Below are 72,089 nucleotides of genomic sequence, written 5' to 3'. Positions count from 1 at the left end.
CAGGGGACACGGGTTCGTGCCCCTGTCTGGGAAGATCCCGCATGCTGCGGAGTGGCTGGGCCAGTGAGCCATGGCCGCTGAGCCTGCGCGACCGGAGCCTGTGCTCCGCAACGGGAGAGGCCACAACAGTGAGAGGCCCGCATAATGCAAAAAAACATAAACAAACAAACAAAATATATATATATATATATATCAAGAAGCTACATTCTATTACCAAATAAACCTGACCTCTAATGTCATTCCATACTTTTGTTTGTATGGACAGAAAAGAAAAATTGATTTGTATAAGAAATTTTTGCACCTCAAAATTAATATATTTATTTTATTTCAACTTTAATGCAGAGCTGAACATTTCTAGTAAATAAAGGAGCACCATTTGGGGGGGACCTTGTCTTTGTGCTACAAAGTCCATGTTTAATTCTTTAAAATTATTTAATATGATTTTCTCTTCATATGAAACATGAAACTTGACAGGTTTCAGAACTAATTATCCCATTATTGTAGGATTACGGGAATTACTCTTTGATTTTCAAAAGAGAAAGTTAGATTTTTATTTTTTAATTAAAATTAATGATAATATAGAGAAATTTTAAGAAAAGAACTTAGAAAATTATGATATGTTAGAGTAGGAGAAATCTATAGTTCATGTAGAGTTACCCCCTTTCGTTTTATAAATGAGCACCTACAATTTGTAGAACGTAAGTGGTTTCTTAGGAAATGGCAGAGTATGACAAGACCCTAGAGCATCTAACCCGCATTCCTTGTTATTTTAGATGTGGTGTATTCATTTCCTTCACGAACAGACCACGAGATTGTATTTCTAAAAGCAGTAATAGACACTGGGGAAGTCCAAGAAGTTTAAACACTGGGACGACAGAATAGCAGATTCAGAAGGCACTGAGAACCCTTTTAGCTCTTCTCTGTTTTGACAAGACACTACAATGATGGTATCAAAGTGTTTAAGTATATATGCCCACAACAATCAAGAGATTTCAACATAGTTTTGAAAGACAGAAGACAGGTGGAAGAGTGTGAAACTGAAGCAGTAGAACAGAGGAAAAGCATCACCTAAAATATGCACAGGGACCACCTGCAACTGAGGAGGATTCTGACCCCACCTGAAAAAGTAGCCCCATGCTCAGGTGCGCATGTAAGAGAGAGGGTGGAGTTAGTTAAAAGTGTGACTGAGATAGGGGAGCTCATTGAAGGGTTGTGTTTGGAGGAGTGGACTCCCAGCCCCACCCTCACGCTCCTGAAATGAGATGATTTCATTTTGAAAACAGTGAAACTGGCGAGAACTGGGGCAGCTAGTGTGAGTTTTTACACCCTAGAAAATTGTGTTTGGGGGGCATCCTGTTACAGTTACTCCCCGCTTCTTCCTGCATAAGAAGCCAATCAATCGTTGACTTCAGGGAGCTTTCTGCACTCATTCTTAAATAGAAAATAACTGTCATTTGCCTGATAGTTGAGTAAAGCTTACAACATGAGAGAGGGGGAAAAAGAGTGAAAACATATCCTAGTAGGACCAGGGACAATTTAGGGAACAAAATAATTTAAGAAAAAACCCTAATTAGTATCCTGAGAGAGGTTTAAAAAGAGCTAGCAACTATAAAATAAGACTAGGGTGTTCATGAAAAGGAGAATGGTCAGAAAGCAAGAGAGTTTTCCTGGAAATGAAAATATGGTTGCTGAAATAAATTCAGTAGGAATTTAAAAAATTTCTCAGTATATAAAAAAGAAAGACACAATGGAAAATGTGATAGAAATATGTTAGAGAGGCTGCATCTGGGAGATCCCACATGTTACGATTAGAAACTCCAGACCCAGAAAAAAAATGGAGGGAAGCTGTCAAAGGGCAACAAAATTCCCCACAGCTGAAAGTAGACATCAGGCCTCAGATTGAAAATAGTTATGCAAGACGAGCAAGAATAGACTCATACCTAGGCACCCTTCATTGTGAAACTTTAAAATACTGAAGAAATAAATTAAAATAGAATAAAATACTGAGAGGATACATCCATTCCAGAGAGAAAAATACCGGTCACCTAAAAAAAAAGGTAAAATCTGACTTTATCATCCTTGTCATGAGCACCATGGATCCTGGAAGGCATTAGAAAGATACCTCCAAAGTTTTTCAGGCACATAATTTTCACCCTAGGGGTTTGTATCGAGCCAAACTATGAGTCATAAGTGGAGGCTGAAGAAGATATTTTGTACACAAAGAAATTTGAAAAATTGACCTCCTGTACTACACACCTTAAGCTATTTATAGAAATAATCCAGCAAAATGAGGCAATAAACCAAGAAGGAAGGTAATAGGGGATTCAGTGCAGATTGCAGCTAGTCTAGAGTGGCGAGGCTTCTATTGACTGTGTGGTTGAGAGCTTAGAAACACCTTGAGGCATATTGTACTTACTAGGTATTAGGCACTGTTGGAAGGGAGGAGGGAGAGGAAGAGGAGAAGGAACTTGAACTCCAGAGGAGAAAGGGCTATACGGACATAAACCTGAAGCAAACTAAACTATGGTTGATTTTTAACCTACTATTGGTGAGGAAGGGAAGAATCCACTTAAACTTGACACTATAGATGTCCCCCTTTTCAGTGACACACAGGGGTAATGACCACCTATCTAATTTGTTGTCCAAACCAGAACTTGTCCAAACTCCTTACACTTCAATAGTGTAAGGAGGCGCTCTGATGCTGTAAAATCAGAACAACAGGTATAAACTGGAACACCCCAAGGTGGCTTGGGTTATCTGGTCACCCTGCACAAGGGCAGTGACACTGGCACAGTATGGAACGAGGTGTAGTCTATACACAGAGACACAGTACATCTGCAGTGGGCAATATTAATTTCATTGTAATAATGGCAATACTGTCTTGGTTTGCAGCTTTTATTGTCAACTTGCATGTAATCACAAATAACTAAAGTAAACTATCCTTAGTATGCATTGGTATTAACTTGGTATGTACTGAAATGTATTGTGTACTAGTATGTACTTAGTATATATTAGGCTCTAAGTGTTTTTGCATATATTAACTCATTTAATCCTCTGAATAGCCTTATGAGGTTGGTGCTAATATCATTCCCACTTTTGAGAACAGGAAGCTAAGGCAGGGAAGGAACTTGCCCAGGCTGTACCTAATTTAAGGTTGGATCGAGGCTTTGAGTTTAGGCTCTCTGCCTGTTCTCTTAAACCTTACTCCGTACTGACTCTCAAATAACAGAAGACTTAACTGCACATAGAACAGAATATAAATTTCAACTTTGACAATGTAAAAGCTAGGTTTGGAAGGTAGACAGGAGGTAGAAAAAAGGGAAGATGGTATGAATGTCCTCATTTTACAAAGCGTGACGTCGAGAGAGTTTCTAGTTGATCAACAATGTAGGTTTTTAAGTATATCACTACAAGTCAAAGAGATCATGAGCAGTGGAATAACTCATGAGGACATAACTTTACTGAGCAGTGTGGACATAGGAGAGTGTAGAGGAACTAAACCCTTACTTATTAGTAAGTTAGAAAGTGAACAGATAATGCGTCCAATTTAGTGAGAAAATAGTCATGCAAGAGTATTACTTGGAAATGGAGAAGAATTCAAAATCACAATAGTTGGACCTCCCTGGTGGCACAGTGGTTAAGAATCTGCCTCTCAAGGCAGGGGACACGGGTTTGAGCCCTGGTCCGGGAAGATCCCACATGCCACGGAGCAGCAAAGCCCGTTTGCCACAACTACAGAGCCTGCGAACCACAACTACTGAGCCCACGTGCCACAACTGCTGAAGCCTGCACGCCTAGATCCTGTGCTTCATAACAAGTGAAGCCACCGCAATGAAGAGTAGCCACCGCTCGCCGCAACTAGAGAAAACCTGCACCCAGCAACGAAGACCCAATACAGCCAAAAGTAAATAATAATAATAAAATAATAAAAGATAACAATATTTGACGTAAACCTCATAAAAAAGGAAATCCATACAGCCAGTAAACACAGAAAAGTGTACGACTTCATTAAGTAATAAGTGAAAAGTGAGTCAAAACCAAGGAAACTACATGTCAATCAGATTGACAAATACATAAATAAAAAGTCTGGTAGTATCAGGTATTGTAGACCTGAAGTACTATGGGAATCTTCTACCCTGTTTATACTGGAGTATAAATCGATACAACTACTTTGGAAAGCATTTAGCCCTCTCCATCAACTGAAGGTATATAAATAGCCTGTGAGCCAGCAGCCCTCACCCCCGCCCTGTGTAAATGCACCAGAATAACGGGTGCAGCAGGATTCCTGTCCATGATTTGCATTAGCACAAACTGAAAACAAACCAGATGTCCATTAAGAGTCAAAAATTAAATAAATGATGTGTATTTGTACAGTGGGAAAACTATCCAGCAATAAAATTGAATGAACTAGAGCTACAGGCAGCAATGTGGATGAATTTTTTAAACCAACGTTGAGAGAAAGAAATAAGATAGAAAAGACTTCATATACTATGATCCTCTACATAAAGTTAGATGTTGACACGACTAAACTCTTTTGTTAGGGATGCATGCAGGTTAAAGGAAATGATTGTCAAGAAGTGAGGTTGGTGTTTAACCGGGAAGAGGGAAGGAGCTTGTGATAAGAAAAGGATATGGGGGGGTTTTTGCGATGCTGACAAGTATTAATACTTTCAGATTCAGGTAGTGGTTATGTAAGTATTCTCTTTTTATTTGTCACATTGACAGTTTTGTTCTGTGCACTTCTCAGTACACATATCATATTTTACAATTAAAAACCTGCATAAAGAATCAGTCGCTTCTTGAGTGCTGGATGTGGGAGTGGGATGAGACCATTTCATTTTAAGCCCTTCACTACTGTTTGCATTCGCATGTTCATTCATTCAGCATTAATTGCACATGTTCTATGTACCAAGCACTCTTCTAATTTTATATGTGTTCTAACTCATGTAATCCTCACAAGAGCTCTGTGATATGGGATCTCATCTCCATTTTATAGATGAGGAAGTTGAGGCCTAGTGTTATAGAACTTGTCCAAGGTTATATACCTAGTGGGTAGTGCCAGGCCCATTTGCCTCAGAGAATCTGAATTTTTACAATATAATCTAAAAGAGAAATTTAATGACTAATTATAAGCAAAAAAATTGCACATTAAAGAAGATGACAAGTTTTCATCTATCCAGTTAGAGAAAAACACAGAGTCTGTCTTTCACACACGTACATCTTGTATTGGCAGGGATTTTCCTTATTAAGCAATTATTTATTGACTGTCTACGTTTTGCTAGGCACAGTTGCTGGGGATAAACACTTAATAAAATACACCCCCTATCTTCAAATAACTTGCACTCTCAGTGAGGAAGTAAGCCAACAGTTACAGTAGAGGTTATATACCAAGTGATACGTCGCTGATGGCAGTGTAAAATCTCAGAAATCTTTTGGAAAGAAGTTTGGAGATAGGTACCTCAGAGCCTTAAAAATGTTCATTTGCTTTGATCTCAAATTCATTTTTATGGATTTATTGTAAGAACCTTATTCTCAATATGGGAAAAAAGCCTTCATGCATAAAAACAGTTATTTTGTCTGATAATATTGAAAAGTTGGAAAGAATTTAAATGTGTGAAATGGTTAACCAGTAAACCCACTCAGTGGAATATTTTGTAGCCCACACACAAAAAATCAAGGTTATGAATCCCCTGATTATATGAGAAATGATTGATTTCAATGTTAAATGGAGAAAAGTTGAACAAACAATTTGATATCCAATATGATGGGAACTTTGTCCCAGAAAAATCACCCTAGCCAGTGTACAGAAGGGAGGAAGGAGAGCAGATGACAGGAAGGAAAATTATTCCAAAGCCTTATCATTAGTCTTGTTTAAGTAATAGAATATCAAGCAATTTTACTTTCTAACTTTTTTGGTTCCATATTTCCATGTAAGGGACATGAATTCTGAATACTTTGTAGGAGGAGGGTACACTTTTTCACAAAAATTTAACACTCTGTTCTAATTCCCTCCATTAGAGGGAGAAACTGTTGCATGTAATTGCACTTTGATGTGCTATTTAGAACCAGTCAGGAATTTTAGTCTACTTTCCTCTGACTGGTGAGGGTGTTTTGTTTGTTTGCTTATTTGTTTAGAATTTCTTTGAAATCAGTTTTAGAAGATTGATGAAACGATTATAGTAAAAGTAGAGGAATTTTTCAATTTTTTCCCTTTTTCCCCATTGAAAACTTGACTGGCTTTAGTAATGAAACATTAAAGAACTTGAAGTTCTTAGACTCTCAATTTTTTAAACATGTTCTGAATATAAAAATATATGTTCATTGAGCAAATGTTTGAAAACAATGAACAACTTCTTGAAGGAAATAAAAGCCACCTCTGCATGTACACACACCTAATCTGCTCTTTTGTCTTAAAAAAGTATCAGAAATATTTTGCCATGTCACTAAATACTCTTCTACATCAGAGAATTTGATTAAGCTTACGCATCATCTCCCAGGAAAAATGCACAGATATATTTTGAATGTAGCACTCCTGAAGCCCATTCATTAACTGTGGTTGAGTCCTCTTGTCATTCTTTTCTTAGTGGCTTCACAGCGCATTCCTTCAGATGGTGAGCTGTTTTTATTTAAACCGGTCCCAATTTGGAGGCTCTTAGCTTTCTTCTAGGGTTTGGTTATAAACAATCTTATGACATCAGGTTGGTAGATAAATATTTGCCCACATCTTTGATTTCCTTAGGGTAAACTCCTGATATAGGATCGTTGTTAGGTACCAAGAGCTACTCGCCAGAAAGTGATACCAGTTCCTCTCTCAATGATGACATATAATAGAGTTCCTCATTCTTTTTTTTTTTTTTTTTGTTCGGAACGCGGGCCTCTCACTGTTGTGGAGCACAGGCTCCGGACGCGCAGGCTTAGCAGCCATGGCTCATGGGCCCAGCCGCTCTGCGGCATGTGGGATCTTCCCGGACCGGGGCATGAACCCGTGTCCCCTGCATCGGCAGGCGGACTCTCAACCACTGCACCACCAGGGAAACCCTAGAGTTCCTGATTCTTTAAGTGATTGTTCAAAGCAGTTAAAAGGTATAAATATACCGTACTGCTTTCATAAGTATAGGAATTCTGATTGTTTATCGTTGCATAAGAAACCACCCCGAAACAGTGGCCTAAAACAATGACAATCATTTATTTTGTTCACGAACCTGGAGGTTGAGTAGGATATTGATTCTTTTACTACACTCTTACTGACTGAAAACAATACCTATTTGACTAGCTCACAGTTCTGTAGGTCAGAAGTCCAGGCACAGCGTGACTAGGTTTCCTGCTCAGATACACACGGGAACGTGTGAGTTCCCTCCTGTTAAAGCACGTGAAATTTAAGTGTAAGACATTGAGCCCCAAAAGTTGGATGTTCACCATAGTTTGTGTGGATCACAGAGCTGAAATCAAGATGTCAGTCTGGCTGTGTTAGCATCCAGAGGCTCTGGGGAAGAATGCCTACAGGCTTCTTCGGCTTGTTGGCGTAATTCAGATTCTGCAGTTGCAGGACCGAGGTCCCCATTTCCTTGCTGGCTGTCAGTCGGGGGGCAGTCTCAGCTCCTAGAGGCCTCTTGCTTGCCTTCCCTGGCACAGCATTGGACTTCTTCAGAGCCAGCAATGGAGAGTCTCCCTTTTGTCCCTTTTGTACTTCAATTCAGGAAGCGTTCAGGTCCTTTTCATGGGGTGCCTGAGTAGGTCCCATCCACCTAGAATAATCTCCCTGTCTTACAAAAATCAACTGATTGTGCACCTTAATTCCGTCTGCAAAATCCCTTCACTGCAGCACCGAGATTTAGAGTTTGATTGGATAAGTGGAAGGTTTGTGTACTTCAGTAAGTAGGAGTCTTAGGGGCTCTGTTAGAAGTCTGCCTATTGCAAGCAGTGTCCCCATTTCAAGGACCGAAGTGTCTTAGTTCCTAAAACTCCTAAGACAGTTTATCAGTGTTCATTTTATTTCAGTGACCTTGGTGAAGGGAAGACTACCACCTCCGTGAGCAGGAATGGCAGCCAGCTTCCTGAGTCCACAGTGTGGCTCTGCTACTTAGTGGTGTGACCTTGGCTGTGCTGCTCTACTTACTCTACTTCTCTGCCTCTGTTTCCCTCATCTGTAAAATAACATGGAGTTAGTGATCGTTCTTTCCTCGTAGGGTTTTTATTTTAATAAATTTATTTTATTTATCTATTTTTGGCGGAGCTGGGTGTGGGATACTGCTCACGGGCTTTCTCTACTTGCGTCGAGCGGGCACTACTCTTCGTAGTGGTGTGCGGGCTTCTCATTGCGGTGGTTTCTCTTTTTGCAGAGCACGGGCTCTAGGCGCACAGGCTTCAGTAGTTGTGGCACGCGGGCTCAGTAGTTGTGACTCGGGGGCTCTAGAGCGTAGGCTCAGTAGTCGTGGCACACGGGCTTAGTTGTTCTGAGGCACATGGGATCTCTCTGGACCAGGGCTCGAACCCGTGTCCCCTGCACTGGCAGGCAGATTCTTAACCACTGTGCCATCAGGGAAGCCCCCTCCTAGGGTTTTGATGATTAGATTATTTAATGCCCAGGGAACTCCAGGAACAGTGCTTGACTGTAAATTGCTTTAAAAGTGATTACTCTTGGGGCTTCCCTGGTGGCGCAGTGGTTGAGAGTCCACCTGCCTGCCGATGCAGGGGACACGGGTTCGTGCCCCCGTCCGGGGAAGATCCCACATGCCGTGGAGTGGCTGGGCCCGTGAGCCATGGCTGCTGAGCCTGTGCGTCCGGAGCCGTGCTCCACAATGGGAAAGGCCACAACAGTGAGAGGCCCGCGTACCGAAAAAAAAAAAAAAAAGTGATTACTTTTTAAAATAATGCTTTTGAATCGGCAATTATGCAGTTCAGGTATGTTAAACATGTTCATTAATAGGACTTCCTACTATAAAGAGACCCACAAATAAAAATAGAACTTTTCTTTCTTGGTCTTAACTATTTATTTCTGACTTGCTATGTTATACGCATATGCCTTTTATGGTGGGCTACCACAAATTTATGTTGGAAAAAGTGGAATTTAAATAAATCTTTACTATGCTAATTTGATAGATTTTGATCATTCATTTCACTAGCATGGTATGATATTACCAGCAGCAGACTAAAATCTGAGTTCACTTCTGGCTCTGCCCCTAAGTCCTGATGAGTCCTATAGCTGGAAAGGCTTTTGGATATTATACTACGAATTAGTTATAACATTTACTCTGTTTGTTCAGGAAAAACTGGAGGAGTGCCTAAAGCAGTTAAAGGAGGAAAGAGTAATAAGACTGAAGGCTGATAAATGAGTCAATGAAGTAAACAATTTCTTACACTTTTGAGAGTGTTTTTGGTGTTATTTCGATTTGATTTTAAGCCATATACACATAGTTTGTAAACTTTAAAACTGTAATATGTTGCAAATTGGTTGTATCATGTGGACTTTTGCATTTGCTGGTATTTAGTGATCATATGATCTATATTCCAGAAAGCATGTTTTTCAAAATGTGAAAATCTCATTTTGTGTGTGTGTGTGTCTGTGTGTGCGCTTTCTTATGACATTAGCTTATTTTCTGCTCATAATTCTTTGATTCAAGAAAGCACTTTTTGTGCATATACTGTATATACAGTAGCATAAAAGTCATGATGAGACTCTCCTGGCAATGAATTAGGAAAGTGAATCATTTAAATAAATTTAAGATATTAGAAAACTTCTAAGAATGCGATGAAAGATAAAAATATATACTCTAAGAATTACCTTAGGTAATGTGCATGAAAGCAGGGCGTAATCTAAAAAGTTCTATCTAAATATACTTTATCAGAGATTGAGCGTAGGGAGGAATTTTTCAAAGTGCATCCACTGGATTGGCGGACACTCATTCAATAAATGGTGAGCACCTGCTTATATAAGGCAAAAGGGGCATCATGAACATAACAGCCTTTCTGAGAGATACTGGAGTTGAGCTTATAGGGGGTTTTAAGTGCATAGGTGATGAGCGGAAGGGAAAGAATGCACACGAGTGAATATTTTGAAGGAGCCAAAGAAAATATTGGTGATCGTACATTTAATAAATTGGGTTGGGTATGATTTAGGAATTTTTTTTTTTTTTTTTGGTACGCGGGCCTCTCACTGTTGTGGCCTCTCACGTTGCAGAGCCCAGGCTCTGGACGCGCAGGCCCTGCGGCCATGGCTCACGGGCCCAGCCACTCCGCGACATGTGGGATCCTCCCGGACCGGGTCACGAACCCGTGTCCCCTCCATCGGCAGGTGGACTCTCAACCACTGCGCCACCAGGGAAGCCCGATTTAGGACTTTTAAACGTAAGCATTAGATATTTTGCTCACTAAAGTTAATTGTTAACATTCAGCAGAGTTGTAATATGTTTTGTTCAAATCAGATTCTATAATTCACTTTCTAATTTAAGGGAAACTTAAAGCGGGTAATTTTCTAATGTGGAATGAGGCTCCATTATGAATTGAACCAGTTAGAAATGTGATCTTTTGTGAAAGATCATTAATAAAACGATAACTTTGGTTTATTTATATACCACCTAAGCGTTATACAGGAAACTTTGTTGGGTGCCTGGGGGTTTTGGTTATTATGTGATATGGTCTCTGTCTTTACTGGTGGAGAGTTAGGTTAATTACAGATTAATTACATTTTGAGTGTTTTAGTTTTGTTCCTTGAAACTAGACAAGACTACTTTTGATGACAATGAGAAAAAATCATGTCAGACATTTTCAGTTTTCTTGTATAGCTGGAACATGAAAATGCCCAGTTAAGAAACACAACTTTCTCTTTGTCTGAAGCCCTTCATGCCCACTCATTGACAAGCATGATCCTGGATGATGAAGGTGTTTTGGGCAGCACTGAGCATTCTTTTCAGAAGTTCCATGCTTCCCTGGTTCTCCTTAAAGATGCTGGGTTAGTTCATTTCTCTTCATGGCATTCTTCTCTTTGCGACTCTAATGGTAGTTTGCTGAGGAACTGGAGCAATGTTCATCACTTACGTGGCCATGTTTAGCCAAATTTAGTGTAATTATAGGTAATATAGTTGACGTTTTAAAATGAGGAATTAAATTTTTAAAGAAATGCAAATAGGGGAGCCTGCTTTGGTAGAGTGGGGAGCCCATTATAAAAGAGTAACCTGTAGACAGAGTAATTAGTACATACAGTTTTTTGTAAAGACTAAATTGAAGGCAGTTTTCATTGAAAATATTCGGGAATGGATAAGAATTTTCCTCTCTTTCATTTATTTTGCTTGTTTGATAAGTTTGAATTAAAGTTATTTTTGTCTTAGACATAAAAATTATTATTAATCTGCAGGGAAGATATAGGTCAATGGTTCTCAACTGCGAGCAATTTTGCTGAAAGAGGGAAGTGGAGATGGATAGTTGATGGAGTGGTGTTTTGTCAGTGAATGAGTTGGTGTTGGGAAGGAACAAACACATTCTTGGAAACTGGAGGAAAGGTGGTAAAGAAGTGTGGGAATGGAGGTGTGAGAGGCAGTGGACAGGGTGCATGGTACATATTGAAGCTGCTAGTGAGACAGTGGGATGTCTCCTAGAGGATGAATCTGGAAAGGGCTGAGAATTTGGGGGAGAGAGAGGCTTGTAGGCTGGAGTAGGATGTTGGCTTTTAAGATTTTAGAAGTATTTCATGACTGTAGCTCTGGGGAAATCTAAACTGCTCTTCTGTGATTCTAATAACCTTTGTCTTTTCTCCTTTCCTCCTCTGGGCCAGGCTTGGGCAGTTGGCCACAATGGCTGGTATAGATCAGTCAGATTTTCATTTACTAGGTCGCCCCCAGATGAATTATACTGTTAGTAGTCCACCTAAAGAAGAAAAGAAGGCACTTGAAGAGGAAAAATCAGAATCAAAGCAGAGCGCCCCAGGACCTACGCAAAATGTCCAAGTAAGTGGAGAGGACAGCACTTAATGATTCTAAGAGTGATTAGCAAAAAGGAAATGACCAAGTCAGAGAGAAAATAATGATGGTCAGTCTCTAATAGTTCACATGCTTGGGAGCTAGAAGACTCTGGAGTCCTCTCCAAATCTGAGATTAGTAAATGTGGGCCCATTTCATGATACTGTATTGTTGTACATAAGAAAACTGGAAGATCTTTAGAAAATGTATGAGTTAAAGCAAACTCTCCTTAATGAAGAAAGAAAAGATTACAGAAAATATTCCAAATTTTAAATTGTATAAATGTCTGTTCTATTCATATTTTATCTAGGTTTCAATTTGTATGCAGTCAGCTTACAATGAAGGAACACTAATGAAGACACACGTACTGATATAATTTTTAAAATAAGTAATCTTGACATAGCTGATATGTAAGATATTATAGTGATTCAACTGGTCATGGGAATGGGAGGGGAAACCTGTCAGCTTTTCCTCCAGCCTCACTTGGAGCCCCCTTCGCCCAGCTCAGCCAGTCTCAGACTGGTCTTGGGAACTGACAGCTTGAGAACACAGTCTGGTCACAAACTATATACTGTTTACTTGTGCCTGGAGGATAGCAAAGAAATTAATTTTCTTACAGAGTAGGGTTTCATTTTAGAGAGAGAAAGGAAAGGGGTAATAACTACCCCAATCACCAAAGTCTGAAAATGTAGTGGGCATAGCCTTGGATATAGCTAGGTTAAGCTGAGAATCACTTGGCAAGATATAATTAGAAAAGAACTGGCTCTGAAATCTTCTGAATAATCAACTGACTGTGTTAATAATAAGATCACAGAGTAACACTGAAGTTTTGAACTCTACTTTTTAATGGTTGGCTTTGTTCATCACTGAATTTTTGTTTTGTCTTTTGTCTTCCCCCCCAGTTTCACAAAATTACAGGTGATGCTGGGATTCCTTTGCCTGTCGACTCCTTTCATGTCCCAGTCTCTACTCAGGAGGCCTTAGAAACTTCCAAAGACAACCTGGGGGTTGCAGTCACAGAGCAGCGGCAGGAGTCTTTGGAAGATTTCATTGCTAGAACATGTTCTCCTTCAGCAGACGTCATTTCTGGAACTGGAAGTCAAAGAAAAGAAGAGGAATTACCTAGAAATAGCAGGTCTTCTTCAGAGAAAATGACCAAAGCATAATATACCAAAAACTACTCTGCTAAGAAACAACCTGGGAAGGACCTGCATTCCTGCTCTGACTCACCTGTAAAGCAGAAAAGCAAAGGAATTGGGCAAAATAATTCTTTGCTTACTGAACCAATTAGAAGTGAGTCTTCGAAAAAACACATTTCTGTTAAGAAAGAGAGTACAATATTGACTGTTTCATCAAAGACAACTAAAAGTAAACTCAGTCTACTAGAACATTCTGAAAGTGAGACTCTTGGATCTGATTGTGAATTTCCAGAAAGCGTCCATATTCCATCACACCTAACATAGGTCTAAATCTTTTAAAATCTTTTAAAATTATGTTTTTGCCTTCAAATTTTAATAAATTATTTATGTTTTTATTATAGCATATGGTGTTTTGAAATACTTGACTGGAAGCCATTAGAGAAAGATTTATCTATACTTTTTTTTATTATAATGAAAGTTTTGGTGTATTTTTCCTTGTGACAGTTTGCACTATTCATTCAGCTAGTGTTTACTGAGGGCTTCATATGTACAGTACTTTTCTGGGTGCTATTGCTTTCATCAGTGAACAAAATAAAGTCTTTACTCTCCTGGAACTAACACTCTGTGGTGGGAGAAAACGTAAACAACACAACAGGGTAAGGGGTAAAAAGAGATGGGAATAATAGATGGAATCGTTTTACCATTTGGTTAACTGTCAAACTATTATAAATCGTATGGCCAGAAGCCATTGACATATTTTAATTCACAATAACCAGAGAGCATCAAACATTTACCAAGGCACTTAACCGTGTTTATGGATTACAGCAACACTATGAGGTAGGGAACTATTACCATCCCTATTTTATAGATGAGGAGTCTGAGGAGACATTATGTGAGTTGCCCAGAATTACACAGCTATAACTAAGTGGGAAGCTGGGATGTGACCAGAACAGAACCCATGCTCTTTTTTTTTTTTAATTTATGGACTTTATTATGTTTCATTTGTTTCTGATTTATGTGATTTTTTAAGACTTTTTTTGATGTCGACTATTTTTAAAGTCTTTATGGAATTTGTTACAGTATTGCTTCTCTTTTATGTTTTGGTTTTTTTGGCCACAAGGCATGTGGGATCTTAGCTCCCCGACCAGGGATCGAACCCTCACCCCCTCCATTGGAAGGCAAAGTCTTAACCACTGGACCACCAGGGAAGTCCCCCTTATGTGATGATTTTTATGGCAGTGTTTTTAAATTTTATTTTTTTATTGACGTATAGGAGAATTACAGTGTTGTGTTAACTACTGCTGCACAGGAAAGTGACTCAGTTATACATTTATATACATTCTTTTTCATATTCTTTTCCATTATGGTTTATCACAGGATATTGAATATAGTTCCCTGTGGTATACAGTAGGACCTTTTTAAAATACATCCACTTTTAAAAAAATAAATGTATTTATTTATTTTATTTTTGGCTGCATTGGGTCTTTCTTGCTACACGCAGGCTTTCTGTAGTTGTGGTGAGCGGGGGCTACTCTTCTTTGCGGTGTGCAGGCTTCTCACTGTGGTGGCTTCTCTTGTTGCAGAGCACGGGCTCTAGGTGCATGGACTTCAGTAGCTGTGGCACACAGGCTTCAGTAGTTGTGACTCGCAGGCTCTAGAGCGCAGGCCCAGTAGTTGTGGCGCACGGGCTTAGCTGCTCCGCGGCATGTGGGATCTTCCTGGACCAGGGCTCAAACCTGTGTCCCCTGCATTGACAGGCATATTCGTAACCACTGCACCACCAGCGAAGTCCCACGTGGGACCTTTTTGTTTATCCATCCTGTATATACACCACTTTGCATCTGCTAATCCTAAACTCCCAATCCAACCCTCTCCCACCCCCTCCCCCTTGGCAACCACCAGTCTATTCTCTATGTCCTTGGTTATGTTCCAGTTTCACAGACAGGCAGAACCCAGGCTCTTAAGTACTTTGTTATTCTGTTTCCTTGTTGTTAAGAGAAGAAGGGTTTAACGAAGGCACCGAGAGAGAAGCCAGTGAGCACTGGAAGTGCAAAACAGTGGGGCTGTCAGAAGGCACACCTGTCTCCTTCCCCCATCTGAGCAGAAGTTTTAAACGGCAGAGTATGTAAGAGTATGTGATGACACATCTCTGGATTAAATGATGTCTCCCTGGTAAAACATGCACAGATAAGTCTTTAGTTCAGTCAGACTGAAAGATGAGATCAGAGAAAAGCTGGAGTGTCAGATTTCTGGTAGAAGGTCCTGCCTGATTGTTACTAAGAGGGCTACTACAGTACTAGTTCGTTCATTAGTCATGGATTGAGTATTAGAGGAGGGAAACAATGAGCAAGATGTAGTGTTGGCCGTTTAGCAGTGGAGTGAGGGGGGAAGACGCACAGCAGATGTCTCATCCTGCACGTGACGTGCTATGACGGGCATATTCAGGTCATTGAGTCAGTGTTTGTGGAAGAAGAGGGGGAGCTGTGAGGCAAAGAAAAGTCATCGAAAGAGACAGTCCCTAAGCTAAGTCTTAAAGGACTCGTGAGAAACTGATGAGTCAGCCGGTGAAAGGCAAGGATACTCAAGGCAGAGTGGACAGCGTAAGTCCAGAGCCGTGAGTGTGCGAGGGGTGTGTTACGGAGCCACAGGCACAGGCTCTGGAGGATCAGTGCAGTGTCCCCAGGCAGCAGCAAGTACCCCTAAAGGAGGCAGCGAGGAGGAGGAGAGTGGGTCTTAACCGCCCATGTGCGGGGAGCTGGTTTCCTCAGAATATAGCTAAGAATGGAAGGGACAAGTTCAGGTGGCATTTTAGACCACTGACGTCAGTAAGGATGAGGAATCTGAAGAAGCCTGGAGATAATTATGCCCCACTCTTCTGAGGAGCAATGTTTTTTATTTTCGAGAGGGACCTTTCACGCTGCCATCTCCTCTCCTGTCCCTACTGAAAGGTTTATAGGCCGGCAGAAGGTAGAACCTGGCTTAAGTAAAGTTAATCAGGTTTCTTTACTGTACAGATTCTCTGGGCTGCTGTAGGCTAATGTTCATTCTGGATCGTCACAGCAGGCGTATGGTACACAGCCATCCGCAAATCTATTTGTCTGTAGAGTCCTCTTTTAATAGAAGTGTCTAACAACTGGTTCCACCAAACAGCAATTTGGTAACTTCTAGACCAGGTAATAGAAAGGGGTCTGAAATAAGGTATAGATGGAGGGAAGAAATAAGTTCTAATTTTATTTAGGAAATTACAAGCAAGACTTGATCTTGGGAAGTAAGGAAGAAGTAGGAGGCGGAGGCTGAACCCCCATCTGTGTGACTAAGTTTGGGTGGTGGTATCATTGAGTTTGGACATAGGGGATAAATAACTGAATTGGGGAAAAGACTTTAGTTCTGGACATGTAGAATTTGAAAGCACCTGTAGAATTCAGGAGACAAACAGGTAGGTAACTGGACATGCACGTGAAGACATGGAAAGATAAAAATTTGAATGTCACCAGCACTTTGCAGTCATTAACATCATGAAAATGGATGAGATTTCAGAGAATTGTGAGTACTGACAACGTTTAATAAGCAGAGAAAGAATTCTCTGGGAAGGAGAGAGGTGATAGATTTTCAAGAAGGGGGACGTAGATGACAGTGTCATCCTTCAGAGAATGTAAGTGTCCATTGGATTTGGGCAGTTAGGTCCTCAGTGACCTTAGAGCAGTTCAGTGAAGTGGTGGACAAGAAAGCCAGACTGCAATAAATTGAGGGCATAGGGCTGCCTGTCGGGGCCAGGTGGGGCTACTGAAGACAGTGGGAATAGGCTGCTCTGAAGGAGTTTGGATGAAAAGAGAACATAATTAGCAAAAAAGAATTGTTTAGAATGAGCAGGACTTATATTTTATATGTTGAAATGGAGGAACTGATAAAGGATATCCTGAAGATGTAGACAATAATTTAGATAATTGGGGAAACACGAACATATGAATAAGAAAAAAACCTTGCACAGTATATAAAAATCACTTGTATCCTTCAAGTTGGATGGATACTGGTAAGTTTGGGAGGAAATAAAGGTAAGAAGAGATAGAGGTAAATGAGTTTATACTGATAGCCCCAGTTTTCTTTGACCCAGATTTTTCAGAGACATATATACACATACATAATTACAGTATTAAAATTCTTTCATAGTTACATGTTTTATTAATCACGTCTGAGAAAAATCATTGATTTTCATTTTCTACAGCATTATCTTGTAAGGACAAGATACAGTGACAACTTCCAAGCCTTTTGCCTATCAGAGCTGAAACTGAAAGTATCTCCATAATTGAATGGTCACTTCTTATTTGTCATAAGTTTATCCTTAGGAGGATACTTTCATAGTGTTTGATCACAGATGAGTTTGGGCATTGCTATCACTCAATAATGTTAACCATCTGTCAGGTTCTCTCCTACACTATATATTAATTTTTTCTCCGTTAAGCAAATATTTATTGGTGGCCTGTGGGAATAAGTTACACCTAGGTCTTCTTTCCTTGGTATATTCACAAAAGGCTCTGAAACTAAGTTTCCAAGTCAGGCCATAGTAAGGCCTGGCATAATACGTTTTCATCGTTAACAGTTTTTTTTGTGTTTGTGGTTTTCTTTCCTTTTCTTTTTTTTCTTTTTTTTTTTGTTGAAGCAAGGATAAGACAACTCAGTAGTTGTCCATTGATTAAGAAGTCAAAGAAGACATTGATGAAGCATGGTATTTTGAATATCCTTTCCACAGAATAGGTAATGGACCGTCCTGAAACTCTGGTGAGATGCTTATCATTTTCAGATTTTGGAGTGGCAGAGAAAACCCTATTACACCTTGAATTATCACTAGAAACATGAATTCAGCCAAATAAAAACAGTGCCTCTGCCTACTGAGGTTGTCCATTTCCATCTTAACAGAAGTGAACACTTCTACTTTAGATTAAAGTCAAGAAAATCCCCTCTGTCCAGGATGCAATAATGGGGTGCCAGAAAGGGGAAAACTGAAGCTATTCCCTCTTTACACCTGAACAGTGAATTCATTCTGGTATCAAATATTTGTTATGATTCTGCTATGACCAGGTGCTTTATTGTGTTTAGAGATCAAGTTACTGTTCATTCCTGGTAAGTAAGAAAAATCCATGTTTTAGGACTCTGAATAGTAACTTTATATATTTTATATAAATATATTAAAATAAATAAATATATATATATATATACATATTTCACCTATTCAACAAAATGTAATTTTCATCAGCTCTTATGAATGATGAACTGTATTTCCTCTTTGGAAAGGGCTTATAGTGAATTAAAGTCTCCATATACTTTTTATGTAAGACCATGGAAACCAAATTCTCAACTGGGAGCAAACTTAGCTTTTGCTATGAAGGTTTATGCTTGCCTGGCCTTAGAGTGGTAGGCCAGGAACCCAAGGTGGAGTTTTTTTCCTCTAAGTTACTTTCATTGATGCCACCCTGAAAAAATTTGGAGGGAGTATTTTTTGAAATAGCTTTATCTCAGTAACCCTTTAAAAATGCTTCAGGGTATGGGGAACATAACTGTCAAAATGTTCAAGCAATTCTTGTTGATTTAAGTATGATTGATCAGGAGCAATACAGGAAAGAGCTGGGTACAAAAGACAAAAGGCGCGAGGCTATTTCATGTATTGTTTTTGGCTCATTGTACAGAACAGAGAAAGTCTCATACACTCACGCAGCCAAGGTCCCCTACTGTTCTCTCCTTTTAGTAGAAATAAAAGAGAGCTAGTTTGTCAGTAGCGTCATTCTACCCTTAAGTGGGTACACAGTGATATTCTAATGGTCTCTGGAGCAGAGAATAATTCCGTGGCAGCTCTGACCTCCAGTCACCAGGTTCTCTGTAACTTAGTCTTTCATGGCCAATGACTATAATCATTATTTTGATTTATATTTAGCATCTCAAAATTGAAAGGATTCCATGGACAACAAAACAGGAAGTGATTTCATGAAGTGTTTTAGTATGGATAAAATAATAAACTATAAAAATACAAATCATCAGTAAAGCTTTTTCTTTCTGGAGAAGTATATTCAGAAATTAATGTAAGCATCTAAGGTGCGCATGTGTGTTTTTTCACCCTTGATCGTGTGTGTGTGTGTGTGTGTGTGTGCATTCCACTGCTATAGGAGACATGCAAAATAATATCAGATTTGCTACTCTATGAAGTACTGGTTTCTCCCAAGAACTGTGTGCTCGCAGGGTTCGTTCGGGAAGGTGAGTGCCCTACCACCACATCGCAGTCATATCTCATCACCTTCGGTGGGAATAGTTTACACTTTAACTTCACATGCAGGCTCATTAAATTAGTATTACTCATCAGAACTTGCTTAGTAATAAAACAAGCTGAATTAGCCACTGCACAATCATATTTGGAAATTCAATGACAATTTTATATTTTTAATAAAGGCTCAGAAATATTATTGCAGAGCAGGTGGCACAGAAAACTGTGGTCTAATTTGACATTCATTGATCATTGAAGTGTGGAACGTGACAGGTGAAAATTGATATTGATTTCTTTCCTCTAATATTTGGAAGAGTTCTAAAAGGTAAATCCAATGAGATAACAAGACATATCAAGTCTCACTGATTTCTCTGATCACCTCCTCCCCACATATCACTCCTTTGCCTGCCATGTTTTGAATAATTCAATGCTCATAGTCTTTCCAGTCCAGTGCATTATAAGACACACTCAAGCTGGGTTTCAATCATATTAGACTGAAAGCTGAACTTTTTATGAAGGATTATTTAAAACCAAATGCGTCTTGAGCCCAACAGCCTTTGAAACCAAACAATCCTGGGAGTTCAGTAAGGAAATGTCAACACTGTGGAGAACTTTTGGATTCAGAAAATTCAGTAATCCTATTTGATGTATGTTAACCGTATCAATATTAACAACCTTCTGCTGGATTTCAGCACTGATTTGAGAGCTGAGTTACTACTGGTCTTGTATTTTACCTAGTTGTGAAAGCACTGAGAGAGTTGTTCTTGGGTTGAACTTGACCTGCCTCTGGGAATGCTCTCTGTTCTATCCATCTTGAAAAGCTTTATTCAAGTGCATTTCTCTGTCTTCCTTCTCTTCATTTGCACCCCTTGGGAAAACAAAAGATGCTCAAATATAGATGTTAACACTGCAGCTGCTCTGCTTGGCAACGGTGTCTTTCAGCTTCCCAGTAAAAAATTATATTGCTGACCACCCATTTGACTGAAAAGTGACTCATTTTACTGACAGATATCTGGATTGAGATGCCAAAAGAAATAGGTCATTTCAAATTTCCTTTTTAAGTCATAGCTTTGTGTTGCAACACTACTTGTTCAAAACTTAGATCATGAAGGTTCCTTCCTATGACCTGCAAATAATTAAAATGTTCTTCAATAGGCTATATAAAAAGCAAGCAGAATATTCCTACTTATCAGTCTTTCTCTTGAGTCATATAGTTCTTGTAATTTCAAGGAAGAGAAACTCAAATGGAAAGTGTTACAATAGCCAAGCATACCAGCACTATTATATAACCATTCAGCAATTTTCTCTGCCAAGTCACTCTGAACCTTAGACTACTGAGGATGTCTTCTTAATTAATTTTTAAGGTTTTCCTCTTTTGAGTTAAAAAATGGTCACAATTTTATAAGTAAAATTAAAGAAAAATACAAAATAGAGCATCTGAGATGTTTCCATTAGGCATTATATATATATACATAAATTTAATAGATATACATATATAAATGCACTGGGATAAATCTCCATCTTCTGTGTCAGTAGGACATAGGTACATTTTCTTAGGAATAGGGAACTCCTTTCACAGTGGAAGTGAGGAAATTGGCTGGACCATCCTTATTGAATATAATTCCGTGAAGCCGCCATTCCTTCTGGCAGTCTACTACTCCAACAGTGTGTAGTTCATCAAATTCAGGTCTTCTGAAGCCAGGCTAGAAATACAAAGTGAGGTGGACGACTAAGGGAACTGACCAAAAAGGAGGAAAGGAAGAGGAGCAAAACAATTTCCCAATTTCATTCTTTCCCATATTCTCTGTGCTTAACAGGGGAAAAAATATTCGGGTCTGAGTTCCTCTCATTCTTAGCCATTGTTAGTTCAAAGTCTGAGAAAAAAAAAAAAAAAGGTAAAAACGAAAATATGGAGTCCAGAATTCCGTTAGCTCTCTTGCATGCAATATCACAACTTAAAAGGCCTTCCAAAATGGAGGGATAAACTTTTAAAAATTTGCCCAATCTTTTCAATCTAAACAAGTAAACACTAAAAATATATTTTAGAAATCCAGCAAACACACTAACCACAGTCAAAGCAAAGGAAGGCTTATGGCTTACCAAATGACAGTGGCTGTCTACAAGAGAGAGAAAGAGAATAGTCCAAAATTCTATCTGACCTGGCAGAGCTAGGAGGGTGCCCTGGTTAGGGTCTTTCATGTACAGTTATTCAAGCTCAGACTTGATCATCTGTCAGGGATGCTACAGTAGGGAGAGTTTTGCCGTAACTGTGAGACTCAGCAAGATCACTTCCAACTCTAAAACCTACAATTTTAATTTAATCACCAACACCAGCCATCATTAAGAGCGACCTCAAATAACTCCAAATCTGTTCATCTACTCACATATTCTTTACACAGTCAACAGACCTCGAGTGATTACTACATGCCAGACACAGTTCTAAGACCCAGAATAAGGGATAAGAAAGGTAGCAACCTCTGTCACTGTGAGGCTTGAGTTCTTTGGGAAGAAGTTCATCTAAATACAAAGAGACACCAAAGATGGTTTGATTATTATTCTGTAAAAGAAGTAAGGTAATCTGTTAAATTGGGACTGAGTTAGGCTAGTAGGACAATCAAGGAAAAAATATCTTTAAGAGATGAGTGCCAAAGAATAGAAAGGAATCAGTTATGGAAAATTTTTCTGGAAATAATATTTCCAAAACATGGGAACAGCGAATACAAAGTCCCTGAGGCAAGATGAAGCTTAACTACAATCAAGGAACAAAAAGAAGCTAAAAGGTTAGGTCAGGAGATAACGACACAAATTTACACCAGCTGGTCCCTAACTTCAAGCCTACGTGGGTATATTCTTCAGGTGAGTTACATATATATCATCCAAAAGACAAAAAAAATTTGACTCCAAAATTACCCTGGAAATTCTGAGTGAGATTCTTTACAAAGGCACAACCATATTAAAGATCACAGCCATCATTCTCCAAACTCCACTCTGGGCATCACTTGCAGGCATTTAACGGAGGTGTTTCATATCCTCTCTAAAATATTGGGCAGGAAGAACAAACATCCTAGCATGTCTGCACCATGCACCTAGTGTCTCACAATTGAAAAGCAGCTGGAGCTCACCCTGCTGATGGCTTTGCTGGTTTTTTTAACCATTTATTAAGAGTCCCATCTCTTTTAAGAACTGGGATATATTTTTTGAGGAAATAAACTACAGGGAAATTCAACTGACAGAGATCATTCTGTAGTTGACTTTGCTGTTCTTTGTTACATTTATTTGTTGAGACAAACGTCTGTTCTTAGCCTTTTTTTAATGGCTCTGTTAAATAGAACGGACACAGTACACTGCACATACTTAAAAACACAATTTAAATTCTGAAATATGCATATACCCATGGAACTGCCAACACAATCAAGAAAAGGAACATATCCATCACTTGCAAGTGTTTATGCCCCATTCATAAGGCCCCTTTCCCCCCACTCACATTCCACCCCTCCATATCCCCAAGTGAGCACTGATATGCTTTCTTTCGTTATAGCTGTGTTTGAATTTTTCTAGAAATTTATATAAAGGGATTCACACACTGAGGACTCTTTTATCTGGCTTCTTTCACTCAATGTAAATATTTTGAGAGTAATTCATATTTTGGTGGGTGTCAATAGTTCATCACTATGTTTTCCTGAATAGTGTTTCACTGTATGGGTATACCACAGTATATTTATTCATTCTCTTGTTGATGGGTGCTCGAGGTTGTTTCAATTCTGTCTATTAAAAATAAAGACGCTATGATGATCCATGTGCAAGTCTTTGTATGAACATATGCTTTCATTTTTCTTGCATAAATATCTAGGTGCAGAAAGGCTGGATCATACGGTAGGTGTACGTTCAACTTATAAAGAAACAGCCAAACTGTTGACTGAAGTGACTGTACTATTTTCCTTCCCACTAGCAGTGTAAAAGACTTGCAGTTCCTAAACTGCCTCACCAATACTTGGTGTGGTTGGACTTTTCTAATTTTAGCCATTCAATAGGTGTGTAGTGGTATCTCCTGGGGCTTTCATTTCCATATAGCTAATAATTGATTACATCGAGCAACTTCACGTGCTTATTTGCATCCGTACACCTCCTTGGCAGGATCTCTTTTTAAATATTCTTACACATATTGTTAATTTAAATTTTTTGTCTAATTACTGAGTTTTGAGAGTTCTATACATGTTAGAGACACAAGTCTTTTCAGGTATATAATTTGTAAATATTTTCTTCCAACCTGTGGCTTTTCTTTTATTAATAATGGCTTCCAAAGATGAAACCCAATTTATTACTTTTTTTTTATGGATCTTGTTTTTGGTGTCATCTCTAGGAAATCTTTGCTTAACCCAAGGTCAAAAAGATTTTGTCCAAGTTTTAGAGATTTATGTTTTGATCTACATTTAGTTAATTCTTTATATGGTGTGAGGTAGGGATCAAAGGTCATACTTTTGCATATGGCTACCTAGGCACTACATCCATGTACTACATGCTTCCAGCACCATTTGTCAAGAAGACTATCCTTTCTCCTCAAAATTGGCTTTGCACCTCTGTTGAAAAATCAATTGTCCTTATATGTGTGGATATGTTTCTGGGATCTACATTCTATTTGATTGACCTATTATATCTGACTCTTGGTTATAATATATTCTTTCACTGATTTCTTTTCACTTGCTCATGTACATAGTCTCCCAGTAATATAGCCTTACCATTTGACTGGACATACCTAGGTATACCTGAAATGCATTTGATAAATCGATGGAACTTGCACTCAAACTAGGGTTACTTTCCAAAAACTCTTAAAATGTTGAGGTGTAAAAACGATGTACTCTACAGCCTTCCTGCCTCAACCAAGTGTATGTTAACACATCCCCACACAAGCTATTTTGCATGTGTATGGGGCTGTAGAGTCTGGGGAGTATGAGAGTGGTATGTGCTGTCTATCCCAAAAGATCATCACAGGAGGCAAAGGAAACATTAAGGAAAAAGATAAGAATAGTCAAATGCCAAATGTTAACATATTTCTCATGCGTTTTTAATATTTACATTGAGATAAATAAGCAAATTATTATAAAATAAAATACAAAACTTTAGAGAATATTTCAAAATGCTCTTTTTTGCCAGATGCAACAAGATACTAGGAATAGAGGGATTTTCTGGAACCAGCTTATCTTTCCTTTTTTTATCACCATCGAGTGATGGGGTTGTATTTTATTCAGTGTATTGTACATGTGGGTGTGAATAAGATGAAAGTTGTCTCAAAAAGAGAAATGAGCAAAGAATATATGCCGTCAACTTGTCTAAAACATTTTTTCATGTTCTGACTCATTTTTCTTTGCATTGGCATTTCAAGGCATTTTGTTTTTTAATTTGACTATTAAAAAACCTTGATAACTTCAGTGAAATCCCATGAAGATAATATAAACAACAGTAATGGAAAATGAAAAGATGATAATAGCAACCAGCACTGTGATATTTCTTGTCAGTGTTCTTTACTATTTAGAATAGTAACAAATCCCATATTAATTTGACTTTTTGAACTTTGGCCTTTACTTTGGTGGAAGAAATTCCTTACACTTTGCTTATTATCTGTTTGCAATTAAAAACAATTAATGACCATACTTTGATATGATCATCTTAGAGTTGTATAGAGGGAGGATAGTTATGCAACTATTTATATATCTATGGGTTCAAGGAAGTTTAAAGGCTTGATATTTGAATCCTGTGGAAAGTAGCCTCCTTTCCCAGAGGGAAATGAACATATACATGTACTTAATGTAGTTTAAACTAAAGCAACACCTGTTCGTAGAGGCACCTTCTATTCCAGGCATGTTTAGGTATAGGGAAGGGGAACAAGAGCTATAAAACATAATTCTTGTGTATAAGAAGTTTACAGGGGCTTCCCTGGTGGCGCAGTGGTTGAGAGTCCGCCTGCTGATGCAGGGGACACGGGTCTGTGCCCCGGGCCGGGAGGATCCCACATGCTGCGGAGCGGCTGGGCCCGCGAGCCATGGCCGCTGAGCCTGCACGTCTGGAGCCTGTGCTGCGCGTCTGGAGCCTGTGCTCCACAACAGCAGAGGCCACAACAGTGAGAGGCCCGCGTACCGCAAAAAAAAAAAAAAGAAAAAAAAAGTTTACAGTTTAGGGGGGTTGAGGGCACTCAATGACTCAACGCGGATGAGCCTGATGCAGGTTACTAAAAGGTCACCCTTGAATAAACTCTGCTTTAGGAAAGACCAGCCTACTCTTATTCTCTTAAACTCTTTAATGTGGTGCCCAATATACCTGAATATCAATGTCAAAGGCCACTTTGACATTTTAGAAATGTTTCCAGGGGTGCTAACAGCCAACAAATTAATATGATTCCTATACACTTGACACAACACACCAGAGGTCTTGAATTCGGTGAGCATATTGGCCTCCTTTAAGAAAGATCACCCGTTAAACTTCGAATGCTAAGTGCTAAGAGAATGAAGTAAGTAATAAGTGATATTCAGGTTCAGAGGCGGAAGAGAAAAGGCGTCTCACCTTGAGTAGAACATTTTGTTGGATTCTCCAAAGTGGCAAACAATAGGGAGAACACTAAATAACTAAGACTGAATAAGTTGAGAAATAAGATGAAAGCCTAAGATAGAGGTCAAAATGTCCCCTAGATTTAGGGATACATTTAGGCTGAAAGGGAAACTATTGAAAAAGATGTAGAAAATGCTAAATATTTCACAAAAAATTTATTAGAACAAAAAATGTATTAGAATAAACCAACTTAGCAAAGTTTGTTTGCAGAATACGAAATCAACATACACACATCACTTGCATTTCTGTACATTAACAATGAACAATCTGAAAAGGAAATTAGGAGAACAATTCCATTTACAATACCATCTAAAAGGATAAAATACTTAGGAATAAGCTTAACCAAAGACATGAAACACTTGTACACTGAAAACTACAGCAGTATTGAAAGAAATTAAGGAAGACATAAATAAATGGAAAGACATCCCACGTTCATGAACTATTGTTAAAATGTCCATGTTACACAAAGCTATCTACAGATTTAATGCAATGCCTATCAAAATCCCCAATTTTTGCAGAAATAGAAGAAACGACTCCAAAATTGATATGTAACCACAAAGGACCCTCAATAACGAAAGCAAACTTGAAGACCCCACACCTTCTTTTGAAATGAAGTTTTCTTGTTATTGTGGGTTAAAAATCCAAAGTCCTAAGTGTCCATAAATTATCCTCCTAAATTTATATTTTGGTTCATTCTCAGTGACAGGGCTTTCAGTGCCTGAGTGGCATTGAGGGCCCCTTCAATATCTGTAGCTTGGACTCCTGTCACTGACATGGTGTGGGTATCTCACAGCCTTGGCTGTTTTACCAGTTTATCAAGTCCCAGATGAACCATGCTCAGAAGGGCCCCACGCTTGCTTGGTTTCATGCTCTGATATTGCTGTCTTAATATTCTTAATGATTTTATCTTTGAACTTACGTTCTGTAAGTAAAGTTTATGGGACAATAAAATATACGCATGAGCAGAGGAGACACGTGCAATATGTGTGTCTGCCACCATTCCTGCTGCCCCATTCACATCTAGTTTTCACCCTGCTTATGGTGTGCTTTCCATGACATGCTTATTTGGTACCCATTTGGAGTCCTACTGTGTTCCAACCAGAATTCTGTGCTACTGGTCACATCCAAGACTAAGTGAATGTGTTAACAGCTCCGGAGGCCATGCTTTCCATTTGAATCTGAACTTACTTCTAACACAGAAAGAAAGCGTTGTTTTTTAAGAAACAAGAATGTCTAAGGAATCTTATCATATCCTTTCTTACTCGTGTTACTTCCCAATATTAGCCAAACATTCTGCTGAAAAAGATGACATGTATGAAAAAGAGAAGAGAGAACAACCCACAGAACCCATTTAGGGCTCATCCTAATCGAGTATGATGTCATCTTATCTCGATTCTATCTGAAAAAAGAATTTACTTGGGCACATTCACAGGTTCCAGGTGAACATGAATTTGGGGAGGATGCTATGCACCCCAGTGCAAATACTTTCAACAAGACTTTTTCTTTGCAGTTTGAACAAGAGGCACTATATTTTCATTTTGCACTGGAGCCCACACATTATGTCACTTGTTACTGTTAGAGCCCATGTTGGAAAATGGGGCTTCATGACATAGCCAAGTGAGTCTGTCAACTGAATTCTAGAATTATCCAGACTTACCCACTTTGTTGCAGCAAGTTGGTTCCAGGCAAACCCAGGTGAGAGGGGCATGTCCACAGTGGAGCAGAGAATTTTTGTCTCTCTATCACCAGACTCACTCCCAAGATGAAGGAAAGAAGAGCTGAGCAAAGCATGGCCAGTTATTCTTCCCAACTTTGCCCGTCAGGTAGGTCACCTCACCTAGCCAGTGTCAGTGAACATAAGAGCAGGGAGGTTAAAAGTTATACTAATCAAATTCCCTTCACATGCTGGTACCCGTAGGAACAAGAAGGGAAACTGTCACTAATGCTCCCCTGTTTTTTTCAATCTCTTAACCCACTCAACTATGCTTTTAAGCCTATAATTAATGGAATATGGCTCTCCCTTCAGGAAAAAGAATAGACCTTTATCAGGACAGTCCTGCTCACACTTTTATGGGGCTACTCATTTGAGTGGCCTCCAGGAACTGCTGGTGGATGCCTTAGAGTTTCAACCCAGAAGTCTCTGATATGGGTGAGAAATTGCATTAATTCAAATGAACTCCAAGGCTACTCATATCCAATGATCAGAAACAACTTTTTGTTCTACCAGCCACCCACAACACAGCTAACCATAGACCTTTGATGAGGTCAAATGACAAACTAAGATTAAATACATAAAAGCATCCAGTAATACAATTCAGAAATCATAGAAATGTTGCAAATTTGTAAGTACACCTTTGCCAGTATCAAATTCTTCACAGAGAAATTAAAAGGGCACACATTACATGCTCTTATGAATTAAGGTTCCAAAGTATTAAATCCCAATTTTGAAATCAAGTTTCCTTGTTACTGTGGGTTAAAAATCCAAAGTCCTAAACGTCCATAAACAATCCTCCCAAATGTACATTTGGTTCATTCTCAGTGACAGGGCTTTCATTGCCTGAATGGGACTGAGGGCTCCTTCAGTATCCGTAGCTTGGACTTCTGTCACTGACACGGGTGTGGGTCTCTCAGGGCCTTGGCTGTTTTATCAGTTTATCAACCCTCTCATGAACCATGCTTTTAAAGAGTCTAAAGAGTTGCTAAGATACAATTTGATTTTACAGCACTAGCCCCCAAATTTAAAAACAATCTCAAAAGCAAGCCAATCCCCCACTCCTAGAAGAGTGAAACTAGGCACATTTTTGTTCCCGGAATCCAGTAAAGACTTTGAGCAAAGAACATAGCAGAAACTCAATGGCATTTGAGAGAAAGATAAAGTCTCTTTGGTTTTAGCCTCACTAGAATGTCCATTAGTCTATGCCATTTAACTGAAATTTCTGACCTGCGAACTTCGAACCAGGAGGAAACTTTTAGCTTGACCTTGATTTGTCACTATGAATTTGCCATGTGCAGTGCACAGCCCTGAGCATCTGTCACACATGGACTCTTGAGTTATCCTTCCTCTTTGATGACCTTGTTGTTTACACTGCAGTACTGAACTGTTTATGGGTTCTGTCGAGTAACATTACACCTCCAGGTCTGAGGCGTAGATTTGACAGTCCTATGCCGCCATGGTCATTTTCACTGCCTCCTGCTATGGAACTACATAGACCAAAGGCGGCTGCCTTTAGGAGAACATTTCTTTCTCCAATATAATTGACAAATCCAGTGTCAGCTTGGGTCCACATGTAAAGGGAGTCACTTGAGCCTACGGTAGACCATATGTGTCAATGCCGACAAGTTCTATAAAACATGTTTTCCTTACAATTGAGTCTTTGTCTCAGTCAAGCCTGCTTGGGAAAAACTGTACCTGAAGAGTAAGGCAAGGTGGACGGCTGCCTGAGACTTTCCTGCCCTGTAAACTCCAGCACACTCTCAAGTCAAGTGCCAGGTAAAGGTCTCTGTATACTAAAGACCCTCCAGGTGCCTTATTCATTCCGCTCCAGGTATTGCTCAGTCACCTGCAACTCCCTAATGCCCCTTTTCTTTATGCCAGACCTTTACTTAAGTGGCTCGAAAGAAACAGCCACTCTCCCACACCATAAGCTGCAGCCATCAGCCAAAATCAAAGTATCTTATGGCTGGTGTAGTGGGTTGGATGGTGGCCCCCAAAAGGATATATCCATGTCCTCATCCTTGACGGTTACCTCATTTGAAAAAAAAGGTTTTGCAAATATCATTAAGGATCTTGAGATGGGATTTCCACCCTATGTTAGCTGGATGGGTCCTAAATACAATGACAATTGTCCTTAATATACAAGAAGGGCACAGGGATATTTGAGACACACAAAAGAGAAGATACAGACACAGAAAGGGGGTGATGTGAAGACACAGACCAAAATTGAGTGACGTGGCCTCAAACCAAGGAAGCTGGCAACCACCAGAAGCTGAAAGAGGCAAGGGATAGAATCTTCCCTAGAGCATCAGTAGGGAGAGCAGCCTTGCTGACACCTTGACAGCACACTTCTGGCCTCTACAACTGTGAGATCGTAAATTTCTATTGTGTTCAGCCTCCAAGTTTATTAGTCTCCCAGCAAGCACGGCACATTTATACAGCATGCATTAAACGTTTTCTAAGCTTCAGCAGTTTACTGCACAAACCTAAATATTTTCAAACAGTCAAAGGCCTCAGCATCCCACCATACATTAAAGACCAAGGCAGTAGACTACCTTCCTTGGCAGTAACAAAAGATTTTCCACATGGACATTTTCCTCTCCAAAATGTCAGCTCCTTTCTTTTGATTTCTCAGTGTTCCCAGGTAATGCACCAAGTGTTAGGGACTTCTAATTACCTTCCAGCAAGTACAATGCCTTAATTCCATTTGGTTTGGAATAAATTAGGAAATAAGATAAAAGAGAAAAGATGGAGGGCCGAATATTCCTGTTACTGTTGATAACCCTGGCTTGAGAATCCAGTTGGAATGAAATGATCACATAACTGAACCGCAGAATTGGGCAGATTTACTAACTAGTAATACACAGAATGAGAGAAACAGAAGACACTCACTCACACTCTCAAGGGAGAGAACAGAATTAGTCAAGGCAAGCATGCACGCTTAATTCTTTTCAAGCTTTCAATATAAGTCACTTGTTCACCCTGGGGCAGAGTCAGTAAAGAAGCAGCGCTGATAGGACCCTACGAGCTCTCTTGACAGGCCTGAAACATCAGGAGCAGGAAAGGAACATTCCCTCACTCCCCACCACCACCACCCCCAGCAGTAAAAAATGATCATCCACATTGACAGTGTAAAAGAAATCAGAAACTACGCTAACTCTGATTCACTCTTAGTATACCAACAGCTAATCGGGAGCCTTGTGAAAAAACATCTTGATTAGTTGCTAATAAAACTCTTTAGGGGCCTGGGGGAAGATGGCGGAAGAGTAAGACGCGGAGATCACCTTCCTCCCCACAGATACACCAGAAATTCATCTACACGTGGAACAACTCCTACAGAACACCTACTGAACGCTGGCAGAAGACCTCAGACCTCCCAAAAGGCAAGAAACTCCCCACGTACCTGGGTAGGGCAAAAGGAAAAAGAATAAACAGAGACAAAAGGATAGGGACGGGACCTGCGCCAGTGGGAGGGAGCTGGGAGGCAGGAAAGGTTTCCACACACTAGGAAGCCCCTTTGAGGGCGGAGACTGCAGGTGGCGGAGGGGGAAAGCTTGGGAGTAGCGGAGGAGAGCACAGCAACAGGGGAGCGGGGGGCAAAGCAGAGAGATTCCCGCACAGAGGATTGGTGCCGACCGGCACTCACCAGCTGGAGGGGCTTGTCTGCTAGGCCGCCGGGGAGGGCGGGGCTGGGAGCTGAGGCTCGGGTTTCGGGTTTTGGTTGGGAGCGCGCAGGGAGAGGACTGGGGTTGGCGGCCTGAACACAGCCTGAATGGGTTAGTGCACCACAGCTGGCCGGGAGGGAGTCCTGGAAAAAGTCTGGACCTGCCAAAGAGGCAAGAGACTTTTTCTTCCCTCTTTGTTTCCTGGTGCGCGAGGAGAGGGGATTAAGAGCACTGCTTAAAGGAGCTCCAGAGACGGGCGCGGGCGTGGGACGCTAGGGCTGCTGCTGCCACCGCCAAGAGGCCTGTGTGCGAGCGCAGGCCACTGTCCATGCCCCCTTTCCGGGGAGCCTGTGCAACCTGCCACTGCCGGGGTCCCGGGATCCAGGGACAGCTTCCCCGGGAGAGTGCACGGCACACCTCGGGCTGGTGCAACGTCATGCCAGCTTCTGCTGCCGCAGGCTCACCCCACACTCCGTACCCCTCCCTCCCCCAGGCCTGAGTGAGTCAGAGTCCCCAAAGCAGCTGTTCCTTTAACCCCGTCCTGTCTGAGCGAAGAACAGATGCCCTCCAGTGACCTACACGCAGAGGCGGGGCCAAATCCAAAGCTGAGACCCGGGAGCTGTGAGAACAAAGAAGAGAAAGGAAAATCCCTCCCAGCAACCTCAGAAGCAGTGGATTAAAGCTCCACAATCAACTTGTACCCTGCATCTGTGGACTACATGGATAGACAAGGAATCATCCCAACTTGAGGAGGTGGACTTTGAGAGCAAGATTTATGATTTTTTCCCCTTTTCCTCTTTTTGAACAACACAATAAGTGAAATTAAAAATACTCTAGATTGGATCAATGGCAGAATAACTGAGGCAGAAGAACGGATAAGTGACCTGGAAGATAAAATAGTGGAAATAACTACTGCAGAGCAGAAGAAAGAAAAAAGAATGAAAAGAACTGAGGACAGTCTCAGAGACCCCTGGGACAACATTAAACGCACCAACATTCGAATTATAGGGGTTTCAGAAGAAGAAGAGAAAAAGAAAGGGACTGAGAAAATATTTGAAGAGATTATAGTTGAAAACTTCCCTAATATGGGAAAGGAAATAGTTAATCAAGTCCAGGAAGCACAGAGCGTCCCATACAGGAAAAATCCAAGGAGAAACACGTCAAGACACATATTAATCAAACTGTCAAAAATTAAATACAAAGAAAACATATTAAAAGCAGCAAGGGAAAAACAACAAATGACACACAAGGGAATCCCCATAAGGTTAACAGCTGATCTTTCAGCAGAAACTCTGCAAGCAAGAAGGGACTGGCAGGACATTTTTAAAGTGATGAAGGAGAAAAACCTGCAACCAAGATTACTCTACCCAGCAAGGATCTCATTCAGATTTGATGGAGAAATTAAAACCTTTACAGACAAGCAAAAGCTGAGAGGGTTCAGCACCACCAAACCAGCTTTACAACAAATGCTAAAGGAATTTCTCTAGGCAAGAAACACAAGAGAAGGAAAAGACCTACAATAACGAACCCAAAACAATTAAGAAAATGAGAATAGGAACACACATATTGATAATTACCTTAAATGTAAATGGACTAAATGCTCCCACCAAAAGACACAGATTGGCTGAATGGATACAAAAACAAGACCCATATATATGCTGTTGACAAGAGACCCACTTCAGACCTAGAGACACATACAGAGTGAAAGTAAGGGGATGGAAAAAGATATTCCATGCAAATGGAAACCAAAAGAAAGCTGGAGTAGCAGTTCTCATATCAGTCAAAATAGACTTTAAAATAAAGACTATTAGAAGAGACAAAGAAGGACACTACCTAATGATCAAGGGATCGATCCAAGAAGAAGATATAACAATTGTAAATATTTAGGCACCCAACATAGGAGCACCTCAATACATAAGGCAAATACTAACAGCCATAAAAGGGGAAATCGACAGTAGCACATTCATAGTAGGGAACTTTAACACCCCACTTTCACCAATGGACAGATCATCCAAAATGAAAATAAATAAGGAAATACAAGCTTTAAATGATACATTAAACAAGATGGACCTAACTGATATTTATAGGACATTCCATTCAAAAACAAAAGAATACACATTTTTCTCAAGTGCTCATGGAACATTCTCCAGGATAGATCATATCTTGGGTCACAAATCAAGCCTTGGTAAATTTAAGAAAATTGAAATTGTATCAAGTATCTTTTCCGACCACAATGCTATGAGACTAGATATCAGTTACAGGAAAAGAGCTGTAAAAAATACAAACACATGGAGGCCAAACAATACACTACTTAATAACGAAGTGATCACTGAAGAAATCAAAGAGGAAATCAAAAAATACCCAGAAACAAATGACAATGGAGACACGACAACCCAAAACCTAGGAGAGACAGCAAAAGCAGTTCTAAGAGGGAAGTTTATAGCAATACAATCCTACCTTAAGAAACAGGAAACATGTCGAATAAACAACCTAAACTTGCACCTAAAGCAATTAGAGAAAGAAGAACAAAAAAACCCCAAAGTTAGCAGAAGGAAAGAAATCATAAAAATCAGATCAGAAATAAGTGAAAAAGAAATGAAGGAAACGATAGCAAAGATCAATAAAACTAAAAGCTGGTTCTTTGAGAAGATAAACAAAATTGATAAACCATTAGCCAGACTCATCAAGAAAAAAAGGGAGAAGACTCAAATCAATAGAATTAGAAATGAAAAAGGAGAAGTAACAACTGACACTGCAGAAATACAAAAGATCAGGAGAGATTACTACAAGCAACTCTATGCCAATAAAATGGACAACCTGGAAGAAATGGACAAATTCTTAGAAATGCACAACCTGCCAAGACTGAATCAGGAAGAAATAGAAAATATGAACAGACCAATCACAAGCACTGAAATTGAAACTGTGATTAAAAATCTTCCAACAAACAAAAACCCAGGACCAGATGGCTTCACAGGTGAATTCTATCAGACATTTAGAGAAAAGCTAACACCTATCCTTCTCAAACTCTTCCAAAATATAGCAGAAGGAGGAACACTCCCAAACTCATTCTACAAGGCCACCATCACCCTGATACCAAAACCAGACAAGGATGTCACAAAGAAAGAAAACTATAGGCCAATATCACTGATGAACATGGATGCAAAAATCCTCAACAAAATACTAGCAAACAGAATCCAACAGCACATTAAAAGGATCATACACCATGATCAAGTGGGGTTTATTCCAGGAATGCAAGCATTCTTCAATATACGCAAATCAATCAACGTGATACACCACATTAACAAATTGAAGGAGAAAAACCATATGATCATCTCAATCGATGCAGAGAAAGCTTTTGACAAAACTCAACACCCATTTATGATAAAAAACCTGCAGAAAGTAGGCATAGAGGGAACTTTCCTCAACATAATAAAGGCCATATATGACAAACCCACAGCCAACATCATCCTCAATGGTGAAAAACTGAAAGCATTTCCAATAAGATCAGGAACAAAACAAGGTTGCCCATTCTCGCCACTCTTATTCAACACAGTTTTGGAATTTTTAGCCACAGCAATCAGAGAAGAAAAGGAAATAAAAGGAATCCAAATCGGAAAAGAAGAAGTAAAGCTGTTACTGTTTGCAGATGGCATGATACTATAAATAGAGAATCCTAAAGATGCTACCAGAAAACTACTAGAGCTAATCAATGAATTTGGTAAAGTAGCAGGATACAAAATTAATGCACAGAAATCTCTGGCATTCCTATACACTAATGATGAAAAATCTGAAAGTGAAATCAAGAAAACACTCCCATTTACCACTGCAACAAAAAGAATAAAATTTCTAGGAATAAACCTACCTAAGGAGACAAAAGACCTGTATGCAAAAAATTATAAGACACTGATGAAAGAAATTAAAGATGATACAAATAGATGGAGAGATATACCATGTTCTTGGATGGGAAGAATCAACATTGTGAAAATGACTCTACTACCCAAAGCAATCTACAGATTCAATGCAATCCCTATCAAACTACCACTGGCATTTTTCACAGAACTAGAGCAAAAAATAACACAATTTGTATGGAAACACAAAAGACCCTGAACAGCCAAAGCAATCTTGAGAACGTAAAATGGAGCTGGAGGAATCAGGCTCCCTGACTTCAGACTATACTACAAAGCTACAGTAACCAAGACAGTATGGTACTGGCACAAAAACAGAAATATAGATCAATGGAACAGGATAGAAAGCCCAGAGATAAACCCACACACATATGGTCCCCTTATCTTTGCTAAAGGAGGCAGGAATGTACAGTGGAGAAAGGACAGCCTCTTCAATAGGTGGTGCTGGGAAAACTGGACAGGGACATGTAAAAGTATGAGATTCGATCACTCCCTAACACCATACACAAAAATAAGCTGAAAATGGATTAAAGACCTAAATGTAAGACCAGGAACTATCAAACTCTTAGAGGAAAACATAGGCAGAACACTCCATGACATAAATCAAAGCAAGATCCTTTTGGACCCACCTCCTAGAGAAATGGAAATAAAAACAAAAATAAACAAATGGGACCTAATGAAACATCAAAGCTTTTGCACAGCAAAGGAAGCCATAAACAAGACCAAAAGACAACCCTCAGAATGGGAGAAAATATTTGCAAATGAAGCAATGGACAAAGGATTAATCTCCAAAATTTATAAGCAGCCCATGCAGCTCCATAAGAAAAAAACAACCCAATCCAAAAATGGGCAGAAGACCTAAATAGACGTTTCTCCAAAGAAGATATATAGACTGCCAACAAACACATGAAAGAATGCTCAACACCATTAATCATTAGAGAAATGCAACTCAAAACAACAATGAGATATCATCTCACACCAGTCAGAATGGCCATCATCAAAAAATCTAGAAACAATAAATGCTGGAGAGGGTGTGGAGAAAAGGGAACACTCTTGCACTGCTGGTGGGAATGTGAATTGGTACAGCCACTATGGAGAACAGTATGGAGGTTCCTTAAAAAACTACAAATAGAACTACCATATGACCCAGCAATCCCACTACTGGGCATATACCCTGAGGAAACCATAATTCAAAAAGAGTCATGTACCAAAATGTTCATTGCAGCTCTATTTACAATAGCCCGGAGATGGAAACAACCTAAGTGTCCATCATCACATGAATGGATAAAGAAGATGTGGCACATATATACAATGGAATATTACTCAACCATAAAAAGAAATGAAATTGAGTTATTTGTAGTGAGGTGGATGGACCTAGAGTCTGTCATACAGAGTGAAGTAAGTCAGAAAGAGAAAGACAAATACCGTATGCTAACACATATATATGGAATTTAAGAAAAAAAATGTCATGAAGAACCTAGGGGTAAGACAGGAATAAAGACACAGACCTGGGGCTTCCCTGGTGGCGCAGTGGTTGAGAGTCTGCCTGCCGATGCAGGGGACACGGGTTCGTGCCCCCGTCTAGGAAGATCCCACATGCCGCGGAGTGGCTGGGCCCGTGAGCCATGGCCTCTGAGCCTGCGCGTCCGGAGCCTGTGCTCCGCAGCGAGAGAGGCCACAATAGTGAGAGGCCTGCGTACCGAAAAAAAAAAAAAAAAAGACACAGACCTACTAGAGAATGGACTTGAGGATATGGGGAGGGGGAAGGGTAAGCTGTGATACACAACCAAATATAAGGTCGCTAGCTAGTGGGAAGCAGCCGCATAGCACAGGGAGATCAGATCGGTGCTTTGTGACCACCTGGAGGGGTGGGATAGGGAGGGTGGGAGGGAGGGAGACGCAAGAGGGAAGAGATATGGGAACATATGTATATGTATAGCTGATTCACTTTGTTATAAAACAGAAACTAACACACCATTGTAAAGCAATTATACTCCAATTAATATGTAAAAAAAAAGTCATGAAGAACCTAGGGGTAAGACAGGAATAAAGACACAGACCTACTCGAGAATGGACTTGAGGATATGGGGAAGGGGAAGGGGAAGCTGTGACAAAGTGAGAAAGTGGCATGGACATATATACACTACCAAACGTAAAATAGATAGCTAGTGGGAAGCAGCCACATGGCACAGGGAGATCAGCTCGGTGCTTTGTGACCACCTAGAGGGGTGGGATAGGGAGGGTGGGAGGGAGGGAGACGCAAGAGGGAAGAGATATGGGAACATATGTATATGTATGACTGATTCGCTCTGTTATAAATCAGAGACTAACACACCATTGTAAAGCAATTATATTCCAATAAAGATGTAAAAATAAAAAATATAAATGGTTTAAAAAAGCAAGTAAATATCTATGTATTGCTAGAAAAGAGATAATTTAATGATGAGCTTTCTTTATTAGTCATATTTTATACTGTTAGAAGAATGAGACTGTCAACTGAATTCTGTCCCCCCAAAATTCATACATTCAAGCTCTAACAAAGTGATGGTATTTGGAGATGGGGCCTTTGGCAGGTAATTAGATTAAATGATGTCATGAGGATTAGGCTCTATTAGTGCCCCTATAAGAAGAAACCAGAGAATGTTTTCTGTCTCTCTCCAACATGTGAGGACACAGTGAAAAGACAGTTGTCTGCAAGCCAGCAAGAGAGCCCTCACCAGGCACTGAATTGGCCAGCACCATGATCTTAGACTTCCAAGCCTCTAGAACTGTGAGTTGTTAAAGTCACTAAGCCTATAGTATTATGTTATGGCACCTTGAGCTATAAGAGTACTAAATGGAAGAGACATGGAGGAACCCTAAACGCATATTGCTAAATGAAAGATGCCAAACTGAAATGGATACATGCTGTATGATTTCAGCTATATGACATCCTGGAAAACGTAGGGCTCTTAACCTATTCTGTATGATACTGTAATGGTCAATGCTTGTCATACATTCGTCAAAACCCATAGGATATACAACAGAGTAAACTGTAATGTAAACTATGGATATTAGTTAATAATAATGTATGAACATTGGCTCATCAATTGTAAAAAAATGCCCCACACTAATGCAAGACGTTAATAATACAGGAAACTGTGGTTTGGGGAATAGATGTGAGGGGGTGTATGGGAACTCTATACTCTGCTCAAAAATTCTCTTTAAACTTAAAACTACTGTAAATATAGTCTACCAATTTATTTAAACAAAATAAATCTAAGTTGCCTCATCATGTTGTCAGGTTATTAACCATCTTATAGTTTTTCTATTTTCTATTTCTAAAGACCTACTTCTTTAATGTTCATTTCTATCTTCTTTTATCCTTGTTAAAAATATATCAAATGTTTTGTATTATTTCACCTCCCAGCCTATTATCTTTTTAGTTATATGTCTTTCACAAACATTCATTAGAAACTACATTAGATATCCTTGACTTATTACACTCTATGCCCATTACTATTTTCACCACCTCCCTCGCAATGCTTGAACCTTGGCTATGACCCATTGTCACCTCTGGACAAATAGTTTCTGCTCTATTTTCTGTCTTCTGTCCTTCTGGGCCACTTCTGTCTACCATCATTACCCAAAGAACTGACTTTACAGATTCTATATGCCAGTGTGTAAGACTTGCAGTGTTTTAAGAAGTATCCCAACTTCATGATGATGATTTGGGGTCATTACTAAAGCATTCGGGATCATACATATTCTTTTAAGGTAGTTTTACAGGACAACGCACATTGGTATTTTTCTCCTATTAACAGAGTAGGAAATTGTGGGTTGATGTGCAGTTATTTCAATTAAGAAAGCAAGATATGAACACTGCTTCTCTGCTGGGGTACTTGGCACTGCTCTTTCTCGTGCTGGGACATATTTTGCGCCTTTACAGCCTTGCATCTAGGTGTCCTGATCAGACTAATGTTTGGCTTTATTGGATACGTTGACCAGTCTGATTGATATTCTGGTACATACAGGGTACTTGGTCATGGTTGCTCACCTCTGAACCTCAGCATCATCACCTGCAAAGTGCAACTAATAGCATATCCGCTTTGTGGGGTTTTTATGGATTTGGCAAGCGTCATAGTGCCTGGCACATGCTGGAGACTCAGGTGATGCAGTAATTACTCAAATGTGCATCTCCAATGGATCCCTCCCACCTGGACAGGGTGACTTAACAGCCTTGGGGGAGTAAGAGCAGGACAAACAGCAAGGGCAGCATGGGCCAAGGGAAGGAGGTGAGAACTGACATGCAGGGGGCCCTCTTGCTGGTATCACCAGAGGGCCCATAGTGAGCCAGGATGTGGGGAGAGACTGGCCGGTCAGTAAGACCAGGCCAAGAAAGGCCGTGTGAGGGGGCTTAGCTTTTACCTTGTGGTAGAGGCCATCCAAAGGAGAAAGTGGAAGATGGGCAGGTATAGAATTCTCCCTTAGGAATTGTCCTCGGGGTCTGTTTATGTCCTGGCAGGGTGCGTTCAACGAGTTGGCCTCTCCAGCACATTCTAGAGAGCACTGGCCATGTCTGACCTTCTGGAGATACAGCCCTGACCTCCTGGCCACCTCACTGAGGAGAGGGCTCATGGGGGAATCAGCTTCACTCTGCATCTGTCCACCAGTCCTGCACCCTGGACCCAGGACAACTCACTTCCAAGAGGCACACCCAGCTGCCAGAGGAAGTGACATTTCCTGACTCATCTGGCTAAGAATGAGCAGAGTATCACTGACCATTCCAGGGGAGTAGTTGCCACAGAAGATCAGGATGCGTACAAGCCATAGAAGATCAGAAGGAACAAAGGTCAGTCCACGTGGGAGTTCACATGGGCGCCTCACAGTCCCCAACAGGCCCTCGAGTTTCCCTTCCAGCCCAACACACACTCCACCTGCCCACAGTCGCCCGTGCCACCATCACACAGCCCCACAGAGCTCCAAACATCCTCAAACACACAAACTCCCTACTTATAAGCAGATGCCTGACTGTGTGCCCAGAACCCTCCTGCTCCAATATACATGCACTACAAACCCCAATAAAATCACAGCCACGGTCTTGAATACAAAAACACACCCCCAACGGCCCCTGATAATCAAACACCTAAATCCTCATACCCCACAAAAATCCACCCAACCCCATATAACCCCTCAATGCAAACACACAAACCCTTCGACAATAGCCAAATATATTCAAACCAAACTCACATACTTCTTAATATAAGACACAACCCCCAAAATCCAAATAGAACACATACAGTCCCCACACAGCTGTCAACATCCACGTATGTACAATGCCTCAGAAGCTGAGACAAACACAAAATACCATCAGAGAGACACAATGTTTCCAACCTTCTCCTAAATACTCCCCCCAGAACACATCATGATCTCACACCCCCAATACAAACATACACCCATCTCCCTCTTGAGATACTATAAACAGCCTCTGTCATATCCCCTGATTATACACACACAGCTGGCAGCCCCAATTTACACTGACAACCCCAATCTCTGCAAATTCCTCCGCATCAAAAATACACTCCCTGAACTCTTACCCTACAGGATGAGCATGTGTATAACCCCTGCACTCTGAATACACACAGATCCAACACACAAAGCATTAAAATGCACACCCCTACCTCTTCTCAAATGCCTGCACACATAGCCTCAAAACACCCAGAAGCAGCCCACCACCCAGCCACACCATGCTACACCAACCGTACACTCACAAAGGCACTCACGCCCCTCATCTCTCCCCAGATCACACATACACAGTCTCTACACAGCTTTACTATTACCCCAAACCATCCTATACCCTAAACATACATCCAAGAGTTCCCCACACAGCCCTAACCGATGATAGAGGCAGCTCTACCAGGGGCATCATGGTACCCTGAACGGGCAAATGCCGCTGAGGTAAGTGCCTCCTATGTTGCTGCATTTCTTGCTGCTGTTGCAAATCATCCCTTGACCCCACCCAGGCTGACTGGGACACCCTAAACAGGAAGTGGCAGCATAGGAGTCAGGGAAGAGGAAAACTCCCAGTCCAGGTGCTCCCTGTCACCATCCATTGCACCAAAACATCGGATGACCAGCATGAACAAGAAACAGAGACATGTAACTATACCATGATAGAAAGGCAAATTTTTCTAGAAAAAATTTGTCCAAGGGAAGGGGGAGAAGGGTGCTCCCCCTAATTATAAAGCCATGCTGTTACAATTCAAAGAAACGTCAGATACAGTCCAACAGGCGTGGGGCTGCATCCATATTGTAGCTGGATATGAAAAAGATAATTTTTCTGAAGCCCCAAATCTCGCACATGGACCCCGCTGCCCCATTGGCCAGGAACCCAGCAGAGGATGCTTAAGGGATATAGGGACTTCTGGGACCCTTACCGGTCTCCACCGAGGGGTGGTGCCATCACACAGCTCCATCCTTCATGAGATGACTAACAGACCTCGCTGTATTGGCAGCTCTGGAGATCGGGGGTCCCTAATGACGTAAACTCGAGACCGCCCAAGCACACGTTAGAAATTTTTGCTCAGGCGCTGCAGACTCTTCAGGAGACTGGAGTGATGGGCAGCTGTCACCTCTCCGAATCCTGTACCCTGACCTCTGCCAAGGCCTGTGCCTTAGGGACCTGGCAGATCCCTGGAGCGTGGCCCTCCTCTGGGACACTTGCCCATATACTTCTCTAATTATCCGTGGGACACACATAAACAACTTTTCTTATGGCTCTCATTGGCAACTGGAGCTCAAATTACAGTGCCTCCTGGGAACCCCTCCAATTATAAGCAAGGGCCACACTTTAGATTACACGTCATAGTAGTCAGGGGAGTAGAAAGCATTCAACTTCCATTGAATGTCACTACTGAAACAATCTTTATTAAAAATCTTTTAGGGGTGGTAGCCCCTCTGGCCCTACCCTTTCCCGTTACAGCTATGGATGCCTTGATATACTGCAACGCCATTTGGAACGAACCCAAATTCCTGGCCTTCCTGGTGGAAGCTGAAATTGGGAGCCCATAAGACTGCCACCTAAGACAGTAAATATCCCCCAATAACATGTATGACAGGGGGCTGTGGGATTGCAGCCCATAATTCAGAATTTATGAAAAAAAGAAGTCATTAAACACACCATTTCTCCTTTTCAATTTCCCCATTTGGCTGCTATTAAAGCCTGCTATTAATGAGTGGTGCCTTATAATCAACTACTGAAATATAAATGCTGATCCCCACTCTTAAGGCTCCCATTTCCAGCATTGTCCAGTTCATTAAGGATATCCAAAGGGCTCCAGGGAATTACTTTGCTGTGACAATCTAGCTATTATGTTCTATTCAGTACCAGTTATTAAGGAGTCCCAGCTGCAGTCTACTTTTACTTCAGAAGGCACCCAGTATGTTTTAACCTGTCTGCCTACTGGCTATCTTAACAGCCCAGCTATTGCCCACAGTCTTTGCTGGCAAGACCTGGTGTCCCCTTGCACCGTCTGGCACTATACTGATGTTCTAACCCACAGCCCCTCAGGAGACTGGTGCACAAGGCCCTAACATGGTTGGTGACCCATCTATAACACACAGGTGGGCTATTTATTGCCCCACATAAAATTCAAGGGCTGTCCACAACTATTAAATTTCTGGGCATTAACTGATCCTCTAAAAACCAGGAAATTCCTCTTGCAGCTAAACCTCAGCTGTTAACTATTCAGCCCCCCAACACACTATAGCCAGCCCAACACGGCTTACTTAGGTCTCTCCACACTTTGGAGGCAACAAATACCACACTTGTCCATCATTCTTAGACCCATTTATGCAGCCATGTACAAACCCTCCATAGTTTACTGGCGAAGAGCTAAACAATAAGCTTTATAGCAGGCACAAAGCTCAATTAGTCAAGCTCTCCCACTGGTTCCCCCTGGCTGCTCCTTCTGGGCTGAGAATGGACTATGTGTCCCGAAGCCTTTGGACTAGCACAGCTCCTCCTAGCTGCCTGTGGGCTTCTGCACCAGACGGCTGCTCTCTACACCACTACCCCCCCCTCAGAACCGATTTGGGAACTGGTTCGTTGGTTTTGGTCTTGGTTTTGTGTGCACTGATGCCAGAATTTGTTTGCGTCTTTTGCGTTTTGGTGTACAAAATGGGAAGTACAAAATGGGAAATACTCCATCTACCCTGAAGGAGAGCCCTTTGGGGCCTATAGTAGATAAATGGGTGTAACATAGCCCTGAGCCTATGACTAAGAAAGACATGGTATACTACTGTAATAGGGTGCGGACCCAAAATATAGGATCAGAAGGGCGGTAGCCCCTAAATGGCTCACTCAATTTTTATAGGATCTCGCTAAAGTTAGAAGTGTTTTGCAAAACAGCAAGCTGCACCGGCAGTTCTTCCAACTGCCCACCCTCCCCCCATGCCGCCATCATATTCACCACCTCCTGTTTCCCCTACCCACGGGGATCAAATAGAAGTTTCTGTGTTAACCCCCAGAGGACAGGAGCCTGATTTAGTATCACCATCTAAGACTCCACAGGCCACCCAACTTGGACCGGGAGCCACATCCACGGCAGGGCAAGTTCCCTTGTGCGGACATCCTATAAGAGGCCAGAGGACTCCCTTGGACTTGAGGCGTCCGATTCTAATTGCCCCACAGGAGCCCCAGGGAACTTTGACAGTGGGGAACGAGTTGATTGACTCTCCAATAGATACCACTCCCCAAACCCTCCCTGTTTATCTTAAGAGGCTTGTAAATATTAAACAAAGGGGAAACAAAGTCATCCTAGGAAAAACTTGCCTGTATCTTTGAGATGCAAATGTCCTTTCTGGTCTTCTCAGGAACTCTCATCTCTGCCATCTTTTTAAAATGCACCTTTTTGAAAGACAGTAAAGTAATTTAGAAACTGACTTATCAAGGATAAATAAAAAACCTAAGTGTCTTTTCTGTAAAAATTCAGCCATCTAGACAAGTGAGTTTGATTTGTTCCATCTGCCAGAAACCTAATTTGAATCCAACCTCTTTTTGTAAACTGATGGGCTTCACATGGCTGTACCTGACTCAGTGCTGAAATTCTGAAATGACAACCATGACGTCTCTGTAGGTTTGTGTCCTTGTATGTGTCTTTGTCTTTGGATAACATTGCTGAGGTTGATTTGTGGATGAGCTCTATTTAATTGGCTTAAAGAAAAGTATGCACTTACACACCAAACTATTCTAAATACAAGAGAAACTGAGCTAAATGACCTTCAGGTTCATGTGAACTGGGAAATATTCAGTATTAATTAAGACCTGGTATTAATGTTCATTTGTTGATCTAATTAATATAGACATACTGTCAGAGTCATCAACATTAAGTATAATACTTTTATTGTGCCTAGCTTTAATATAAGCTAAATAAAATCTTGTTATATTTGTTGCAAATTTGCCAGCAAGGAAATAACTTGATGTGAAGAAACTTTTAAGGAAAGAAAATACAAATGAGATAAGAGCTTTAGGTGAACTTTTAAAGATACTTATCTTTTAGGAAGATCTATCTAAAATTAATCTCTCCAGATATTTGACCACTTGAAAGTCAGAATTGTGCTAAAGTAAGTGACAGAACGTTTATGGAAAGTGGACCCTGAGAAAAAGAGTTCTGTATGTGGTCAGGACTAAGTTTAAAATAAGTTTAATTGAGTAAATACATTTTAAAAGTAAGCTGGTGCACAACTTGAATTTCGCTTTTCTCTCTGTTAAGAAGACAAGGTTTCTTAAGATTTTGGACTGCCTTTGATACCAGATTTTAAGTTTTTCTACCTTTTAAGAGATCTGTTCTGTACTTGCCTTTGAAATCTTTTATTGTTACTTTGGCTAAGTGAATAACTATTGTTTCACAGTGACATGTGACCCTATCTGACTGTTTTAAACTCTTATTTTTTGACAAAACTTCCCAAATCAAATTATAATGAAGTTCCTTTGACCTCTAGCTAACTTTGGGGTGCTTCAAAGGGCCCCTGAAACACCCCAAAGAGAGATATTAACTAATTAGGTTGAATTAGACGGGAAGTGTTGTCAAGTAAGCAATAAATCTTCTTAGGTTATATTGTATGCCAAATGACACAGGTATTCTACAGATTATATGGAGTTCCTAAAATTTGGTATGTCCTGGTAAAATGTTACCAGTCAGAATTCTCTTTATGATCTGAAAGTGTTGCATGTCACCGCAGTAACCACGTTACTTTGTCAATTGCACTGTAATCAGATTTAAACGTGCCTTCTTAAGTCTTTCGCCATTGTACACAGTTATGGTTTCAGTCTGATGCCTTTGCAAAAATGCTTCCTCTTCAAGAAGATTTATAGAAAGGACCTTTGGATAAATACAAGTTTCTGATTTTCAAACTGGGTAAGAACTTGAAGAATTCTAATGGGAAACCTGATGGCTTCATAAAGCTGTTAACAAAAACGATTAGTTGCACATGCCTGGGTAAAAGGGTTATAATTACAGTTATAATTATGGTTATAATTTTTATGGTTTCTATCTGAAAAATGACTGTTTTAAATCTGTGTTTTCCAGGTGTAAGCAAAACGCTCCCCTTAAACTAATTATGACTTAAAGTAATTTGTTAAATTATACCCTTGTAAGCAGAATTGACACGTTTATCTTTTTCTCTCTACATGGGTGGTCCTGCCAGTAGCATATGCTTGTCTCGAAGATTAAGCCATGCATGTCTAAGTCCGCACCGCTGGTACACTGAAACAGCGGATGGCTCACTAAATCAGTTATGGTACCTCTGGTCGCTCGCTATTGCAATTGGATTACAAGTAGTTATACTGATCATTGTTCTTTGTTTCCAGATTGTTTGCTCTTTGTGTCTCCCTGCTGTACTGTGTCTTTGTTAACGGTACTAGCTGCATTACTTATATCCTGTCTACTTTATAAGATTGGTGTCTCTTCCAGTCTCTTACCCAGTATGTAACCAGGCCTCCAACAATACTTCAATGGCTAAACATCTTGAGGAAATAGACCACATTTATAACATGAAATAATTGTAATAGTGTGATTCTAGGTACAAGAGAAAGCAACAAGGGAAAATGTCTCCTGGATCATAATTAGATAGAGGATCCAGAAGATCTTTAATTATCAATAGGGCCTAATGCAAAAACTAGCACCTGGAGTGGCATATCAAGAATTCTCCCCCTGGGCTTCCCTGGTGGCGCAGTGGTTAAGAATCTGCCTGCCAATGCAGGGGACACAGGTTCGAGCCCTGGTCTGGGAAGATCCCACATGCCGCGGAGCAACTAAGCCCGTAAGCCACAACTACTGAGCCTGCACGTCTGGAGCCTGTGCTCCACAACGGGAGAGGCCGTTGACAGTGAGAGGTCTGTGCACCACGATGAAGAGTGGCCTCCGCTCTCTGCAACTGGAGAAAGCCCTCGCACAGAAACGAAGACCCAACACAGCCAAAAATAAATAAATAAATTTATTTTTTTAAAAAAAAGAATCCTCCCCTGACCCGGGATGAGCCTCCCAGCGCTGTGGGACAAAATTTGATCCTGAAATGTCTCCCAAATATTGGTCAAAATCCTGACCAAGAGGAGAGGATCTGAGAAATGGAATATTTCCTCACACATCAGTCATTAGCGACTACAGCCCCCCAACGTGAGCCGGTGAGCCCTGACGAAACTCAGGATATGAGAATATAGGATACAGGCCCCGGATAGCTGAGGTACATATCAAATGACTGATTTCAGTGAGCCCAGATTCTTCCATCTTCCCGTACATAGAAAAGTGCTGAATTCCTTAACTTGAGATGCTGCCTCCCAGGCTTGAAGCCCTCAAAATTCCCATCAAAGTGATCATAACTCTCAACTTTTAGGCTGAGAATATTTTTTTAAGGCTACAGGTGTAAAGGAGACACTTTCCAGAGAGGAACAAAAAAAACAAAAACCCAACGTTTGGAACATTGGCACCAATGGTGGACACTCCTGGAAAGATCCATCTGAAGAAGCAATTAGAAGGGCCGTCACCCCCTTTTATCCACAAGACTGTGGGATGGACATTGACAGTAGGGAACTGTAACAGGGAAGAGCCAAATCTGACTACACATTGGATCTGTTCCTTTTACTTTAACCTTTGCCTTCCGCTGCTTTTGTTCACTAAAAGGATACTGTCTGTACCTGTACATAATGGCCTGCCTCGGGGAACCCTGTCGCTCTGTCTGAATGTTAAACCAAAGTGCCTTTGTTCAGGGAAACATATGGACTCCTTCCACCTGTGGATGGCTACAATTAAGAAGAAATTAACACATCTCCTCCCCGAGGCTGGACATTCGAGGGGCTATTCACAAAACCTATGGCCTTCTTACTTTACCTCTTCATCTCCTCCCCATCTCTGTATTATAAAAGAAACGGGCACCCAAACCCCGATAAGATGGTTATTTTGAGACTTTACTCTGCCATCTTGTCGATCTGCTGGCTTTCTGAATAAAGTCATATTCCTTGCCTCAACACCTCATCTCCGATTTATGGCCTGTCGTGCGGCAAGCAGAGCAAGCTTGGACTTGGTAACAGCTTTACTCAGGACACGGTATCACAAAATGGGACACTGTTTTCTGTTTGTTTGTTTTGTTTTTGTTTTGGGCCACGCCATGTGGCTCGTGGGATCTTAGTTCCTCGACCAGAGATCCAACCCGCGCTCCCTGCAGTGGAAGCTCGGAGTCCTAACCAATGGACTACCAGGGAATTCCCATGGGACACTGTTACCTTGCAGTCATGGCCCTCACCTTTGTGAAACAGAGGTAGTAGTGTAGCAGGATTGAGAACGTTGTAACGTTTAAAGATTAGGTGGTGAAAGCAGGATTTCACAGGAAGTTAATCTAGTGATACTTGCAGAGAAATGTTGTCAATTCAGCGTTAAGAAGACTGTGGACAATGTGTGGAGTTTGCAAATAAACTTCATTTTCTAGAGTCAAATCTGCCAAGGCTGCCACTAAATTTGCAGTTGTGGCTATAACCTTAAGACAACCGAGACAGGCAAAAGCAACTGAATCAAGCTGTATGCTATAACAGGCAATAGGCCTATGTTTACTACCATGCTCACACAGTTCTGCGCGGCCTGATTATGCCTTTCATGCACAAATAAAGTAAAAGGTTCTGAATAACCTAAAGTTAATCTATTAAGTAGAGATCTCTTTTCGCACTTAAAAGGGCTAATATACTTTGCCTCCAGTGGAGATCTCACCTTAAAGTATCCAGATCAGGCTTCCCTGGTGGCGCAGTGGTTGACAGTTCACCTGCCGATGCAGGGGACACGGGTTCGTGCCCGGGTCCGGGAAGGTCCCACATGCCGCAGAGCGGCTGGGCCCGTGAGCCATGGCCGCTGAGCCTGCGTGTCTGGAGCCTGTGCTCCGCAACGGGAGAGGCCACAACAGTGAGAGGCCCGCGTACCGCAAAAAAAAAAAAAAAAAAAAAAAAAAAGTTTCCGGATCAACCTGAACCTGATCATTTGGGCAACCCTAAGGCAGGCAGCTCCTGCAGTGCTTGCTTTAGCCTTATAAAAACCTGCTTGTGTTTATCTTCCCAAGCAAAGGGTTCAGGAACTAAATCTTTAATAAGTTCATAGAGTGGAAGAGGTAACAGAAAAATTTGGAACCCAGAGCTTGCAATAACCAGCTAAACCTAGAAATCCACAATGCCAGCACTTGGTTGTGAGTCTAGGAAGTTCCTGTATCAGCCTAATTCTCTCTGGAGATAGCTGAATTCCTTCAGTGCTTAGATTACGTCCTAGGTAATGAACAGCGTCTACGGATAATTGTAATTTTTCCTTTGTGTTCTTTCTCAGCTAACTGTTGCAGCAAATAAATGGAATCTTTTATGAAAGCCTTATGGAATCTTTACAGTAGCTGAGTACAGCAGGAGGTTATCTCCATATGGTAAAAAGGCTGATTTCTCAGGGAACTAGAGGGTTCTTAAATCTTGGTGAAGTACTTGGGAGGAAAAAAGAAGGGGTCCCAGTGAACCCTTGAGGCATAAAAGTGCAGGTATATTGTTGATTGTTCCAAGTAAAGGCATGTAGATATTGGCTGTTGGGCCTCCGGGATGCTGAAGAAAGGTGAACAAAGGTCTCCAACAGTAAACCATTTCAAGTCAGTTGAAGCTTGTGACAGAACGGTGGCTAGGTTTGGAACAACAGCAAAACAGGGAAAAACTATTTTTATTAACAGCTCCCAAGTCCTGGACAAATCGCCATCCTGCCAGGTTTCCAACCAGCCAAGATTGGCATGCTGCAGGGACGAGTACAGGAATGATTACCTCCTGGGCAATTAGGTCTTCTACAATAGCTATGAGACCTTGTATGACCGCAGGCTTTAATAGCTGTTGAGGAAACCTAGGGAGAGGTTTAGCTACATCTATCTGAATCTTTATAGGTTTGCATTTTTTTATTCTTCTGATGTTAACACTGTCAGAAGTAGCCCCCCAAATTGCAGGCATCTCCATCCAATTAGGGAACTTTTGTTGAACTTCCGCTTTTATGTCCAGGACAGATTGTAAGGAACATAAATGATCAGGTTCAGGCTGATCAGGAAATTTTAAGGTGAGATCTCCACTGGAGGCAAAATGTACCGACCCTTTTCAGTTAGAAAAGAGATCTCTACCGAATAGATTAACTGGGGCTATATTGCATAGCAAAAAGGCATCTTGGTTGAGATAAAAATTCTCTCTGAACTGTATTAGGTACTCCCACTATGGAAACATCCTCTTTACTCAGAGGGACCTGTTGTTCTTTGAGGGTGGGATTTAGAGTAGAAAGCACAGCTCTGGATAGGGCTAGGGGTAGGGTGTTAAAGGGTTAGGTAATTATGTTTACAGTTAGGGTTAGAGTTTAATGTAGATTTCAAAGTAAAATATGAGAGTGGGGTTTAAAGTAGAAAGCATAGCTCCAGTATCAACTAAAATTTGGCAGTTTTTCATTATATTTCCCTCTGGGCTGTTTAAGGTCATTGCTGGTAATAGTTGACCAGAGAACCTCTGGAGTTCTGCCAACTAGGGGAGAGGGTCATGGGGGGCCCTCCCTTTGAGACAGATATGAGAGCATTTGTGAAGAGTTTGCATAGGACCTTTGAGGACACCTCTTTTTCCAGTGTCCTCACTGATTACAAATGAAACATCAACTTTGGGTCATCGAATTGATCATGGACCCCTAGGAGGTTGTAATGGGGGAGGCCCAGGTGTTATTTTGTGTCCCTTGCCTTAGAGCTGTTGTAACTGTAAGGCTATGAGCTTGGTGGATTTCTGTTTGTGATCTTGCTCCAGGGCCCTTTCAAAATGCTCCGCTATAGTCACGAGTTCAGTGAGGCCTAGAGCCTCCCACCCTCTTTTCTGCCCTTTTATCAATCCACTAATCTCAGAAGATAATCCATTTACAAAGAGGGCAGTTAAAGCAGGTTGAGTGGCCTTTTTATTCCTTGGAACACCAACTGCTGTAAAAAGAGAGCTGCCAAACTGGCTCTAAAGTCTTCCATAGATTCACCCCTCTTTTGTTTGTACGAGTGAATAATAGATCAATCATTATTAGGCCAATTAATAAGAGACCAAGTGTGAGCAGGGAAGATTTTAGGAATAGCTTATAAAAGGTTAGTTGTTATTCTGCAAGCCTTTTTAGGTTGAGGATCTTGAATATCATCCTAGGGATTATGTCATTTTGCTTCCCACATCCATTCTGGGATTTCACCCAGTCCTACCAACATGTGTACAAGCGGATAAAGATCTAGCAGTTTGGGGACATACGCCCTGACAGTGACTCTAAATTCTTCAAAAAATGTTGGGGGTTCCTCCCTAGGTTTAGAGAATTCTTTAACTACAGTTCTCAGTTCAATCTTTGACCAAGGGGTAAAGGACACCTGAGGGGGCTCACCTGCAACCTCAGGTAGTTTTACTTTAAATGGCAATTGTTAAATATTCTCTTTGGAATAGAAAAGTATTTCAGACAGAAAATGAGTAAAACAAAAGTACTCAGGTGAAAAAGGAAAGGGGGGGACAGTAGGAGTTAAATCTGCAGTCACATCCGTCCAGTGGTCTTTTGTTTCAGGTACCTCTTGTCTCTTTAATTTTTCATTAGCTTTTTGTTCTAAGTCTCTAAACGAAGCTATTTTGGAATCTTGAAACCTTCTGTAAACTTTTACATACCAAGTAAAGCAGGCATCTCATTCTCCCTGTGCAATCTGTGAACCCTTGCTCTCTAGTGTTTTCCTTAAATGAACAATCTTGTCTAACTGGAACATGCCCCACAATGACCACTGTAATTCTAGATCAATATTAGTATAATTTTGCCACCTTTCTAAATATCTACAACCTCCAGGACCATAGTTCTTAAATATAAAAAAAGCAGGTGTGCCGGAAGCTGGCATTCTCAACTCTTTGGCGATAAAAGATCTCATTTCCTTAGCTAGCCTTTGTCAACCCAAAAGAACACACAAGAAAACTGTGCCTTAATATATCAGCAGTAACAAAGAGATGTTACTATGTCCTGGACAAAAGAAGGCCTGGTATGCACCACCACCAATTCCCAGGGATCCTTGAACTGAGGAAAAAGATCCAACCGGCAAATCCCAAGGAATGGGGACTGCAAACTGATTCCAAACAAAATGGAGAACTATAGCCGCCACCAACAGCTCCAAGCATGGAAACTGGGGGCTGATTCCAAACAGATGGGCAAGTGCAGACTACACTGTCAGCAGTGCCCAGTGTGGAATCCAGGGAACAAAATTAGGGGCTACGGTTTACCACTCAAAAATATACTGGCAATAACCAAGAGATGTTACTGTGTCCTGGGAATTTCCATCTGAAAGGCTAGGGGTTTGGCCTCAGGGAGAATCCTCTACCAGCCAAACTGACCTGCCCTGTAAAGGAAAGCCAATTAGATTGGGAGCACAAACGCAAAGACAATGGAGCTCAAACCAAGAGGAGCTTACCAACAACCTTCAGGAATGGCCAGAAAGACAGTGAACTCAAAGGAGTTGTGGGCACCACACCTGTTTCTCCTTGTCCCAAATGTTATCAGAAATTTGCTTCAGATCCCATCACTGCCACCAATATATTTACCTTTTTCTTTTTAAAAAGATAAGCATTTAATCATAAAATCGTCTTGTTAGCAGTAGTAATGATAAGAGTGGATTTTAGAAAAGTGCACATACATATTTTTATACAGAACATTTCTGGAGGGATACATATTAAACTGTTAGTGGCCACCTCTCTGCATGCCACCAATGTATTAAAAAACAAAATTTAACTGAGTAAATTGGAAGATTTACTTTGAATTTTGAATAAATTGGCTTTATTAAACCATTCATGAATCAGGCAGCATCTCATCTGATAGAAAGGGAGATACTCCAACGGGTTACACAACATGGAAGGCTTTCTGTTTTTTTGGCCATGCCACATGGCATGTGGAAAGCTTAGTTCCCCGACCAGGGATCGAACCCATGCCCCGTGCATTGGAAGCGTGGAGTCTTAGCTGCTGGACCACCAGGGAAGTCCCAGAAAGCTTGTATAGTAAGGAGGGTGGGACAAGGACAGAAAGTCATCATCAAGGGAAAAAATGAAAGTTCACTAGAGGAAAGTAAAACTTCAGGTGACAATGGCGTCTCATTGGCTAAACTGCGGAATTTTCTATTAGCTATTTCTATTTTCTATATCTTGTTGCTGGCCAGGAAGGAAGTCTTCCCTCCTCCAGCTGGGGTAGTAAAGGGGTTGCACTTCCTCTTTGGGGTCAGTAAATGACCTCTTCCTGTTGGGGTAATTGATGATGAGGGACACGGCATGAGAGCTCCCTCTATGGGCCTTCCAGACTCCAATTCTAGTGGAGGCTTCCTTTTGTTAACATTCACAGCATGTTTTATTGGCAGGAGGAGTCACAATGAGAGAGAAAAGGCCACAAGACTCACCATAAAGAAGGCGCAGAAATGCTTGGGTGGGTCCAAGGGAGGCACAAGGTGGCTGTGGGGGTCAGCCAGGTGGCTACAGTGATCACATGGTTCCCTCTGATGGGTTTGCAGCTTGATGTAGAATAGTGAATAAAAGGGTCAGTTCATCCTATCAGAGAAACATGAAACTGAGATAAGCTTCCCACTGCTAGAAGCATCTTGAGCCTTCAGAAAAGAACAGAGAACATGTCTAAAGGGTTTGGGAACATCAGAGCCATATCTCCTCAGAGTGGGACGCCCCAGGCTCTCCAGGTCTCAGTCCCCAACTCTCCCTCAGTGACAAAGCCTCCCTACCTCTGTCCTTGTAAGCTCAGTGATCCCTAGAGGTCCTGCCTATCCGTGAGGTCTTAGGTTTCCATGAGACAGGTTGGTTGAGACCTAGTGATACAGTTGACCAGCCTGATACGCAACAGTTCCCACCACCCTGGGGCAGTTGGGCTCAGGGACACATGGCTCTGGACCCCATGTGGAGGGTGTCCTTGTACGTCAGCTGTGCCACAGAAGAGCCAGTAACGCCTGTAGCTGTCCAACTGATTCTCAGGGGGTTTTCCTGGGAGAGCCCTTGGTCATCTGACCTCCTAGCCAGGAAGCCCCATGACTTTCTGATTGCTGCCTGTCACGCCAACAACACACCTGTGAAGGTTCTGCTCTGCATGGCCATCTGTCCACCAGGCCCCTCCTTCTAGGGACCCAGATGCTAGGACCACACAAATGCTGAAGGAGTGTCCACCTGACTAAGGTACAGACACCCCTGTATCCATATGCATGATTTCTACTGGGAATCAACAACATTTATGGGAATTCTCTGGCCCTAAAGAACAGACCAACCTGATAGGAGCAATGCAATGATTCACAATTACCAGGGTCAATGCACATATACAAAGGCCCATAGCCCCAGATGCCCCACTCACAATTCACATAAGTGTCCCATACATACCCACCGATGCCCAAATATTCTTGCTTCATATATACATACATCCAAACATGCATATCAGTGGTACGCTGGCAAGTGATTGATAAAAAGCTCTCCGAGAAAGGCGGGAAAGACTTCACTTATGGTATCTACATGGTATAAATATTCCCAGCATGACCAATTTCAAGCTACCCACCTGACATCACTAAACACAGAGCTGGGAAGAGATATGCACCATTGACTCTCCCAAGATACTATGAACCAGTTCCAGCACATCCCATACCTTTTCCTGTGAATATGTGCACAGACTCCACTTACACCCCAAGTAGAACCCTCAAATCCCACCACAGATATATAACCAAAAAGATACCAGATATACATATGTGTTTGTACATATACATACATATATATATATATATATATCCTGACACACACGTGCATTTCTACCCTCACCCTGAATAAATACACAAACAGACCACCTCTTACTACCTAAATTTTTACAGATGAAACCTTACTCACCCTGAATATTCACATTCCACTCTTACAACTATATATACACACACAACATGGGCCTGAAAACAAACATGTGCAACCAATATGCCATCCAGATGTACACACTGAGTACCTAAACACACAGGCTCACCAAGTACACAACTGTCTCATGTGCAACCCCCAAAAAGACCCATATGCAATCCCACAGCCCTAAAATACATATACTCCAGGATTCCTGCACACACACATAACCTACACAGTCTACTTGTTTCCAAACACACAAACTAAACTCTCACATCTCGCAGAATGCATACCCAAAAAGCCCCAGGATCTCAAAAACACACACAGACACAAATAACCTATACTTATCAAATACAGCTGACCCTTGAACAACTTGGGGGTTAGGGCGCCAACCCTCCATGCAGTGGCTCTGCATCCATGGATCCTGTAGTAGTCCTGTAGTATTTACTGAAAAAGAAATCCACTATAAGTGGACCCGTGTGGTTCATACCCGTGTTGTTCAAGGGTCAACTGTACATATAAGTCCACCTCACTAATACTGAGAACACACATACAAGCAACACCACTAAATTCTTCAGGCATTACAGTTTGAAATAGACACATAGAGGACTCTAATCCTCCTGATACACTCACAAATCACAAATACACACACCCACAAACTACTCATGAGTATACACCCCAAATGCTCAGACACACTCAAAACAGAAAAACACCGGCAACCTCTGCAGTCTTACTAATATACATACACAATTCTCACACACCTATGGACACACACATGCAAATATTCCTAACCCCTGATCATATGGATCCCCTCCCAAACACTATACATTATGCTACCTCTCCAGAATACAAGCTCCCCACCACTACCCCAACATATAAACAGTATATGTGTGTGTGTATATATATATTTCTACCCTCACCCTGAATATATAGACAGACCACCTCTTACTCCTACCAAACACATGTATAAACACCCTAGCGTTCTCCAAAGAAATACACTTTGAATACTCCTAACAACTCCATACCTTATGAACAAACTTTGATAATGCATGCACCTGATGATGGACACGCACACGGATTAGAATACACAAGTAAGATACATGGAAATATCTCCAGCAAACCATTTATGAAACAACTTCCATATATCAAATTATCCCTAGCTATCAGGAGCCAGCTCACACATATGCAAGTACTAACAAATACCCGTATCACATAGTTCTAATACATATAAATGCAATTGTCCATCTTCCCTGTAGAAACATAGAACCCCACCTCTCTATCAGATACACATATACTCACTTCCCCAAATACATAAGCCTTAGAGGCTCCTACTGAAAATTACAAATGCACAGCCTCAGCAAATATTCCTCCAAGTGGCCATGCCCCTTGAATACACACACAAACTCATTTAACACACAACTCTCCACAAGTCCCAAATAGAACCACAATTACCCAGTACACTACAAATAGGCAATAATGTCACCCTATACGCCCTTTGTTCCAAATACACATACAGTACCACACTACTGGCGTATACATAACCCCACATTCCCAACCTCTCACACAGAATTAACTCTGCCATCTTGCAGAATACAGGATCATACAAACACAACATACCTACACACTCAACATCCACCAGCCCCATAAAAGAGTCACAGACTTGCCCTCTATACATCCAAATATACATAGACAGCTCCTGAAAATGCACACCCACAAACACCCCATAACCATACAACATGCCCTGAATACACAAATGATCAGCCTACATTCCCCAAATATACAAAATAAACAGACTGGACACCCAAAGTAATATACACCATTACTTTTCCTGACATTGCCCTTATGCATATGCAGATAATCCTTCCAAATCCACCATGAGACACACACAAATCCCCAAATTCATGGGTGAAAAAAACACATGTAAACATATTCCCCAAACACCAAATTACAAACACCTAACCACCAACTCCTTGAGTATGCCTGCGTCACATCTCAACACCCTCCAAATACAACACTCACTCTTACACACTTTCACAAAAACACAGGCATGACCTCCCTTCAAACACAAATATCCACGGACAAAACCAACCCACACATTTGACTACATATCAGATTCCCACCAACCAATTAAGTATGTACAGACCCCATCTATGCTTGCAAATCAATCATGATTTGACACCAGACTACAAATACATGTTTATTACCACATTCAGCAAAGTTGCTCGCATCACTGACAAAAGAATGCAGTTTGAACATAAGTGTTGACTGATGTTTTTATGATAAGAAGGAAGACACTAGTGAAACGATGAGTGTGTTCCTTCCATCTTCACTCATTTTCCAATCACCTGAGCTACACCTTCGGAACCAGATGAGGGTTTTCAACTCGCAAGAACTTCCCTCTAGCTTTTGTACTCTTCACAACGCGCAGACTAGAACGGCACCTGTTTAATAGCTCGCACACGCTATTTACCCCCCACTGTAGGCCCCGCAATCACTGAACCCTTCATGCAGCCGGCTCCCCAGTGGTGCCAATAATCCTGGGGTAAACATCTCAAGGGAATCGAGCTCTATGGGGGCGTGAATCCACATTGTGGGGAGTCTCCTTACAGGGACAAGGGCACAAATAACCCACAGGGTGAACAACAGCGCAGAGCGGTGACACCTGAGGGGTGAAAAGTCCCCGTACCCCTTACCTCAGGATTCCTAGAATTGGCTCTAGAGGCCGCCATGACAGGCCCCTCCCCCGCCGGACAGCCACTGGGGCCCCACCCTCCGCGCTCGTGCATGCGCTCCTGTCTTCCGGAGCAAACTGCCCCAACAGACGCCGGGAGCCATTGCAGGACAGCGGTCCGCGTGCCCGAGAGCCCCGCCCCAGTGGGCGTGCGCAGGCATGCACGGGCGTACATGCGCAGGGTGCGCGGGCCTCGGAGGTCTCTGCAGGAGAGGACAGAAATGCAGGGTCGGGCAAGCTGCGGAACTTCTCTGGCGACGCTCCTCGCTGGGAACCTTCGTGACGGTCTCTTCTTAAAACCAGCTCTTGTGAAATGTGCACTCGTGAGTTTTATATTGCACTCGTGAAACCCATGCACTTAGCTACAAAGAGTTCTGGAGAGCTCCGCTGTACAAGTACTTTCATGCCCTTTGGACTGCAGTTCCTTGGTTCTTGTTAATGCCTTTCAAAAAACAGTAGGTCCTTTTTCCTAGCACACCTGAAGTTTCCGTTAAAGAACAATGCTAGCAAAGAATTTCAGACCTGGGAAACACTCTTAAGATACTGGCTCCTGACTCCGTTCCTAGAGTTTTTCCAACGCACTTACTCTACTGGAATATATTTTCTCAGTGTTGACAGGTGTTTCCTTTGTACGGTTTTGGGTTTTTTTTTTAATAATTTTGAGAAAGAGTTGACAATCTGGGCCAATTTCAACAGGTAGTATGGGAACAATTTGACTTTCCCTCCCTCCTTTTTGATAATATCTTGCAGAATTTCAGTTGACAATAAAACAACAACAACATCAACAAAACCAGTAGCGGGATCGACTCACTGCCCTGACTTTGTAAAACTTCCCGAAGAGACGTCAGTCATCAGATCCGCTTTCTGGTCAAAGGCAAGATTAGAGCGTTTCTCACTCAACAGGATGCCTCTGAAGACCCCTCACCTGTAACAGCACTAAGCGCCTCCAAGTGCAGACTTGAAAACTCCACAAGACACACACATGGTCTCTCTTCGTTTCTTTAATGTTTCGTGATTGAGTGGAAATGAACTGTCTTCTAAGTGTTGTGATGCATGTCCAGAGATGTTTTTTCTCAGTAGTCAATGCCCGCCCCCACCTTCTGTGCAGGAATAGTCAGAGATCATGATCCAAAGGACTTTTAGATACTCCCTCCTGTGACTGGTCTTCCCAATTTAGATTTGGTCTAATTTGATTATCTCTGTCTGTGGGGTGTAGGATTTTGAAGTATTACAAAAGTGATTGCAGAATTGGGACTGGCTAATTTTTGCACAGTGCAATTTTTGTATCAGTGGCCTTGAGAAGAGTCCTTCAAATACTGTATCAGAATTATGAGTGAGAATCTTGTAAATAATTGGTTGAATGACTGAACAAAGGGAGGAAACAACAAGGAAGGCTGCCTTTCTCGAGTGCCTGGGTACAATATTTTGCCTCACCATTCCTCTAGTATGAAGTTATTGGTTGCAAATCATTTAAGTTTTCCTTCATTATAAAAGCTCCAGGGCTTCCCTGGTGGCGCAGTGGTTGAGAGTCCGCCTGTCGATGCAGGGGACACGGGTTTGTGCCCCGGCCTGGGAAGATCCCACATGCCGCGGAGCGGCTGGGCCCGTGAGCCATGGCCGCTGAGCCTGCGCGTCTGGAGCCTGTGCTCCGCAACGGGAGAGGCCACAACAGTGAGAGGCCCGCGTACCGCAAAAAAAAAAAAAAAAAAACAAAACAAAAAACAAAAAACCTAGGTTGATGGATAAAGACGTGAAAGGAAGGGGCTGTCATGTTCAACCTCGGTGCCGTGAATCAAAACAACAGTTTATAAACTGCCTAAAGAGGCACACGCCAATTGTGTTGCCACTGTGGGAGGTGGAAGGAACTTCCGGTTCTTGCCTACCTGCCAGATCCCTCGTGGAATGTCCCCCCAGCGCACGCCACCCCAACCCACGTGCCCTCTGCCCCTCCCCCACCGCAGAACGGTTCAGCCCGCATCTTCCTGTTTACTTTCAAACGTGTCCCTCGTTGACTTGGATCCCGAGCGTTTGCTGAAGCAGGTCGCTCTCTGGCTCCTGGTCTTGACTTTGCTCATTGAGGCTTCCAGGCAGCAGTAGTCCGTGCCCAAGCCTGCAGGATGGCTTCAATAGGAGGTAAGCCTATAGGCTGGGGGTGTGTTCTCAGAGACCCTGCCATCCTCACATCCTTCGGGTTCACACATTACACTTAACTGTGGGCACATAGTTGGACTGAAGTAGAGGGAGAAGAGAGCACTGGACGCACAAAGGACATTTCACCTGGGGAGACTGGGGAGCCTGAAGAAACCTGAGACTGCCCTGGGGAGGAGGGGTCGTTGGAGGTGGATCAAGAGGAATTGCCCTGGCTATGGAGAAAGGATGGCAGCAGACAGTTTGATTCTTTCTAGAAGGGAGACAAGCCACTTTGAAACGTGTGTGTATGGATGTGTGTGATGTCCTGGTGGTGACACAGGGAGGGTCATGAGGAAAGCCTAGAGCTGTATTGTGTTCCGGAGGCACCTGAAGCTTGCCTCACCATATCTTTCAAAGGGATTTAAACAGGAGCATACTGTATCTCAGGGGGCCGTGGGGAGAGATGGTCTTGGTGAGAAAACTATTCAATGGGGCTGTGTGTGGCCACAGCTGCAGTGAAGTGTCCTCTCCGAGAGCTAGGCAGGGTGTTACTCTAACTGCCGCAGCCCACACCTCGTCCACTCCTCCCAGCCCAGAGCTCACTTCTCAGTTCAGGTAACTGTTGCCTTGGATTCAACAGGGGATGGGCAACCGTTACGTGTAACTTCAGGCAACAGAGGGCTCAGGTTCTGAGTTGCTCTGAATTGTTCTTCCTTTTGTGGAATGGCAGTACTTCAGACCTACTTCATCTTGTCCAGTATCTCATGGTGGACCCTCAGGCTGCCTTGAGAGGAAGAGTTTGTTCCTATTTCATGTCACTCCTTCATGGACAGGGAACAGATGTGGAGTGGGGTTGGTTCGGGTGGAATGTCTATGAAGGCTGCTTCCTCTTTTAAAGGGGGAAGGAGTGTAGCCCAGGATCAGGAAGATGATCTTCTGTGTTACTGTTAAACGTCCTATGACATCTGTTCTGGTTCGTTAGGTGCACTGTGGTGTGTACTTTGTTCTCCTGAACGGGGATGTGTTTCAGACAACTTGATCGCCATGGCATCTGGCTTATGCCTGCATCTCAGATTGTCTCTCCGTTATTGGGAGCTGGAAGGGAAAGGACCACAGGCGGTCTGTACTCCCACGACCAATGTAACATGACAATTCCCTGGCCCTTGTTTAATCCTCTACAGCCATCACTGGCTGTGAAATGACAGAATCTAAAGGACACGCACCTACTTCTGAGACCACCCCAAGCCCCTAGGAACAGAACTCCTGACTGATGACAGTGACAGTGACTGATGACAGTGGGCACTGGGGAGGGGGTGGCAGGACCTGGCCCATGTTACGTATCTGCTGTGGGTTGTTCTGAGATGCAGGTGCTTTCTGGGCCAGTGTCATGGGTTTGTATCAGGATTCCATTAGAGAGATTTTCCAGCATTTTGTTTTGTTTTGTGAGGCTAGGAAAGAAAGAGGGGGTTTATACTGAGCATCAGGAAAAGGAGGACTGAGGAGGAGGTGGGGCCCTAATATTTTACACAGTGCCTGTCCACAAAGGGCCTTTGGGGGCCTAGAACTTACCTTGCAGAAGGCCCCTACCTGCTAGTACGCCGGCTGAGGGGCATTTCTCACAGAGCGGATGTCCACACAGCTCCAGGTCTTGGGAGACAGCCTGTGAGGCTTAGGTGCCAGGGTGTGCCTTAGGGAGGCTCTCCAAGTGAGTGCTTGCTGAGGCAATTTCTTCTTGGCAGGCAGGGGTCAGGGAGCTTGGTGGATGGGCGTGGGGTCACCAGTGGAATAATTCTCAACTGGAGGTCAGGGCATGAAAATCACTTGAAGACATTTGCCCGCTGCAGTTTCCCCTGTCCAAGTGTCTCTCATCTGTGATTTACACTCTGATGCCGCAGAAAGCCTCAGTCCCACTTGCCCATTCTCCTCCTCCATTCACTCCTTTCCTTTGCCTCAACAGCATCTGCAGTGCTGGGAACGGATGTCACCATGAACCTCGGTGCCTCCTTGTCTACTTTCATGGCAGTGTCCTTTCCTCCACCCATTCCTGGCGCCCAGCACCGGCCACCCTGGGAGCAGCACCTGCCACCTCTCATCGCCCCCGCATTCCCTCCTGGCAGCAGCCTGCTGCTGCCAGCTTTCCCCAGGATGCCTTTGGTGGCTAATGGTGGCTGTGGCCCTGGTGCCCCTGGGGCTTGCAACTTCACTGTACAAGTTAGGTCACAAGGGAGGCCAGTGCAGGCCCCCCAGACTCAGACCTTTATCATTCCTCAGGGCCCCCTCAACTTGAGCGCTCCAGGGGTCCTCAGAGTGAGTGCTGCATGTCCTGCACCCATATTCTTAGCCACCCCTGCGATGGAGACCATTGTGACTGCTCCAGCTGTTGGAGTTACTCAGGCTGGCAGGGGAGGCTGGACCCCAGGCTTTCCTCCTCAAGCTCCACCACCAGCTGCCCAGATGGCCCCTAACATTCGCCCAGTGAACTCTGGGCCATGGCCACATGGCACTTCCAGGGAGGGCAGCCTGGACACCAACCAGCCCTACGCCTCGCAGGATGACTGCTCTAACCACCAGAGCGTGTACAGTAACTTCCGACGGTGGCAGCGCCTCAAGCCACTGGCCCGGAGACACCTTCCCCAGAGTCCTGATGCAGAAGCTCTTTCCTGCTTTCTCATGTGAGTGAACGCTCAGGGGGTCGTGAGCTTATCAGAGCTCTTAGATAAAGAGGAACTGGGGATGGGCTCGCAGGTTAGGTTTCTAGGGATCCTGGAAGGTGTGAGGGCGATGTCCATGCCATGGGAAGGCACATTGTCGGCCATACGGGCGAGCCTGCCAGTCCCTGACATCATGACTGAAATGTGCCTTATCTCGACTGACCCCACCCCCCTGTGAGTCTAGCCAGCTTGTTCTTCCATGATTCTCAATGTAATATGGCCTGAAGACTTGCAGTCAGAGAGGGTCGTGGTGTAAGTTGAGGAGCCAAGGAGTGGATGCCACACTCTCCTGTGCTGCCGTCTCCTTTCATACAGGACTTGAGTGTACATGGCCGGGGGAGGTCACTTCGGAGGAGGGGGAGGAGGGCGGGGCCCAGGAGTGTGCTTAATGCACGCCTGGACTTCGTTGATGTGGAGAATTCCACTAGGAACAGGGTGATGGTAGAGCTCTCCTAAGGGCGTGGGCTCTCTCCCGCTAGAGTTGTGAGCCTGGCAGGCATTTCCATCCTAAACCTGCGGTCCCTCGTAAAAAGGGGACAATCACACTTCACTCAGAGGACCGTGCAGAAGACTCCTTGGGCTAATCTATGAAGTGTGAGCAGATTGCCTGGCACATGCCACGCCTCACTGATGATAGTGATTTTTATTATGAAAAGGCAGCCTTGAAGAGGAAAAGGGCTCCCCAAGGCACAGTGTCCCAGCTCTGGCCTGGGAGTGGATGGTCATCCTCGAGGGAGTGTGAGGCGGTGACGGCAGTAGCCGGGAAGGCTTGTCTCTGCCACATCCCAGACACCTGCCTCTCACCCTCCTGTGGCTCAGTCATGCTGTGTTGAGTGATGTGTGGTCCACATTGGCGGGTGGGGTCAGGCAGGTGGGGGCTGGCCTGGGCACAGAGACTGACCCCGAGTGCTTACAGCCCAGCGCTTCGATCCCTGGCCCGCCTGAAGCCGACCATGAAGCTGGAGGAGGGACTGTGCAGGGCCGTGCAGGAATGGCAGCACATTAGCAACTCTGACCGGATGATCTACTACGAGATGGCGCAAAAGTGAGTCAGCGTCCTGGGCCCAGGGGCTGCGTGGAGGGTGAGGCGAGTGGGTGAGGGCAGGGTCTGGCCGTGGGGGTGCTCATCAGAGAGGACAAAGGAGAAGGGCTGTCGCTCAGAACAGGGACCCCGCAGCCCAGAGGCCCTACAGTCCTCCAGAAACCCCTCCCTCACCTTGAGAGTTTGGGTCTTCTGTCCTTCCTCCACCAGGAGCTCTGCCCTCCCCTGAGTTTGACCTACCCTTGCCCTGACATGAAGGTCTCAGGACGGGGCAGGGTGAAGCTGTGAGTCCAGTAGGGGTCCAACTCTGGCCATATGGGCTGGGCCGGGAAAGAGCTCTACCCGCCAGCCTGCTGCTTCCTTAATGGTGGCTGACGGCGGCCACTGACATAGATTTGGGACCCCCTCTGCTCATGAAAAGTGGCCTGAGTGGGTACCCTGGCATCCCTGAAGGGGCTGGGGAAGCCAGCTGTCGTCAGTCCAAAGGTCTCTGGCCCTTCCAGTGTTTGCTCCACGGTAATCCCCTTGGTTTAAGAAACAAAGCCAAACAAACAAGCGCCTCTCAGAGGAAAGGAAGGCCTGTCCTCTAAGCTCAGCATCCACATCGTCCAGCTTGTCCTGAGCCCTGTCTCCAGGTCTATGTTCCAGGACTCTCAGTCCCAACCCAGGGTCCTGGATTCGGGCAAGGACCCCTGTGGGGAACACATGCCTGTTCCAGACTCGGGCTGTCAGCCCTTCATGTGGTTCTGGATGGGGACAGGGGGGCATGAGGAGGGTACCCCCTGGGTCAGCCATGTGTCCCGTTGACCTGGTTCAGTGCAGCGACCTGGGTCTATGCTGTTGAATGCTCTCCAGTGCTGGTGAGGCAGGAAGGGTCCCAGATCTTGTATCAGTTCCAGGAGCAGCTCTCTGCTGTGGACAGCACCTCACAGGGCCTTGACAGCGCCAAGGCACATCCTCTCCCAATCCCTCATTCTTGGCTGCCTTTGTTGGGCTCCAGAACCCAGGCCAGGTGCCTCCGTCACCCCCCAGGTTCATGCAATTTGAGGCAGAGGAGGAGATGCAGATTCAGCAGTTGCAGTGGATGCAGTGCGCGCAGGGCCTGCCTCCTCCAGCCCCACCGAAGCTGGATCCTCGGGGGCCCCCAGCCCCAAAAGTGGGCCTTCAGCCAGCCACCCAGGTTCCCACTGGAGTTGAACGCACAGGTAACAGGGGCCTAGGGTTGGCCACTGTTCCCATGTGGATCATTTTCCTTCAAGACAGGGGCACTGGTCTTTCAAGCAAAACAGCCACCGAGGCGGGGGGTGCGGGGGTGGGGTCTCAGATGCCCTTTGTCACTACGGGGTATTGACTTGGTCAATTTTGTAACTTCTCTCACACCTCCCTGTCAAAGGACTGCACACCAAGTCTGCCTAAGAAGTGGGCTTGATGGGGACACCCCTGGAAAATTGGAGGTTCCCCACTTCCTTACATGTGACTCTCTTAGATGCCCCCCTTACCTCCCCCCTCCAACTGTGCATGAGGTTTCAGGTGGCCCTGAACCCCCACACCCACATCAATGTCCCCCAACAATGCCCTCACCAGCGTGCGCTCGGTGGTCAGGAGGTGGACCGGGAGCCCCTCACCTTCCTTCCCTTCCTCCTGCTCTGCCTCAGCCTGTGCTCCCAGGATGTCTGGCCCCAGCGCCCAGCCCTCCCGCCCGAAGCCACACAGGTCCCAGCGACCCCCGGAGCCCAAGGCACCCGAGGAGATTCCACCTGAGGCTGTGAGGGAGTATATGGACATCATGGAGGCGCTGGTGGGGCCTGTCCACTCAGCCACAGGCGACTCAGATGGAGAATGGGGAGAGGACGGAAATGAGCTGCAGCAGGAAGAGGACGGCACCTACTCGGACCCGGATCTCTTAAGCTACATTGACAAGCTGTGTTCCCAGGAGGACTTTGTCACCAAAGTAGGCTAGGCCTGGAGACTGGGGTCTACAAGATGCCAGGGCATGGAACGCTCAGCACCCAAGATCTGGGTTCTGCTCAGGCCGTTGGGACTTAAGCTCAGCTCCTTGTTCCTGAGCCTGGTGTTAGGGGAGGTTTACGCAGATGTTTGTGTGTATATGTTTGTGTCTATCTGTGTGTATGCCTTTGTGTCTGTGTTTGTGCCTCTGTATATGTGCTCTTTTGTGTGTGACTGTGTATGTGCATGTTTGCATGTGTGTGTGTGTGTGTGTGTGTGTGCTGACCATCCCTGCCTTGTGGAGGAGAGTGGGGTGGGTCTCTGCTTTTCACTTTCCCTCCTGGTCTTCTTGCCTCACAGGCCACTCCTGGCCAAGGATGCTCACAGCCTCTTCTTTCTGTTCTAGGTGGAGGCAGTCATTCACCCTGGATTCCTGGCATATTTGCTTTCCCCAGACCCACAGCTGGATCTCTTGGCCCTAGAGAAGGAGCTGGAGCAGGAGGAAGGGCTCACCCCAGAAGAAGTGAGTCAGGGGAGGGAGAGGGACACTCAGGGAGCCAGGGGACCCCACGGGAGGGGGACCCCAGGTGATCCAGGGGACAGGGGAACCCAGATGACCCGGGGAGCCAGAGGAGGGAGGGATCCCCGGTAGAACAGGGGACACAAGGGACACCCAGGAAGACCAGGGCACGGAGGGACCCCAGTGAACAGGGGAGAGGTAGGGCCCCAGAACAGGAGGGCCACATAGCACTGTCCATCCCTCCCCTGCTTGGGACGCCTGGCATGCGGAAGGGCCCGTTCTGGGGTGGGTGCAGTGCAGGGTGAAAGGAAGGAGAGGATGGGGATCTGGGAGGGGTGGGAAAGACACAAAGCTGGGAATAAGGTGCAGGAGGATGGCAGGACTGTCACAGTGTCTGTATTTGGATTCAAGTCCTGGGGTCGCCCGTCCCCTCCTGCCCCCCAGGGCCATTGTCCCACTGCCCAGTGCCCCTCCTCTCACACGTGTGTGTGGAGTCGTCACTGTCCTCCTCCCTCCTACCAGCTGGTGCAGAAACGACTCCTGGCCTTGAAAGAGGACGACGGTGTGCGGGCAGCCCCGAGTCACAGTGCACCCGGAATGCGCTCAAGTCCTTCCGAGTCTGACGCTGGCCAAGGTGCCCACAGGCACGACCAAGACCCCCATCTAGGGGTCAGTGATGAAGCCTGCCCACCAGAGATTGATTCTGAGGCTCTTCATAGGCTCATCCAAACAGACACTGACCTGTGTAGGCCCAAAGTCTTTGTTCCCTGTCGAGGACATCAGGAGGTCTCTCCATTCCGGGCCGGACGGCCCTCCCCTCCCCAGGATCAAAGGCGCACTGGCCCTCTACTGGGACCCAGGGATGCATCTCTTCTCAGAGAGGCCTCTCCTGTTCGGGAGGCCCGAGGGCCCAGGGATGGGTCCAGTGAGGACGAGGAGGAGCTCTCCAGCCTGGCCTTCCTCTCTGGCTCTCTGCAGAGCCTGCTGCCTTTCTGGCTGTCCCAGAGTCCTGTGCGTGCCTCAGGCCTGGCCTCCCCTGGAGGTTGGGGGGCCCAGAGTGCTCCTTAGGCCCCCTCCTCTCAGAGAAGAGGCCTCAGCCCAGCTCCACCAGCCGCTCCCAAGTCGAGGAAGTGGGCTCTGTGTGGACGCCCAGCCGCTGCTGAGAAGCTGCCCATCCCCAGGGCTGGCCTCGGCGTCTCTGGGAGGCCAGCCTTGGCTCTGGGGCTGGCTCGCCCGTCACAGCCCAGAAAGAGAAAACGTGACCCGTTTGTCACAGAGAAGCGTGGGTGGAGGAAGAAGCAGCACTGCAGCCAGTAGGGAACAGCTGGGCCAGCCCTCCAGGGGAGCCTAGGGCTCCTCCTCCTCCCACTGCTGATCCTGGATGATGTGGGGGGAAGGGAGAGTGGGCAGGACCACCAGGGTGGGGAGGGGGAGCGGGATTGTGGGGGGTTAGGGAGGTGGGGGAGGTGGGTGTGGCCAGGTGTGGGTGGGAGGAGGACCTTTGGAGTGATGTATGTAAATTGTGAACAAAGATCGTTTTTTGTGGGAAATGCTCTCAGGCCACTGTCATCTTGTTGGTGTTGAGCTGCTCCACAGAGAGCGATCCTGAGAGGAAGGAAGGTTGAGGGAGGTCACAGGAGCTCTGGATCTACAGGTGGCCACACCTTTCCTCCACATAGACAAGGACTCCTCAGGCTGCTCCTGGGAACGCACAGCTCTCACTTGCCCCAGGGACCCCCTCGTCATGCCCTTCTCTAACGCCTGCTTGGCTAGGGCCCTTCTGGGGCACCTGTACCATCTGCTGCATCCCTGAACCTTCTGGGGAGGCAGAGCTGCTTTTGTGCCTTTCTGCCCTCTGGACACTCACCAGTTTCTAGGATGGAGCCTGGAGACAGCCCTTGTCATTATGGAGCTTCTCTCTGCTTCCCTGAAGTGGCCAGGCGACGGTGCTGGGATGACCCTCCGCTCATCCAGGGTTTCCTGTGTGGGTGGCCTGACCAGAGAGGAAAAGTCTTGGCCATGGGGACAGGACTGTCTGCCTCATCGTAGTGGGAGCATCCTCTAGTCCCACTGGGATTATTGCAGTGTGGAGAGTGGTGGAGGCCGCTACCTCTTAATCCTAATGAGGGTGCTACAAGGGGAATGGGTGTGGGGAAATTCATGGGGCACCCGTTAAAGGTGTGTATAAGGGAAAGGAGAGTTGGGCCCCTTTATGGAACTTGTGGGATTTCTGTGCAGCAGCATCTCGTTCAACTGAGGGAGGAGGACCCATCTGGCTGTGGCTGTGGGGACTGGCATTAGGGGCCTACGGGTCTGCAAAGACACCCCAGAACTACTGTCCCTTCCCTTTCCACCCATGGCTGGACATGTGTGTGTACTGGTATCAACACTGGTTTGTATCCCCATAGAAAACAGATCCTCCTAACAAACTATGACCACGTTTCACAAGAACAGCTTGCTCACAGGGGCAGCAGGGGGTGGGAGAGGTGTCTGTGGCCCCAGATCTGAGTGGGAGCTGGGATCCATGCTGAGGAGTGTGGAGGCCTCAGTCACCGTCCTGTGGGTGCCGGCAGAGACTTCGACTCATCAGAGCAGGGGAAATGACCCGCTCATTAGAGTGAGAGGAGCAAACAATGAGGGGCAGGGAGTAGACCCCTGCTGTCTCCCAGAAGTGCTTCCCCTCCCAGTCTGCTTAGCCTCTGTCACAGCCTGTGCTGGCCCACCTCTGAAGCCCCTTCCTCCTAAAGCACTGAGATGCTCTGATCTTTTATGGACCTGCCCTGGGCCTCACCCCCCCTTCCCTGCTGGCCAAAGGCTCTTCTCCTGCTTCTGAGTTCTGATTCCTTCCCCAGGACCCAGGCAGGTGTTAGGACAACAGAGACTCCCTGAACACGACCCCTACACCACCAGCATGCAGAACTGGGGCCGCAGGCGTCCACAGGTGGCCTGACTCTCTGCTGGACCCTGCAAAGAGCGTGGAGAGGAAAGGGGCTCATGTCTCTCCACCTCCACAGAATCTGTAGGTCAGCCTCACAGGTCCTCCTCTGTCCAGGTGGGCAGCACATATGTGCTCCCAGCCCTCCTTGACCCTTTGTGAAAGAAAGTTTTTGCAGCTTAGTAGTCTGATATTAGTCAAGGTGTCTCAGGGCTTGTTCCTTTTGAAGCCCTACAGGAGAATCTGTTTCCTTTCCCTTTCTGTCTTCTAGAGGCTGCCTGCATTCCTTGGAATTAGTCCCTTCTTCCATCTTCAAAGTGCATCACTTTAATCTCTGCTTCCCTCATCACATGGTCTCTCCAACTCTGACTCTTCCTGTGGCCCTCCTATACAGCTCTTTGTGTTTATATATAGCCCACCCCAAAAATTTATGATCATCTCTTCATCTCAAGATTTTTTACTTAGTCACAGCTGCAAAGTCCATTTTTCCATACAAGGTAACGTTCACATATTGTTATAGGAGGGGTTAAACACGGACGTTTTTGAGGAACCATAATTTACCCTACTAGAAGAAATCCACAAGAATACCTACCATCAGAATCCACATGAATAATAGACTATGACCAAGTGGAATTTATTCCAGGGATGCAAGCCTTGTTCAATGGTAAAAAATCATCAACGTAATCTACCATATTGAGTCTAAAGAAGAAACACATACTGTCACACCAATTAATACAGAACAGGCATTTAATGAAATTCAACACCCCTTCACATTAAAAATGCTCAGAAAACTAGGAATAGAAGGTCACTACCTCAACCTATAAAGAACATCTACAAAAAACCTACTTCTAACATCACATGAAATGCTGAAAGAATGAATGCTTTTCCCTGAGTTCAAAAACAAGGTTAGAATGTCCACTCTTATCTTAGTTTTCAACGTAGCACTTTAGATTCTAGTTAGTGTAGTACAGCAAGAAAAGGAAAAAAAGAGGCATACATATTAGAAAAGAAGAAATATAACTGTCATTATTTACAGATGACATAATTGTCTACATAGAAAATTCCAAGGAATGTATAAGTAGACTCATAATAAATTATAATAACTTGCTTTAGCAGGATCTCAGAATATAAAATCAATACATAAACATTAATACACAACATTGATCATATTTCCATATACTAGTAACAAACTGAACGATTGAAACCCAAAATTTAAAACATATTAAATAGGTTCCAGTTCAAGATGGCAACAGACGAAGATCCTGAACCCACCTCCTCCCACAAACACACCAAATCTACAGCTACATATGGAAAAATTTCCTCTGAAGAAAACTAAAAGATGGTGGAGCAACCCCTTCACATCAGGAAAACCAGAGGGAAACCACATCAAAACAGGTAGGAAAGGCTGAGACACAATTTTGCCATAAACCCCATCCTTGGTGTGGAGACACACAATTAGGAAGGAACTCAAAACCTGGAGCTTCTTCCTGAGAGGTGAAGGGTTTGGACCCCACATTGGGCACTCCAAATTTTAAGGCTGGCACCTGAGAGACAGACCGCCAAAACATGTGACTTTGAAGACCAACAAGGCACATCCCATGAGACCCACAGGGCTGTGGTGAACTGAGGAACAGCTCTTAAAGGGCCTGTGCACAGACTCACCTGCCCGAGGGCCAAGTGCAGAAGCAGCCCTTTGAAAAGCACTCTGACTTTTTGTGAAAGAGATTCACTTCCCAATTTTAAAGCATTAATCTGAGAAACAGGGGCCTGCTGGAACAGGCTGGCGGGTGCCATCTTCCTGCGCTCTCTCTGCCTTGATAAAACTGAAAGGTGCCATCTTTTTTTCCCCTTTTTCCTTTCCTGCAGGTGACAACTTTGTGCTCCAGCCATCTGGCTCCTTCTTCCCTGCTCTTCCTCTGTCTTGCTATATATATATTTTTTCCTTCTTCTTTTTCTTTGTTTTTCTTTTCCCTCTTTCCCTTTATTCAAATGGTGTCATCTTTGCACTCTTCCCACCGCCTCACTCCAGCCAGTAAGCATCATCTTCACACTTTCCTTCTGATGTGCTCCAGAGAGCCAGAATCTCCAAGACGGGAGATCCCGTTTTTGTGGCCTCCACTCAGGGGATGCTCCTTGATCACCTGGCTCTGGAGGCCAGCAGGGATTTCTTTTCTGGGTCCCATGGGACTGTAACAATTGGAGAGACAGTTCTTTGCAGGATACCACCCCAGGATGTACCATTACAAATTAGACTGAGACACAGCCCCAGCCTTTACATGAAAAAGGCCTATTTGCTAGTAGGGACAAGACTTAAGAGCAGGCTTCAGGTTCAGCACACATCTAGAGGCTACGGATGTGCTCTCAGGGAAGGTAGCCTGGGGGTACCATCTTTCCACCCTCACTCTGCCTTACTACAGTTCACTGGTATCTCCCAGAATGGAGCTTGTACACTTATCTGAAGCACTGTTTTCTTGTGACTGCTCCCCAGGGAACACCTTCAGGTTGCTTGCTTCTGGGGCCCAGCAGGGCTTACACTTGCAATCTCACAAGACTGAATATATTTGCATTCTTTAAAAGCTGTTACCAAATTTTCTGGCTTCCTATCAACCTGAATCTAGGTGCTGCCTGAGATCCTCCCCTTTGGGATGCTTATTTGTCTTGGCACACCCTCAACTGCTGGGATGGTGTGCCACGCCTATTAAAAATAAACTGCTTAGACAATCACAAAGGTTTGAAAGGCAACCAAGAGTAGACAGGGTTAAATGACAAGGTTCATCTGTCACACAGCTCTTCAAGACTGGGAGATGTGGCTATTTCACTTAATGCATAGAAACCAACACAGAGAGTCAAGCAAAATGAAGAAAGAGAGGACTATACTCCAAAAAAAGAACAAAATAAAAACTCAGGAAAAAATCTTAATGAAATGAACATAAGTAATTTACTTGATAAAGAGTTCAAAGTTATGGTCATAAAAATGCTCACTGAACTCAGAAGAAAATGGATGAAAACAGTGAGAACTTCAATGAAGAAACAGAAGATATAAGAAAGGTCCAAATAGAAGTCACAGAACTGGAGAATGCAATAACTGAACTTAGAAATATAGTAGATGAAGCACAAGAAAGAATAGGTGAACTCAAAGACAGGTCAGAGGAACTCATCCAATCAGAGAATAAGGAAGAAAAAAGAATGAAAATAATGAATATAGCTTAAGGGATTTATGGCACATCAAATGGAATAACATTCACCTTATAGGAACTCCAGAAGGAGAAGAGAAATGGGGGCAGAAAACATTTGTAGAAATACTATCTGAAAACTTTTCCTAACCTGGGGAAAGAAACAGACATCCAGATACAGGAAGCCCAGAGAGCTCCAAAGCAGATCAACCTAAAGAGATCCATACCAAGAAATATCAAAATTAAAATGTCAACGTTAAAGATAACAAGGGAA

General features: G+C 43.5%; 1 protein-coding gene across 1 annotated transcript; it reads left to right on the top strand.

Moving 5' to 3' along the window:
- Positions 1–61,805: 61,805 nt before the first annotated feature.
- On the top strand, positions 61,806–63,351 carry LOC309801721 (NUT family member 2G-like). Its single transcript, XM_082646777.1, has 2 exons — positions 61,806–62,159; positions 63,115–63,351. The coding sequence occupies exons 1-2, from the start codon at positions 61,840–61,842 to the stop codon at positions 63,245–63,247; spliced, it is 453 nt and encodes a 150-aa protein (XP_082502903.1). The 5' UTR covers positions 61,806–61,839; the 3' UTR covers positions 63,248–63,351.
- Positions 63,352–72,089: the final 8,738 nt, after the last annotated feature.

The sequence above is a fragment of the Mesoplodon mirus genome (genome assembly GCF_964341445.2).
Source record: "Mesoplodon mirus genome assembly, contig: SUPER_3_unloc_3, whole genome shotgun sequence".
Classification (NCBI taxonomy): domain Eukaryota; kingdom Metazoa; phylum Chordata; class Mammalia; order Artiodactyla; family Ziphiidae; genus Mesoplodon; species Mesoplodon mirus.
This window is presented reverse-complemented; position numbering and strand designations above follow the sequence as displayed.

Excerpts from the sequence above, each read along its gene's own strand:
- LOC309801721 (XM_082646777.1), top strand. The coding sequence starts at position 61,840 with ATGGAGACCATTGTGACTGCTCCAGCTGTTGGAGTTACTCAGGCTGGC. Across the intron at positions 62,160-63,114 it reads GCTCTTTCCTGCTTTCTCAT|CCCAGCGCTTCGATCCCTGG; the intron begins GTGAGTGAACGC and ends GAGTGCTTACAG.